Raw genomic sequence first — 55,150 nt, forward strand, 5'->3', positions numbered from 1 at the left:
AACTTCTTCTGCATGTCGATGCTTAAATATTGTTAATGAGTAGATCCCTTTTGTCGATCCCGTGCGAAAGACTGAAACCACGAATCCAGAAATAAGCGATTTCTTTTCTTTTTTATGTTGACAGTACTTTTGCTTTGTTTTAACGGCGAGAGTGCGCAGCGAGTTCGTCCCCCGCATTTCCCGCGGGGCCCCTACCGCGCTGCAATTCGAAGGTCCCGCCGCGGAGGGGCGGTAAGTGAAAGGTCGGAGGCGGGCGGGCGGCCTCCCCGTTCGCCCGGAGTTGTGGGATCGCCCTCTCAGCTACGAGATCGGCTGGCCGTTTCCTCCCTCCAGACCCGCACCACGTGGCGCCATTCCACCCGATCGGCGGCCCCACCGCCGCGCCCCGAAGCGGAGCCCCTGCTATCCCAGCGACAACAACGCCTCAGGTAACGTCTCCCCCAACCAGCCCTCTTACCACTTGGCCCTTATACACGCTCCCTCCCTTCGGCCTTGGGATTGTTGTGGGAGTGAAGTTTGGAAATGAGGCTCCCGAACAATACCGAGGATGTGACATCGCGACTATTTCCAATTCTTGCTCATTAAATTGAAGATTCATCGAGACAATGGAATCAAATCTCGCTATTGTCGAGGATATTGAGAATTGCGAGTTCTTTATGAATGGCGCGCAAGTGCCGTTGGATGAATTGCCCTCCAGAACGCGAACGGGGAAAGGGCGCACACCCTTCTCTTTTCTTTGCAGACGCTGGAAACTTCTGTGCGCACTCGCAAAGGTGCTTGCCACCTTCCAGTTGCACAGGTGCATCAGTGTGGCTGCGTGTCATCGCCAGGTCGTTCCAGTGCACGGCCGGTCGTCATTTCGCGTCCCAGATCGGTCGAAAGGCAATGGGGCATGCGCGGCCCGCGTCCACTCACTACTCCCCTCGCTTTCGCGATCCGTGGCGTTCGGTCTAGTGGCCCGAACATCATGACATTCCTTGCGACAGTGCCGAGTGACGTCGGGCGACGAAGCAGCTCGGCCCGGAGGCATCCGCAGGACTTGCGAGAGGCGTCCAAAGCGCCTTGAGGATTTATGTGCGTGCAGATGCGGGAACTCTCGGGGACGAAATGCGACTGTCAATAACGAGCCGACGGGGTGTGTTCGGTAACTTCAGATCATCGCACTTGGAGCCGAGGTTCGACGCCTTGAGATAGAATGAAGTGAACTGCTGTGACCCCTTCAGGTTATTTCATTTTCTTCTGATTAAATACTTTGTTTACTTCTCTATATTAATGTGCATCAATTTCAGAAACTTCGACGAATGTTGAAAAACGGGATTATCGAATTGTGACACTGCCGTTGCGATCAGCCCATACAAAAAGGCAAGCCCTGTAATTCTCAACTTGCGCCTACGAGTGGCCACTTGACGGGTCGTCCCGCTCGTTTTTGGAATAGTGGACCAGCTCTCCTTTTAAACGAGAACTTTCGAACGGAGATCTAATGCGAAACTCAGAAAGTGAGACCTGCTGCGTGTTTTGAGTGAAAATAGTGAGCACCCAATCTCTCTCGCGCAGGCCGCTACGCCACTGGGTGGATGGAAGGCCGCCCCGATTCCGACGGCGGGGTCGCTTGGGGCCGATGCCGGTCGCGTCCTCGCCTCCTGCCGACGCTCCTCTCGGATACATTTGCGATTGGTAACATTCATATTTTTGCATATTTTAAGGATTACATGCTCATACTTTGCATCGCTCTCCCTTCTGCTAATTTCTTAAGATGAAACCGCAAATCAGTATCAGAATTATCCATCAAATTCCCAATTCATATTTAAATCTGTATTCACCTCAAATCCTACAACTAAACAGCCATTTTTACTAAACTCACAAACTCACTCACAAGACTAAACAGTAAATTTTTACTGACCTATTTACGAAATCATCGCCTCAAAGATCAGTTTCGTGGACGAGAAAAAAGCAAATGATGCTGTAGTAAATGGTAATGAAATTAAATAACGTTGGTATTAAAAAATGAACCGGATACAATTTGTAATATGGGAAAAGTATATTGATCTAACGTCAGTTTAATTTGTAATAAGGGAAAAGCCAGCCGTTGCTAAAAGTGCCAAGGGTCTTTGACTCGTCATGACCTCTGACAATGTTACAATTGTATTCTGCCTGACATTATCTGATCAACGGGGACGCCTACGTAGAAAGAAAATCCACGCTCACCCCGAAAGAAATGTTTCCCGGGCTAATGGTAATATCAAGCGCTTGGGTAATCCATAATTGTCACCGATAAATAAACCGCATCATAATGAGCTTGAGTTTGGAGGTTTTACCTGTGGGTAAAGCTGAAATAATTTCCGTTCCGCCACATTTATTGAAAGAACCTGTAGTTAGTATCACGTTCGTAACTTTCATGTTCTATATTCTACCTGCAAGATATTGACAAGTAGTAAAAAATACAAGAAACTGAATTCGATGCTGCAACTTTAACTTTTGCGTATCTGATTGACCTGAGAAACTCTATTACAGACATGCAATTTCAAGTAGCAAGGAACTCGTGGAAATGTTGCGTCAATTACGAACAATAGCGGAGTCAGTAGTTCGGCAGTTTGGATATATTCAAGAAAACTCCCTTATAATGTTACTGCATACTGTTTTTCTGAATTCCCCGATAATGGAATGACTATTTCCTTTATCACACACGACCAGTGCACCTTCTCCCCGTATAACGAACGTATACTTTGCCAAAATTCTGAGCCCGTGAAAATATCACTGCGGAGGCCACGGGAGGGTTTCACCTGCCGCGCGGAGGACTTTCTACTTCCACCTCTGGCGAGCCCCAGGAATCCTTTTGCCGGACTGGATTGCTCTTGATGAATTAGGGGACTTGTTCTGGTGAATTTTGAGCGAAGGCGAACCGAAATTCGATTGTATATATGGCAACTGCTTTCGAATGTGGGTCAGTGGTACGGCATTGCAGCGTAGTCCGGAAGGGGATACCGATGGAAGTGCGGGGAAGGGACGCCCCCCCCGCCCTCTCGCGCGCTGCGAAGGCGAGAAGCTAAAGCGGCGACCAGCAACGGAACATTTTATGCAACTGTATCCGGTATTTATCTTTATATTAATTCTTTTAATCAACTATTTTCATTGATTATCGGACGATAATCGGATCCTTCCAATGTAATTTACCGCGTAGTTCGATAGAGTAAACATTGCTAAGGCGTAATTTGGGGTGTAATCGGGGTGTAATGCCCTGCAGTCGAAAATATACGAGTACAGTTAATTAATTTTGAGACACTCATTTTGGCAACGTCTTGCTCGGGTAGCCACGGAGAGCATGGCTTGATCTTTCATCATGCAGTAGACAGCATCATATCGTATGTACCCCTGAATAATTTGCAAATAAGTAAAAATAAACACGTTTGTATTCTGGCATATTCCTTCATTATTACGCGAGGGCGATTCGAAAAGTAAGATCTCCTATTTCTTTCCATGAAAAATCAAATTTATTCTCAACTTTGCGTACATCGTAGGAAAGGCTGAGCATTTAGCTATTTTTCTGCATAGTCGCCTTGACGATCAATCACTTTTTGCATCCTTGTAAGCAGCTTTTTAAAACCGGCGTCGTATCTTCCTCCCGCCGCGTCACGAAGCCAACTGACGACTGCTTCTCCGATATAAATTCATTAAAATTTAGTGGAAGTGCACGGTGAGAAGTGTATGGACATATAAACGTGCAGAAGTGGCGCAGGGAGTTTTTTGATGGCCGGGAAAACGTCCACGATGAGCAGCGGTCGGGGCGGCCGAGTTTGCCGGAATCATCGGTGGCTCCAACTGTGCCGATCAAATTCATAACAAAAAATAAGAGACCTTGTCTTGCATCCTACCGTAAGGGTTGCGATGCATGTAGAAATATCCCAGGCGAGCTACATTTCCAAAAAAAATCCCCAAAAAAGTTTCCTAGTCATTAGAGAATGAAATGGTTAAATAATCAACCGTTGAATACAATTTTGACTAAAACAATTGCAAATTATAAAATCACAAGTGTGTGTTTTTATTTTCAAGGGGACACGTGCTTAGATTCCAGACGAAACTTAACTAATCGGCCCATAATTCCATTCCATCATTTGATCGCTTAGAATCCTGCTTCCAAGGGGACTCCCATTCATTCATTTCCCCCCCCCCTTGGCCCGCCGCCCCACGGCGGAGGCCGGTGGCACTCCCGAGGTTATCTCGGCAGCTCGCCCTCCTTCGCTGCTGAATTGCGTTGTTATCTGCTGTTGGTGTGTGCTACCGTCGCCCGGGGATCCCGAGCCGCGGCGATGGCTCGAGCGAGCATCAAGAGCCGCGCGACCGCAATAGGCGTGCCCGGCGAGTGCGCAATTCCGCATACCGATCTATGCTGAGGTCCTTCCTCCGCGAGACGGGCCGTGGCATGAGAAAGTAAACCAGTCCTCCGCAAGGTCACGGAGACAGCAAGGCTGCGGGTGTGGTGGTCCTACTCCGTGGAAAGTTTCTTCTATAATCGACTTCATTTTCACACGTCCACCCTTTCTACTGCTACACGAGGCTTTCCATTTCGAATTAAATAAAGAAGAGGGTCCGTAAATTATGATAGTTGGTTTCCTCCACTACGAACATCCTTTAGGACAACACTTGCAGTGTCATAATCAACATTGCTAAAGTGGTTTTTAGGATCACCGACCGAAGGATGGAGAGCAGGGCAAATAATTACTTTAGAGATGATCAGTTTGGGTTTAGGAAGGGGAGAGGTACGCGTGATGCCATTGCAGTAATGAGATCACTAATCGAGAGGAATATAGAATACAATCAGGAAGTATTTGCCTGTTTCGTAGATTTCGAAAAAGCGTTTGATAGAGTGAATTGGGAAAAACTAAAGAATGTATCGCAAACAACAGGAATAGATTGGAGGGACAGGAGGCTAATCCGCAACCTGTACATGCCTCAGACTGCTCAGGTGCGGGTGGGAAACGGGGAGTCCGGATGGGCAGTGTTAGGAAGAGGTGTAAGGCAGGGTTGCCAATTATCACCGTTGCTGTTCAACCTGTATGCAGAGGAAATGATTAAAGAGGCATGGGAAGAACTGGAGGTAGGAATGAAGGTGGGCGGGGAATTCGTAAAATCAGTTAGGTTTGCTGATGACCAAGCTTTAGTTGGTCAGTCAGCCAAGGGGTTGCAAGCATTGCTGAGTGATTTGGAAAGTCAGTGCGATAGGTATGCAATGAGAATCAATCTTAGTAAAACAAGGGTTATGCGATTTTCTAGACATAAAAAGGCTAAGCTAGACATTAAAATAGGAGGGCAAAAACTAGAGCAAGGAGAACAGTTTACATATCTCAGAAGTGTTTTGGACCAACACGGTCAAAGTAGTAAGGACGTAAGGAGAACAATTGCCTTAGACAAAGGAGCTTTCATAAGGTGTAAGGATATTAAGAGATAAATTTGGGGTGAGAACATTAAATTGCCAGCAAACCCCTTGGGCATATTATATTGGTATTTCATATTTATATTTTTCCCTAGTTTAAGATTTTGATTGGAAACCTTTTTCTTCTCATGTTTATCCCTGAAGTAGTTGTCAGTAGTTATAAAATATTGGAAAAAACTTTCTGTGGATAGAACATTTAAATCTTTGGCATACATCATCTGTAGCCACTTCAGTCAAATTACTTTGATTAGATTTCATAATGTTAAAATCATTTTCTGGTTTACTTTAATCCTTTTTAGAATTATTGCTCCACTTGAACCTCATCAGACCATATCTCAAAACACTCAAAATAGTCCATGGTAAATCAATGCATCTATTGTTACAACGTCGTAACACAGTCTCAACTGTAATTAGAACTAATAGTTGAAGTTGTGACATTAGTGACAATAATGTCATGCACCAAAGATTATGACAAACATAGACATAGCTGATGGCATTAGCAATCACAGAGCTTTATTAATGAAAATGAAACCTAAGTTCAATTAGTGATAAAGGAAAAGCCTGGAGTCTATTTAACTCTCATATTGTGCTGTGTACAAAAGGCTGGAGATATGAAAGACATTACCTGGGTGGCAATCTCTAGTGTCTCACCTAAGTAATTTCTTTTTTTAAACATTTAGGAAAACAAACACTCAAATTCATACAAGTTAATAGTGATTGTTATTCTCTCCCATCAATAATGAATTAATCGATGATATAATTCTTGTGCAGCTACTAAGTTCCCTTATTTTGTGATTTCTGAATGAAAGCATTCCAGTGCCACATTCTATGGTCGTGGGACTAGGTGTACCTAATGGTATCTGTAGGCAAGAAGTGGGCTCCAAGTGTGATCAGTTACATTTCGTACATTCCAGAGCTGTGGTGGAAATCATTCTCTTTTTGAAGGACTGTTGGAAAAGGGTTTTAGCTCAGCACTTGTGCAATGGTTTTCCGCATCTTGAGAAAAGATGGTTTGTGAGACTATTGTATGTGAGGATGGCGACTGGACACACGAAATGAATTAAAAATGGTTGACCAGTCACCAGAGAACTCTGATTAGGTCTAAGCTCTGTGTTTGCTGATGCTGATTTTTAATTTTGGCGTGAAAGACAGCCACCAAGAGGAACTGCATGTGGAGATGGTACTTAAAGTGTGAGCAATGAAGAGCAAGTGGAAGAAGCTTGCATTGAGTTGCATGTGCAATGAGAAAACAGCGCCAGGAATACTTCAAAATACATAAATGCAGACTTGGTAGGCCGATGGAATTATCCATGCTGATGTTTGTGAACCGATAGTGATCACTACACTTGGAGAAAATAATACACCTTCACCATATGGTTTCATTTTCTCAGGTGTAGTATATAACAATTGCTTCAATCCCTGCCCTCCTAAGTTTTTTAAAAAAATTATAATTTTGCCGGTCTGTTGCCGACAAGGTGAAACATCATCACTAATTAAATAACTGAAAACTTTTTTAATTCATAATTTATGGACTTATCTACATCGGCGAATACAAGTGTCGCAAGTACGCGACATGGTACTCCCTTCCTGGCTCCTTCGAATACCCCAAGCGATCAAAGACAATGTTGCAAGTATGCAACATAATATCCCTTCCCTGGCTCCTCCAAAACTCCCACGTGACCAGAGACAATGTTTCAATAGAATTCCTCCCCCGGCTCCTAAATTGGGTATAAAAGCCCTGATCGCGTGTCCTATTTCTGACTCAACTTCGGACGAGGGCTCTGCCTAGGTTACGTTCGTCGTGACTGCGTCCGCCCTGCCATACTCCCTTCCTTTCCGACGGACGCGCGTTGGTTTACTGAGGGTCTAGCCATCCATGAGCTGCGTATACCTTTGTAAATGGTGCATTATAACTGTATGTTGTATTATATACGATTGTTTGGGTAAGACTCAGTGTAGTTATTCTGACTTTCCCCGATACCCTTTGTGTCGCACCATAGGAACGCCCCTTGCGACACAAGAGAGGTGTATCTAGCTGCATTTTAGCTTCTGTAATGGCTAATCTTGAAACAAGGAGTCAAATAGGCTGGACTGTTTTACTTTACTAAAATGGTATTTTGGTAAAATTAACTAGCTTTAAGGATTCATCATTATTTCATCATGCAAAAATCTTTCTATGGCAATCTACCACTTGAGATCAGTTTAGGATAGGCTCAGACAGAACAGCAGTGGATTTATTTGCCTATTCTAGCAAAACAAAACCTGACACTACAATAAACCCTCCTTCAATTCTGCTCATATTCTATCCATAACAGCCAACATACCATTGCCACTAAAAACATCTTTGTCCATATTTTCTGCCTTCATTGGATTTCTCCCAACCATGCCTGGTACTTCTATATTTGATTTCCAACCAATCCATTTTCCTTTTTCATTTATCCTTCTCCATACACACATAACTCAAAAGTCTCCAAACATGCCTATCATATTGCTTCAATGGCCAAGTTTTCAAGCCAAACAAAACCACACTCCATGTCAAAGTTAATGATAGTTTTCTTTTCCTCCGTCCTCAAATGTCCCTGTCATCAATTAAAGGTGCCATAGCATCAAAGGTGATCAAATGCAATCTTCCAGCCAACTTTCTCCCTCATGAATGCTCTGAATTTTCTTGTAAAAAATTTTCTTTTCACATTTTGACATATCCGTAAGTAGTTCCATGGAAATGCTATCAATCTCCACATCCAAATTCAATATCTTTCCTTGGTGTCCCTCCTATCTCCAAATGAAGTATAACTGGGCATAAGCTATCCACATATTCATCGTATCCTTTCTCACGTCGAAGTTTTCTTGCTTTACTACCTTGATCAAAAATTTCCCGGAATTTATTCAGAAAATTAAAAATACAAGTTTATTCATCTAAATCTATATTGTCCCCTTCAAAGTAATCCCCATCGACTGCAACACACTTATGCCAGCGCTTGATCCAATCCTCGAAACATTTTTTATATTCGGTTTTCGGTATGTCCATCAGTGCTTCCTGCGATTTTTCCATTACTTCCTCTCGGCTGCTAAAACGCGTTCCCCGTAATGGTTTTTTAACTCGATTGAACAGAAAGAAGTCACAGGGAGCCAAATCAGGTGAATTCGGTGGCTGTTGGATGGTATTTGTTGCATTTTTCGTCAAAAAATTACGAATAATGATAGCACTGTGCGACGGTGCGTTATCATGGTGCAAAATCCACGAGTTTTCTGCCCACATTTCTGGTCTCTTTCGGCGAATTGCTTCACGCAAACGTCTCATAACGCCCAAATAATACTCTTTGTTTACTGTCTGGCCTTCTGGCAAAAATTCATGATGCACTACACCGTTGTAATCCATGAAAACCGTCAGCATTGCCTTCTTTTTTGACTGAAAACGACGTGGTTTTTTTGGTCTCGGCTCATTTGGTGAACGCCATTCACTTGCCTGATGTCTGGATTGCGTGTCGTACTCATAAACCCACGTCTCGTCTCCAGTAATGATCCTTTTGATGAATGTGGGATCGGATTCAGCCTCGCAAATCATGTCTTTTGCGACGTCAACACGGTCTCTTTTTTGCATGAAATTGAGGTCTTTTGGCACCAACTTTGCTGCTACACGACGGAAACCCAAATCATTAACCACAATGTCTTGGGTGGATCCATAGGCAATGTTCAAGTCCTCCGCTATTTCTCTGATGGTTAATTTGCGGTTATTGACCAACATTTCTTTTACTTTATCAATTTTTTCACCGACTTTCGATGTCGATGGTCTGCCACTGCGTTCATCATCTTCGATTGACTCACGACCACTTCTGAACCGCTCGTGCCACTGGTAAACGACCGTTTTTTTTAGAGAATCGTTGCCGAAACACTTTTCCAACATTTCCAACGTCCGTGCGCCACTAAATCCGTTTTTTACGCAAAATTTAATACAAGTTCGTTGTTGCAAATTTAAATCCATTTCTGCAATTGTAAAAAATCGCCAACACACACAGAGATAGATGTACTCTTGGCTACGTAACTTTTGCAAATGTCAAGTTATGACACTAAGATTTAAAGGGAATATCAACAACAGATGTACCAATTTAACAAAAAAAACAGAACTCAAATCGGAACGATGGGAGCGCCACACGGTGGTTATTCCGGGAACTTTTTGATCAAGGTAGTATATCATTAGCATATAGATCCCCCATGTATTCTTTCAATCTCTCTTGGCAGTTACCATTATGCTTTGCAGTATTGTCTCATTGAAAAAATGTCATTTTTATGTGTCTGTTGCATTGTAATACACAATAGGAGATGACTCCATTTCCAGTTACTTTTGCAGCATCTCCAACACTTTGCATGTGTTGCAACTATGTGAAGGAAAAATAAGTGTATTTTTATTTTGTATGATTGTAGAACATTTCAAAATAAAAATATCTTGTAATGTTAACTGTGTGTCTCCGGCTATCATTTTTGAATTCCTGTCGCTCATGTCATCAATATTCCTGTACATAAATATAGCGATAATGTTTTCAAGTATTTATGGCACTCTACTTGCCAATTCTAATTATTATACTAAGTCACCTTTCAATTCTATCACTTGCCGATTCACTGTTAAAAGTACCACTGAGGTTGATTTTTTGAGCTAAAGTGACATATTTTCAAATACATTATTTGGAATTGTTCTGCTTGTGACATAGTTTGCTCCCTGCAAAATATTTACATTAAAATATCTGAAGTAATGAATGTAGTCTCCTGTCATTATTAGTTTTTACTTTGAACAGGAAGAATCCTAATCAAATACATTTATGCTTGTGAAATCATCAATGGGCCCCTGCAGTGCTTTGGCACCTAGAATTAGAGACAGCCTTAATAGTCAGCATCACAGAGCAAATGATTTCACACAGTATCTCCATAATTGCATTTCCTACTTTGCTGCATCACAATCTCCTCTTTTCTCATCACCTACCTTTCCTGCATCCCTGGCTCCTCTTTCAAAATTTATAAACACATGTTGGATACAAAATGAGGTCATAAGTCAGTCATTTCAGAATTATCAGTATTAAATTCATGGATGGCAAGCTCTTACTTGGGCCATCACAAGTCATATATTACTTTAAGGTGAAATATCTGGCCTTGTTGTTAGGTCTCCCCTTTTCTGTCATAATAAATTAAATTATTTTTATTTCCCTCAGGATGAACGCACCCAGTGCCAGTGGTGACTTGGAGGGTGAAAAAGACTACAAAGTACCATGGTATCAGCGAAAGCACCCGATACTTCGTCGCTATGTCATCGCCACTCTTGCATTTTTTGGTTTCTGGAACATCTATGCTTTACGTGTCAACCTTAGTGTTGCTGTTGTTGCCATGACAACAAATTATTCCATTTCAGTTCCCGGCTCCAATGTGACTACATACGTAAGTTCACCCCTTTTTATTTTTCTAATATATCCATCACAGTTTTTGTGAATCATACTCATTTGAAGTCGCAGGGATAAGATTTTTTGGTGAATACACCTCTGTGGTGGGAGGTAAGGTGGGATCTGTTGTCAGGAGCAAAAGATGGGTGGATAGCCTGTGCAGCATCTGCCTCTCAGCTAGTTGGCTGCAATGGTGTCCGACCCCAATGAGGTGGCAATTTCAGTGAAGGCGTCAAGTTAAAAACTATCGAGGAAGGTAACATGACCCAACCACTATTATTTATCCCGTGAAACAATGATGGACGCAAACATAAATCCTCAGTCCTGGCAACTAAGGGACTCAGCCCCTGGGCTGAGTGTTGTGCCAGGTAGCAGGAGAGGCAAAGATTCTGTGGCCTTAAAGACACAAAATCCTTACAGAGCAGAATAAACAACATCAACAAACAGAAGAGGACCAAACCTTTTAGATGAGGAACTTGGATTGCTATGTAAATTTTGAGGATAGGAAGCTAGAAAATATAAACAGGGAAATGAAGAGAGTTATATACATTTTAGGTCTGTGCTAAGAGAAATGGAAGGATAGCAGCGACCATTGGATGGATAATTACATAGTAATATTCAGCAGAGGGAATGAGAGCCAGGGAGGGGTCGTAGTAGTATTGAACAAAAAAGTAGGAAACACTATTGCAAACATTTAGGATGTTAGTGAGAGACAATTACTAGTAATGGCTAAAGTTGAACCATTGAAATTGGTTATTATTTCGGTCTATGTGTTGTGAGGTAGTGTTGGGGAGGAAGAAATATAAAATACGATCAACTAGAGAAAATAGTTCTGGGTGTCCCTGGAAGGAAGCATTTTACTGTGATGGGGGATAGGAACATGACAGTAGACAAATTGAGGTATGGGAGTATGATAAGGCCTATGGTTTAGGAATGAGGAATGACTGCAGAGAGAAACCAATAGAATTATGCAGGAGAAATGGTTTAGTCATTGCTAACATTGGGCTTCAACACCACATTAGACATGGGTATACTGTACATGGACAATGCCATCGAACCAAAAAAGAGATATCAGAGCAAATGGTAATTAAGCTCAGAGTTTAGGATAACTTACTTCATTGATAGGTGCATTATCCTGAAATTGGATGCAGATTATGATGATTCTTTAGTCCAAATGAAATGTAATGTCAGATTCGGGAGGATAAGACAGGGAAAGCGGATGAGGGAATGGAATGTAGATGCTTTAGCTAGGGTCAAAAGGAGCGAGCGGGAGAGGGAACTGACAAATATTATTAGCAAGGATAGGGAGACGGGTGCAATAGAAGAGACGTGGTCCCATCTCCAAAAAGGCATATCAAAAGCCACAAACAAAGCCATGGGCACAATAGGAAAAGAATTAGAAAACCCAGAATTACTGACAAATGGCTCAAGCAACTAGAGAGAAGATAATGAGAAGGAAATGTGAAAAGAGAGTTAGGCAGAAGGCAGTACCAAGAGATACATAATAAATTGAGGCAAGAAACTAATCGGGCAAAAGAAGCACGGTGGAAGACAGTGTGAGTGTATGGAGAACTTAAGAAGAAAGGGTATAATGGGAGCACTGTACAGAAATTTGAAGGAACCATCAGGATTTAAGAAGGAAAGATCCATCAACATTGTTAAAGATGTGGAAAGAACGTTATGAATTGAACCAGAAAATAGTAAAGAGAGATGGAAAGAATATATTTAGGATATGTATCATAAAGTTATTAGGCCAGCTAGTTTAGACTAGAAAGAGAACGAGATGTCGATGAGGATAGCTTAGGTCCAGGTATCCATAATAGCAAGGGAGGAAATGCTAGGCTTAGTAAAACATTGAAGACGGAGTTTTTTGGGTTCAATTGAGGCTTCTATGTGGGAGGACATTGGCTTGAAGGCATCATCAGATCATAATTGGTACATGTCCCAAAAGGGGAATGGCAGCCATATTTGAGGACCACAGGACAATAAGTTTGCTTTCACCTGCAACTAAGAGGTTACTTAATATCAAGGACGGAAGGATCGAGAGGAAGGCAAGTGATTACTTAGGGGATGATCGGTTTGGATTCAGAGAGGGAAGAGGTATACGTGATGCAATTGCAGTAATGAGGGCACTAATAGAAAGGAATATAGAATACAAGTAGGATGTTTTGTTTGGTTTGTGGATATCCAGAAGGTATTCAATGGAGTTGATTAGGTAGAACTGATGAATATATTATAGAAGATACGGGATATATGTCCTCACTCTGTCCACATTCGTGTCGGTTCTTGCCGTCGACGGCCGTCCGGAGCGATGGTCGTCTTCAACGAGCTCCCTACCCTCCTTAAACAACTTGTGCCACTCAAATACTGTGGAATGGCTTAAGGCAGTGTCCCCATAAGCCTGCTTGATCATATCGAGGGTCTCAGTTGCCGTCTTCCCGAGTTTCGCACAAAACTTCACGGAATAACGTTGCTCTAAATTCAGATTCATTTTGTTTTTCGACGCGGACAAAAAACTTGCTTCACTAAAAACGGTGTCCTCACTCAACGACAGCCCGCAGGCGCCTGAGGTTGGTGTTGGTCTGTTGCTAAGAGCCCCCTCCACCTTACTCTGCCAGGCAGACCCCCCTCCACCGCTCCGTTTGCGCCAGAGAAAATCAGTCCTACCACTTTTGGGTGCAACCCTGTAGGAGAAGACAGAAGAATTAAGCAGCTTATCCAAAGCCTCCGAATGCCTCAGACCTCTCGGTCATGGTGGTGGGAAGTTGATTAAAGGGACTTTGAGAAAGGGTGTTAAGAAAAAATTATGAAAACTATGATGTGGAGGATGAATTAATGGACATTTGGTAGTTGATGCAAGTTGAAAGTCATAGATGGAAGATAATTGTGCTGTGAGCGTGAAGGATGTAAAGGTAAAATGAACAGAAGGGAAAACAAATACGTACTCAGCATGGTGGGGGAGGAACCAATTGTTGTCAATGGTATGTTGAAGACTGTGATAGAGGAGAGGACATAAAAGATTTGGTATTTTCCCGGCGTATCAGCTGCGTAAATTCCTCTCGAGTCCTCCACCGGGTTATATCGCCCATATCGGCCGATCTGGACGATATGACCCGGTGGAGGACCCGAGAGAAATTTACGCAGAGGAGAGGACGTTAGGCAGGTGAAGAAAAGGATATTTAGGGCGGATGAAATGAATGGAGCTAGAATGTATGTGGAATTGAAGAAGGGTCATTGTAATGCAGAATGTTTGGTTGTGTCTTGTTAGGCAAGGCTCAGACATGTAGTGATAGTGTATCCCACACAAACCTGCCTTAAACATTAAGATACCGTAATAATAATATTGTATTTCTGATACCCTCTTTGCTGGGTAGTATACAAATGCTTTGAAAGGTCAAGTGCTCATTTTTTCAAATCATTATTTCCAGTTAGTTTCCCAAAGAGAAGATTGAAAATCATAGAATTAAATGAAAAGTCCAACTCAGAAACTTATGTTTAATTTCTGGCAAACATAAATTAGAAATGTGTAAAGTTGGGTGTATGTATGCCAACATTGTCCATTTAATGATTTGTCTAAGAGGGAATGAAGACTGAGTAAATCAGGGAAAAAGCATGTATGGAATGGAGGAGATGGTTCAACTAATCATCCCTATCAGAAATACTTGCAGGTAATATCTCAAGAAATAATATGTCCTTGATCAATGGTTTTTCCATAAATGGTGTATTGGTGTAATGTAGAATAGGAACTTTTAATTTACAGCCAGGTTGGCAAGTTTCCGTTTAATAATTTGCTTGTTTTCAAATATACTGGTGGATTATCTACAGGGTGCGGTAAGATAAATTCCTTTTTCAAAGTGGTTTTGCCTTTTAAAAAAGGAAGTTATGTTGCCACACCCAGTATTAAATTTTATTTTATTAAATTAAATTTTCATAGCCATTACCACTAGAATCTTTATGCTATGGCCAATTTATGACGATTTTTTTGGCATTAGTATCAGATTTCTGGTTGAGCAACAGTGAATCAACCTGAAGAAGTTTCATACAGTTTTTATGAATGTGAATTAAACAAATGTATATGTATGTACTTACATGGAATAGTATGAAATTAAATTCAATTATAGGTTTTTCAGAAACCTGTAATGTATAATTAGCCATATGGTTAGTTCTAGTAAGAGTCCTTACTCCAGTTATGGCTTAGCATTGTGTCTTAAGGAGCACCAAATATGTACCTTCTTACCTGTTTTTTCTCTGAATAAAAAAACTGCAAAAGGTGCACAGATAACCCTATAGATACCCTAATGGCATCCTTCACAGATAAACCTTACATACTCAATGTATGCCTTAGAACAAAATTATTTACATGAGTATTCCAATCCCCATGTTGTTGAACAAATGAAGTTGCAATTCTTGTAATTGAATTCCCCCCCACAATCTGTTGTCCAGCGGCAGGACTTTGATTGGGATTTGCCGACGCGGGGGTTGCTGCTGAGCTCCTTCTTCTACGGATACATAGTGACACAGATTCCAGGCGGGTGGCTGGCAACTCGCCTGGGGGGAGGTGCTCGCGTGTATGGCATTGGCGTTGCCGCGACAGCCATCCTCACCCTCCTGACGCCCCCCATTGCCTACGGATCCCTCACCATGCTCTTTATTCTGAGGATAGTCGAGGGTTTCTTTGAGGTGAGTAATTTAACATGGGAAATACATTTCAGCTCACTTCTAATACTTACATCAGTCATGGTTGAAGTCCTTAGTATTATGCATGGGAAGTATATGTTGAAGATTCTCTTCTGGGCCATCAATGTTGCCGCCATGTGAATTCTCAATCTCAGTTGAACATTTTGCTTTGGTTGCCATTATTCCACTTCTCCTTGCACAGACATTTTATTTGCCTGCTGCCCTTTTGTCCCTCTACCTTAGCTCTTTTTAGTTGATATTAGCTACTTGGAGCATAGTTAATATACTTGCATGCGTGTGGTTTTTCCGTGACAGCTGCTTACCAAAGCCCTGGTCTCTGGCATCTGGAATACTATCTTCACAAACTATTCCGGTGAATCTAGTATGTAACTGTTTGCGTGTTAAGTGGAGTCCCTAATGTGGGATTAGTTTCCCCAAACCAATGAAATGCTTGTGATCTTGGTGCATTGTTTTCTGACAAGATCACTAAACTTGCTGGAAGAGAATGCTTAAGAGGGAGAGTGTTTGTATCCTTTGGTTGTCCCTGCTGACAGAATTTTTCTGGGAGCCACCAATGGTTTTGGGAGTGAGTCTGTGCACCTCATTACGCTGTTCTCTTCTGAGGTCACCCCTGGCAAGAACCACGAATCGGTAGAGTGTCATGGTCCATAGTTGTCCCTGATGAAAATTCATTTTTCCACGTACAACCACAGGGTATGTATGTGGAGAACCCATGTAGATTATTGACTTTCATTGGCTGGTCCCCATTACAGGATTAATTTCTTTGTAAAATGTCACATAGAAATGACCCTGGGCCTGCTTGTTTAATGTTTAGTTTTGTATTTCTTTTTTCACATTTTTGATCAATGGCTCATGGGTATAGGAGTTAGGGAAGTGGGTTAGCAAGTAATCAAGGATTTACCCTTTCAAGGTGCATTCTTGAAATTTGGGACACAATCCAATTTCAACTGAGTTGGCGGCCAGTAATACAATAAAATGTTCACATTCTGAAATGAGTGGTAAGTTTAGGACAGCCTGCAACAAGTAGTAATCAAATTTCACTTTAATACAATATGCGCCATCCAAAACTGGGAGTACTCCCACCATGCTCAAGCTATAATCTCTGGAGAGATATGTTTTTTGAATCAAATTAATTTAAAATTAGTGGTCTCCATTATTTTGAAATCATAGAAGGTAATTAGAGGATTTTTAAAACCTGGTGTCCTTCAAATGTTTATGGAATGTCAGCCAATGGAGTTAGTATGGAAACATAACAAGCAAGAGTAAAGAGTCAACACAAACATTTGCTCATATTGATAAATTTAAGTCTCTGAAATGCTTCATATGAATTACTGCACTTATATTTTGTTCTTGCCATGAAAACAAGCATTATGTTGTCAGAAGAAACTCTTTGCTAATAGGCGGAGACATAAGCTATATGTTGTAGGGTGCTTAAAACAATTCAAAGTCTAAAATAAGTAACAATTTATGAAAAATGTTTTTGATTTTGATATCAAAATAACTTTGGATTAAAAGCATTATTACCCATGCCAACATATAGATCAATCTTCAAAATGTTGCATCTTGTTGTTATGGATCCACTTTCTGAATTCAAGATTTTAGTATATCTAAGACAAGGAATATCTCGTAAGGAAGGAATTATCCACTCCTAATTCCTTATAGAAATACTTTGCATTGCATTCAAGCCCTAGTAGCTAAAAATATCTTATTTAGAAAGTCTTTAGAAAAAGGAATGTTTAAGCATGAAAAACAATCAACATAAAGACATTTGCAAATTGCTACCTACCAAAACATACTTAAATAGTTTGAAATCCCAGTATTATTGATGAATGATTAAATATGACAGGTTTAATGGAATTTTCTTCTGAAGTAAATATCAGTCTACAATCACTGTGCCAACTCTTATGAAGTTAATTTAATGTTCTGCATTTGCATATTAATAGATAATACCTCACGGTGAAGTTCGAATATGAATGCCAGTATTGGCTATTGCATTAGTGGTGTAGTAACTTCAGTTAAAGTTATTTATATAGGTTATCCAATAGACAGCAGCACTAGTACTTGCTTAAGATCAATGCCAATTTTAATACTCTGTAGCTTAAACTGATAGTAACTACGATTTAAAATTTTCCATATCATATTCAAATTTATACACGTTCCATGAAGTTTTCTTGGGTCTTCCACCTGGCCAGGGGTTCCATATGGGCCGTTTTGATGCCCGACTCATGCATTGTCCTCAGGGTAGATGATAAAAGAACTTCAGGAGGCAAATATGCCAGGAAAGCACCAAATCTTACTAACACATTTTCCCTCGAAAATTATGATATCTCTTATTTATATTTAATTGTTTGTGGTGATGTTTTACATCAGGTTAAATCCGAGGGAAATAATTTCCACAATGTCTCTTTATCCTTTTATGCTTGCTTCCAACTATTTAGCCACATTAATCAATTATTTACAGAAATTAGAATTTCTGGGTAAAAAGCAATCGCCTTGACCAGAATACGAGCCTGGATCCCTCGTTACCCGGCAGTGTGCTTAGACTGGTTCAGTAAACAGAAAAAACAAATGCAAAGATTTCAAATTAAAGTAAGCTTAGAAATGTGATACTTTGAGAATTTTTATTTTATGTAAATTTTATATAATGCAAGATGATTGCACCGATTAATTTTGTCACACCTTTTTTCCCATCAGAAGCCCACAAGTTACAAATAATTTTTTCCGTCGATCTAACATGTCTCAGTAAAATATTTCCGCTCTTCTCCTGCCTCTTCAGCATCTCGTTAGCCCCCTCTCTCCAATGTTACTTGATATCCTTCTTTGCTTCCTGCCCGATTTATCAGCCTCTTCTATTGTATCCATCGTCCGTTTTCGTATCCTCTGCCTGCGGCTACCAAATCTCTTCCGACTGTTTGACCTCCTACGCCTTCTGCTACTTCTCCTCTTTCTCAATGAATTCCTTCTGCTTCGAGAACGTGACCTGGTTCGAGATCTTCGACGCCTTCTCGGACCTCTGCAGTCAATAGCCTCGTCCTTTGCGGCCGTCGTTTTCCTTGGAGTGACTTCTGTCCTCTTAGAACTACAGGCGATTTTGTAAACTCCTCTTGATACTGGAATTATAGTTCCCGCGTTAATTGCTCTCTTGAGAGCGACCCGGATTTCATTGCTTGACGCGGGAGGCTCATTTCCAGAAAACTTCTGAAGATGGCATACGATGGATTTAACGAAGTTTCCCCCACTCTCTCCCAGCCGACTTATCACGTTAGCCACGCGACTCCTATCATTGGTGTGGCTTTCACGTAGCATTGTATTTTCGCGGGCAAGAGAGTTCCGAAATTTGGGACCTTTCTTAATTATTTCGGCTTCTGATGACAACGCTCTCGGCATTATACCTTATTAAACCTTCATGATTACGGACTGTGTGGACGTTGTTGGCGTTGAATCAAACGGCTAAATGTAAACAAATTTCCAACGCAACCATTCCAATTGTTGTCGCACACGAGTCAAAGGACCATTTGGGATATATAGAACGTGTAAAGCTTACGTTTTACGTGTGAACGTTTCTGTTTGAAAGTAATGGTTCAGGTTACAAAAATTCATGAATCTGTAATGTTGGGAAAATATTAAATTTATTGAAAGATATAATAATAAGTTTATAAGTATTGTGCGGAAATATTAAGTAATTCGTAAGATTTGTAACAAGGTGGTGTGATATTTTTAACGAAATTTCTTATCCACAAATGCTCTCTTTAATCATTGATGTTTCCTTCTAAGAAGTATACGATGGTATTATTTCTAGCTAATCAAGATAGAAGTAATGACATTTCAAGTGATTAATCATTAAATCATTATTTTTGGTAAAAATTCCCCGCCAAATTATCTAGCATGCTTAAGTTAATTTCATACATTTTTACAGGGATAAAAATGCTTAATTAAATGAAGAATACAATGTATCTTTCTGCTGTCTTTTATTCATGTACAACCAGTTTCAATGCTCAAGTGTCATCATCAGGTACCTGATGATGACACTTGAGCGTTGAAACCGGTTGTACGCTTATAAAGAACAGTGGAAAGATACATTGTACTTTTCTTTTAATTAAAATGAATTTCCACAAAGTTGAGCCGGGAACAATTGAATTTTATAAAAATGCTTATAAACATCTAATATTGGCCAACAAAGAAAATATTGCATTTGCTATCATGTATAATGTGTACCCTAACTTTCTGGTACATTTTTGTAGAATAATGAATATTATATATAATGAAAATCACAGTATACCATACACAAAATCAATATCTCTTCTTGTGCAAAATGCTGAGTTCCATGAAGCATTTTAATGTACCACATCAGTTTTTTCTTGCCATTGTTTTCTATTTTTTTTAGAAATGCAAGTATACTGATTTTTCTCTCAGAGATCAAAAAATGACATTAGAGCTAAAAAATCTGTTAACATATACATCTTTATTAACAAAGCCATGGAAAATCCTAACATATCTGTAAACATACAAAATCTTAGAGTGTAATTTATCATATTTTCTGTTGCATATATTTTTGTTCAGCATTCACCAATGATATTATTTCAAAACCAAGGGCAGGATGAGCTATTTAGAATGACTTTGATGAAGAGCTCATGGTGACCAACAACAGGTATTTTCCTTACTTTGGCTAGGGCGTTACGTTCCCTGCAATACATGCAGTCTGGAGCAGGTGGGCACCTCCACTGGAGCGCAGCCGATTGGCCACCATTGCCTTCTCTGGAAGCTACTTTGGGACGGTGATATCTTTGCCACTCTCATCTCTCCTTGCTAATGCATTCGGCTGGGAATCCATATTCTATGTGTTTGGTGAGTTAATGCGGTGGCTACAATGGCTCTTTCCTTCCTTGTTTCACGTGCTTGTTCATTTTGAGCTATCTCAATGTTTATAAAGAGATGAGTTTCATGGTACAGAACAAATTTCTGAGGTTATTTAAGATTTACTTTTAATGCATTTGGTGTCGAATTTAAAGAATCATTACCACTACAGAAGCAAATTGAATATAATTTCTCTTTCCATGAGTAAAATGGTAAATGGGAGTGTGCTAAGCATGACTCTCACATTAAAAAGGAACCTCACTACCAAGTCAAAGTGGTTTGTGGGTTAAGAATATTGCAAAGTTTTCTGTTATTTCCCATATAATGGAGTGTAGTTTTGTTTGACTTGGAAACTTGGTTGTTGAGACAAGAAGATAATTACAGATTAGAGGCTTTTGAGAAATGGGATTGGAGAATAATGGATAAAATAAAATGGGCACTTTTTATGGGCAATGGAAGAGGAAGAGTGAAGAGTTAGCTCTGTTTCATAGTACTGAATGGCAATCATTAAATTCTATTAGCCACCTTTTATTTGATAATTGTGTCACATCTAGAATTGATCAGTCATTTGCATATTTACTCTGGCTCAGACTTTTTCTAGCACTAAAGTGGAGAAAATATTAATTCTTTTATTTGATATAAACAAATAGTGTTTCAATACTCATCCATTTTAAGTGTAGACTCCTCCTGATGAACTGAGACCTTGATGTACTGAGAGGGTTAGTTCATTTAGCCAACACATTTGTTTAAATGAACCAGCAGGATGAATATTTGTCTTAGTAGTGTTGCCATTGCAAGATAGGAAAAAGATTTGGAGCTGGTCTAAAGGATATTCAATTAAATTTCTCCGTCTCATGCTTGGAAGCATACATCTTTTTGAGAATTCAGCATTGGGCATGTGTTAGACACCCGTTAGTTTGGCATCACATCAAGTGCTAAGAAATCAAACATTTGAACAGCATATACTCACTGTATGCACACTATACTCACACTATAGTACTATACTATACTGCGATATACATTCCCTGATAAGTCACTTGGCTGCATTTTCCCCCATCATCGGAAAAAGATAATTTGCAAGCAAACTGTTGTTACGCTGACTGATTTTAATGCTGAAGATAAGGATTCTATTGATGGAGGCTGCTTGTACAAATCATTTAGGATTTTTACTCTAGTTCTGTTGATAAAGGATTAGAGTGATGGTTTTACCTTAGTGCATTATTTGTGACTTATTGAGATTTTTTAAAATGATACTTCAAGTGTGGTACTCTATGCATTCATTGTTACATATGAGTTGTGACCCCTTTATGCCATTTGTGAGCGGAAAATCTTGAAATATGTAACAGGAAAATTGTATTTCTTTTAACCCATGGAATCAGGGGTCATTGGACTGATTTGGTTTTCTCTGTGGTGGTGGTTGGTTTACGAAAGCCCTGAACTGGATCCCAGGATTTCAAAGGAGGAGTTGGTATACATCCAAGAATCACTTGGAGGAAACCGTGCTGCAGAAAGAGTGAGTATTCCTTTTCCTAACAAAGAAAGGATCAGTGTCCTTCAATTTGGGTAAAAATTGGCATTTTACTATTCTAAGCGCAGATGCCACTCATGAGTAACACTGCAGTTATGGCTGGGTGACATTTTATGGCAGACTTCATGTTGGGATCATAGCCATCTATATGGGTTTGATTTGGCTTGAGGCTAAATAGGAATACCATTTTTGGGAATTTTAATTTATAACAGGAATGAGTTAACACTAGAATGCCCAGGAGGATTATTTTGAACCTGATGCAAATTTAAATTTATTTTTTGTATACATTTTCAACCCTCCCCAGGCTACAGCCTTGACGTGGTAGAAGGGCTTGTGCGTTCCGATGACCCCTAGAACTGTGCTGGCAGGAGTAATAATAATTGCTCCTGGTAGGGTCACCCATGCCAGAGAGGTCAAAGGTTAGGAGCCAGACAAAAGGTAGTCCACGCAGCGTCTGTTCCTCAGTGAGGCGGCTGCAATGGCGTCTGACCCCAGTGGTCTGTAACTGATTGTGTCACCGCAAAAACACTATTGAGGAAGGCAACGGGAAACCACCTCAATTATCATTCCCAAGATATAAAATGATGGACAATATAGAGATTTTGAGTCCTTGCAACTACGGGGCTCGGCCCAATCGGCCGTGTGTCGTGCCCGGCAGCGGGGGAGGCAAGGCTTCCGCGGTCGTCATTCCACGAAACCCTTGCAAAGGAAAACCAGCAGCAGCAGGACAGAAGACACAGGAGAAGAAGACTAAGTTAGTTAGAATAGGAACGTGGAATGTTAGGACAATGACGATGACAGGGAAATTGGAGAATATTAAGCAGGAGATGGAAAGGGGAAAAATAGATATTTTAGGTCTATGCAAGGTGAGATGGAAAGATAGCGGGGATTACTGGAGTGATAAGTATGGAATAATATACAGCGGCGGGGACGAGAGCCAACGAGGGGTTGCCATAGTATTAAATGAAGAGGTAGGGAGAAGCGTAGTCAACATAGAGCAGGTAACGGATAGAATACTACTAGTAGAGATAAAAGCAGAACCGACGAACTTAGTCATTATTCAGGTATACATGCCACCGAGCAACTATAAGGAAGAAGAGGTCGATAGGATGTACGATCAGTTAGAGGACATAATCGTGTGTGTTCCGACAGGGAAACATTTGATAGTGATGGGGGATTGGAATGCGACGGTAGGCGAAGGAAGAGATGGTGACGAGGTGGGGCACTACGGTTTAGGCACGAGGAATGACCGCGGGGAGAAAGCAGTTGAGTTCTGCAGGAGACAGGGGCTAGTCATCACCAACACTTGGTTTAGACACTACAAAAGACGCAGGTATACATGGTAAATGCCAGGTGACTCAGAAAGGTATCAGCTAGATTATATTCTGATTTGGCTCAGGTTCAGAAACAGAGAGATAAATTCGCACAGCTTCCCGGGAGCGGATGAGGACTCTGACCACAATTTAGTTGTTATAAAGTGTGGAGTCCATTTCAAAAAGATAATACAGGGGCAACGGGTTAAGACTTGGAATGTAGAAGCATTAAATGGTTTGAACAGGAAGGAATATGAACAGGCGGTAGAGGAAATCATGGAGGATGGTAAAGAGCTAAGTACTATCAAAGAAAAATGGGAAAGTTTCAAGAAAGGGTTGTCTAAAGCCGCAAAAGACAATATTGGAACCGTTAACGCTAAAAGGACTAGGAAACCATGGATCACGGATGAGATGATTACAAAGATGGATGAGCGGCAAAAATGGAAGAATGTACCTGTAAATACAGAATTAGGCAAAATGAAGTAAAAAGAATCAAACAATAAATTGAGGCGGGCAACAAATAAAGCAAAAGAATCGTGGTGGAAGACGCAGTGTGAGGATATGTACAGCAAAATTAAATCTTTATCAGGAAGTAAGAAAGGAAGATTTATGCTAACAGTTAGAGATAAGGCGGGTAAGGTAATAGTTGACGCAGGAAAGATCCAAGAGAGATGGAAGGAGTATATAGAAGAGCTGTATCGTAAAAAACTTAGACCAACAAAGTTAGACATTGAAAAAGAATATGACGTAGAGGAAGACAGCTTAGGTCCAGGCATACTAGACAATGAGATAGAAAGGGCATTAAGGGAGATGAAACTAAATAAGGCCGTGGGAGTGATGAGATTATTAATCGAGAAGAATAAAGAACACAACCAGGAGGGATTTGCCTGTTTCGTAGATTTCGAAAAAGCGTTTGACAGAGTGAATTGGGGAAAACTAATGAGTATATTGCAGAAAATAGGAATAGATTGGAGGGAAAGGAGGCTAATCCGCAACCTGTATATGTCTCAGACTGTACGGGTGCGAGTGGGGAACGGGGAGTCCGGATGGGCAGTGTTAGGAAGAGGTGTATGGCAGGGTTGCCCATTATCACCGTTGCTGTTCAACCTGTATGCAGAGGAAATGATTTAAGAGGCATGGGAAGAACTGGAGGTAGGAATGAAAGTGGGTGGGGAATTCGTAGAATCAGTTAGGTTTGCTGATGACCAAGCTTTAGTTTGTCAGTCAGCCAAGGGGTTGCAAGCATTGCTGAGTGAATTGGAAATTCAGTGCAACAGGTATGGGATGAAATACAATATTAATAAAACAAAGGTTATGCGATTTTCTAGAAAGAAAAAGGCTAAGCTAAACATTAAAATAGGAGGGAAAAAACTAGAGTAGGTAGAACAGTTTAAGTATCTCGGTAGTGTTTAGGACCAACACGGTCAAAGTAGTAGGGACGTAAGGAGAAGAATTGCGCTAGGCAAAGAGGCTTTCACAAGGAGGAGGGAGTTGATGAGTGGGACGTTGAGTAAGGATATTAAGAAAAGACTCGTAAAAACTTTGATATGGAGCGTAGCTATGTACGGCGCGGAAACGTGGTCATTGAAGCAGGAGGATAGACGTAGACTGGAGGCTTTTGAAATGTGGGTGTGGAGAAGAATGGAGAAGGTGAAATGGACAGAGAAGAAAACAAATGAGGAAGTACTTGGCATGGTGGGCGAAGAGAGGGGTTTGTTGGGTGAAATCCTATGGAGGCAGGAAAAGTGGATGAAGGGGGTGTTGACCGGCAGTGGGATGTTGAAGACTGTGATAGAGGGGATAATTTTGGGCAAAAGAGGAAAGGGAAGGAACAGGATAGGGATGCTGGACGGGATGAAGGGAGGAAGAAAGTACTCACAGTTGAAGAGGGACCTGATATAGAGTAAGATGCTGGATTTTGTGTTTTGTTAGGAGTAATAAAATGTTTATTTGGTAGTTGTGTCCATCCAAAAACCTACCTTAACCGGTAGATTACCTTAAAAGAAATACATTTTCAAAGAGAGCTAAATTTCTCTTTATGACTTGCAATTATTTTATTAAGGTGTTATGTTCAGTAATTCTTATCCCCTTGAGATTACTCCTGTTTGGTTATTCCTGAATTTGTCTCAAACATTAGAGTCATTTTGATCATAGACATCATTTGGAAAATGGTCAAAATGCATTCAGAAGACCTCTAAATATGTAGTATGTATTTCAATGAAAAGCTCAAAGTCAACTATTTTTCAAAAACTAACATGTACTACATTTAGAGAAAGCAAAGAAAAAATGATTTAATTGAAATATAGGTGGGATGGGAAAAGTAAAATGGATAAAATGAAAACCAACGAAGAGGCACTAGGTGTGGTGGGGAGGAGAAGGGATTGGCGGGAGAAATCAAAAATAGGCAGGAAAGATGGATGCCAAGCATTTTGATTGGCAGAGGGATGCTGAAACTGTGATAGCGGGGAGAATATTAGACTAACAAGAAAAGGGAAGGAATAGGATAGGGATGTTGAGAAAGATGAAGGGAGGAAGGAAGTATAGGGAGATGAAGAGGGGCCTATTGTAGTGTGAGGTCAGAATGTCTTGGGCAAGGCTAAGAAATATATTCTATTGTTTCAGGCTTCACTTCGTGGAAGTATTTAATATCCATACTAAAAAGAAAGACTTGTACTTTTCCACAGATTTTATTATACGGCACGACGCGTTTCACCGACTTGCGGCATCATCAGGTACAAATTTGCAAAACAGACAGAGCGAGAATATAGTATACCCTCAGGACAGAGTGGGGGCGGGGAGGGTTGGAAGGATTTGAGGGGGGTGGGGGCTCGCAGGTGCGTTGATGGATTGTTTTGATCATTTCCAGGCTAGTTTCTCGGAGAGGAGTGGGGAGGGGTATGGGAACAATTGCTCATTACAAAGTGTCATGTTGGGGTTTGCCAAGTGCCTTCATATCTCTAATTGCTCGAGAGCGTCCATTTTTAATCCTTTTGGGAGTGTGTGTAATATCTCTGGGACAAAGTCACTGCAGTGGTTGATGAGGTCTTCCTTGCCAATTGTCTTCCTCAGGCGTCGGAGGGTGGACGTATGTTGCTGATGGCTGGAAGAGCGGGTCGTTGTTGGCACTGCTTCCTTCAATGAGGACATGATGATTTCAGCAACTTGGTGTTTGGTAGCCAGAGATTGGTTCCGAAGGGCAACCTCGCAATCTGCGGCTAGATTTTTTCATTTCATTTCATTCAAAGCATTTTCGTATCACAGCCCGCAGTATCTAAAGATTTTAAGTGGTGCTCGATCCCGTTTCTGGGAGATCTTTCATATAGGATTTCCAACTGCCTACCCACCTCACTCAAAGCAGCCTTCTACCCACCCATAACCCTCTCCAAACTTCTAGCCAATGGAAAAGACACCCAGGATAGCCTTCTCAAATCAGGCATTTATAAACTGAAATGCGAGGATTGCAACAGCGTTTATGTCGGTCAGACCGGCAGGAATATCAAATTACGAGTCAAGGAACACGCTAGGTGTCACAAAAATCAGAATAACAACTCTCTCTTCGCCAAGCATTTACTAGAATTCAACCACAGCAGTGACTTTGTCCCAGAGATATTACACACACTCCCAAAAGGATTAAAAATGGACGCTCTCGAGCAATTAGAGATTAGAAGGCACTTGGTGAACCCCAACATGACACTTTGTAATGAGCAATTGTTCCCATACCCCTCCCCACTCCTCTCCGAGAAACTAGCCTGGAAATGATCAAAACAATCCATCAACGCACCTGCGAGCCCCCACCCCTCTCAAATCCTTCCAACCCTCCCCGCTCCGACTCCGTCCTGAGGGTATATATTCTCGCTCTGTCTGTTTTGCAAATTTGTACCTGATGATGCCGCAAGTCGGTGAAACGCGTTGTACCGTGTAATAAAATCTGTGGAAAAGTACGAGTCTTTCTTTTTAGTATGGATAAGGCTAAGAAATTTAGGTGGGTTAAGTGTGTGTATCATCATATGCCTACCTTAAATGGTGGACTACCATTTAAGGTAGGTTTAGGACCCTATCATAATAGGTGGGTACTTATTATATGTTTATATGTAATTAAAATATGGAGAATATCACCAATGACATGTGAAATGGCATAAATGTGTATAGTTCTCCCCTCTTTAATATTGGAGCATTAAAGAGAGTTTTTTATCTTAATTACAATTTTACAATGCTTATGTTAATATACACGTGGACCAAATACAATGAAAACTATTTTTATTTTTGAGTCTGGAGATACTATTTGCCTGCATGTGAACAAAGTATTTCCAAAAATTTCAAATGTGTACTTTGATAATGGTATTGAATAGGATAATGAATACTTGGTGGTATTTTCCTGGGCACTACTCATTAAGAAAAGCATTTATACATCACTGAAATGTGTGCAATGATTTGGTTTAAAACAGTTGTTTTTCTCTCTTGTTGATATAGAAAAATGTTTTGTTCCAGAGACTTTACTTTGATGCTTTTGTCTTTGTAGCACCATCCATGGAGAAAGTTCCTCACTTCACTTCCCGTGTGGTCCATTGTTGTGGCACATTTCAGTGAAAATTGGGGGTTTTATACCCTTCTCACGCAGCTGCCCACTTTCATGAAAGGTAACAGTCCTTATTATCACAAACATGGAATGTCAATCTCCACTTATACGCTTGATGGCTAATGAAATGTTGAGTGAAATTAGAAAGGGGTGTTAAAAATATATCCATGCCCAAAAATGTTTTCTCATGGGAAGAAAATTTTATCAATATAAGTTGTGACTAGATAATAATAAATAAAAGGTGGCCTAGGTCTAATCTTTCAACATTCATGATTGGTACTTCAGCTTGGCAACTGAATCAATCATTTGAGCTGTAGTGCTTCTTTTGAGGTCACTGTTAATATCATGGAGTTGACTTTGGAACTCAGTTCTGTTTTCACCATGATATGCTTGAAAGGAAAAATCTTAAAAAAGATTTTGCCCGATACCTTTCTTTGAGTGTGGAAAAATTTTACAATTCTAGCAAATATTTTGACTGTCCTTCAGGTGATAACGTAAATGAACCTGAAGATTGCGTGAGTTAGTTATGAATTCTAGTTTTTATGCATTAGTGATAATGGTTTGCATATTTCTTGCAATACATGCTGCATAATGAATGTTCCCTGAAGCAGCCATACTCCTCGCTCTCTTCTCCCTTCATGACGGATACTTGTTCTGTGGTTGCAGTGCCCACATTGCCTGCAGGAAGTCTGTCTGCCCATTATTAGGCTGTTAGAATACTTTTGATGTAATCTGCTCCTTATTCCCCAATAACATGGAGAATGGCTTCGTGAATTCAATGATCTTATGAATTCCATTCCTCTTATTATTCACGAGGAACACTGGATCAAGAAGCATACTGCACTTGGATATTTTTTCTAATTGCATCCTAAGTATAAGGAAATAATTACGACATGTGATATTGAATACTGTTAGTAAAATAATTTAGGAAGGTAAAAATCCAAATAATTTTCCGATTAGCATTAGCAAAATTTAGTTTTGTGGACAGGAGGGGTATCTTTTTAAGCTAAGAAAATGATTGAAGTTAAACAAAGGGTAAGAGGTAGTAAAATGATGCTATAACTACTGTAGATGCCTCTTTTGGAAGGGGAAAAAATCAGATGATGTTTCAAGCCAATGTGGGGAAGAAAATATGTATCTTAAATGCCATACAGTTATTCTTTCTGCTTGTGGCAGCAATTTGATTGATAATAATTGTTAATCTTCATGCCAACAAGAATAAATGTGAATTATATACTTAGAGTCTTATGGCCAATGCCAGAAACATATTCTTAGGAGCTAGACAAAGAGTGTAGATTGAAATATTTGTAAATGCAGGAATGCATTATGCAGGTGCAATAGAGATGAAGGCAGGTGATGAATCCTTAAGAGCATTGCAGAAGAAGAGAGGGAGCTGTAAGGTGAATATTGAAAAATGCAGATTAAGTAGAGGAGCATGATATTTGTAGGGTTGTTGGATAAAATGAAGGGAGACAATGCTTAATACAAGCAGACTATTGGAGAACCGGGGGAGACATCAAAGTGCATGTGTGATTCAATTTCTAGGAATTGAAATTAATACTTGATGCAGGTTCATATTGCATTCAGTACATGTAAACGGAGATGTTGAGAGGTAGTTGGATGTTGAAGGCCATTAAATGTAGAAGGGGGGATGAGAATAGGGTATTTGGGTAGAATATCACGTAAAAGGCTATGGAGAACTGAAGGAGGAAGGGCATAATGAGGGGAAGCAAAGAATTTGGCTGAAGCAAGTCCAATGTTTTATCCTTCAGCAATGGGAAAAGTACTTGTATGTATGTATGTATGCATGAACAGGCAACTGCAGAAGAAGGGCTCTTGTGTGCACATTGGACTGCCTCTTGCTTCCCTTCTTATCATTATGGCTGAAGCTCTATCATTCCAAGAAAGGGTCAACTCCTCCCTTAAAATAGTCCCTCCCTTGCTCATTAAGGGTTCATTCATTCCACCATCATGAGATATGATGGTGCAATAGGGCCAACCAAGGTGTAGGGCATTGTTGGCCCTTTGATGTGCGTTGGCTCTTTAGGTACCTTGTCATTTCAAATGAAATCATTCCTCATTCAGCACCTTTGATTGCTTTTGGGTAATTTTGTCAATCTCTCATCATGCCCAACAATGTCAATAATTATTATAGATTAACTCCCTTGCTATGCACAATGAATTCCTGATAAAATAAGTTAGACATACTGTGAAAATGTTGCTGAGTATTATCCTAGGCACAATCAACAATTCAATAATATGTGTTGATAGTGAAATTAACTCTTTTTCTAATTTTTTCTATTTACTCCCCATGTGGGCTTAAATCTGGTCGATAAAGGTTTATGTAATCATTAATGAGGATCTAAAGGCAGTGTAAGCAAGCTTAATAGCCTTTCCCATGTGCATTCTTGCTAATGGTCATAGCACTCCACCGCTTAGTTTGGCACAGTTATTCCAGCATGCTACATGCAAAACCAAAACCCAGTAACACCTCAGGCCCCCCTTCACTATAGCAAACAAGTATCTAGAAACCCTTGTGAAGGGAATGCCTTGTAAGCCAGAACTCTGTTCCCCCCATTGGGAGGAACATATACGTATGTAGTGACAAGCGGCAAACTGGTACATTGGCATTTTATATAATGAAACAGGTGCCATTGGTGTGAGTTATTTCATCCATTGTCTCATTATCTAGTGAAGAAGTGCTCCAAGGATTTGATTGAATGGTGGCATGGTAGCCTATTGGGCAATGCTGGACTGCTGACTAAATTAACCTGGGTTCAAAGCCTGGTTATTTCATTTGGATAATCTTATTATTGTGCAGGGAGAGGAAATGGTCTCATTAACTCATTAAATGTGTAGATATTCCATGGTTTAATGGTTAGTTTGGAGTGATCTCATCCTCACCAATCAAAATCAGCCATTGGGTTGATTACTGGAGAGTATTGATTTCATATTCCTTCTATTCTTGACAAATGCTCAAAGAGAAGTATTGGGAATGATGCAATGATAAGTTAAGATAAGTGTTTGTTTCTTCAGTTATCAGCTTAAATTTGAAGATGTGTACAGCATCTTAAGGATTTAAGGGGTCTATCACACCAAAAGCAGAGTTTAAGATTGCTCCAGGGATGTGATTATTGACCAGTATTTTTGTTTGTATTGGCTATAATCAATGCATTAATGAATTTATGGAGACGTCCATTCTCTTCCCTATAGATACTCTCGAGTTTGACCTAAACAAAGCTGGGTTCCTGTCTGCCTTACCATATTTGGTCATGACTATTGTTCTGCAGATGGCTGGTTATTTGGCAGATTACTTGAGGGCCCTTTCACTAACTGTCAAGAGAGGAAACACTGTTGCCTATATTCTGTCCACTACTGGTGTTCGGAAAATATTTAACTGCGGAGCATTTTTGAGCCAAACCATTTTCATGCTCCTGGCAGCCCACTCACCATCAGCAGGAGGTGCCATTGCTGGGCTCACACTTGCTGTTGGATTGGGGGGATTTGCATGGTCAGGTTTTAGGTGAGTTCATGCTGGATGGCACAAGGGTCAATGACACACTCAAAAATCATCAGTCTTGTCTTTCTCTTTCGTTATTATAACTTATGACACTGGCATTACTTGGTTGAAGTCTTTCATACTAGGCATAAATGAGGGAAGACTAACTTGGCAGATTCCACTAGAGTTCTTATTTTTCATGACCATGGCTTCGTTGCAAGGCCTTGTAAGTGGAATCTGCCAAGTAAGTGTTCATCATTTACGCATAGTATGGTATCTTGGTAATTGAAGGGAATTGAGGCGAAGGTAAGGGAGAATGGAAGGAAGCTGTTAAGGCAATGGTCTCAGCTGGGCACATTACCTATGCTCAACCCTTGATCGCTGATTATTATTATTATTACTTTTTCACCATTACTCCTAATTTGGACCCCAAAGGACAGCTGTCGATAAGAACCACATAAAGGTGTTGAACTTGTAAGTGAACTCCTGTTTGCATGCAAGGTACCAGGAATCCTCAATATATTTACAAGTGAAACGAGAAAACAAGAGTTGACCTTCTATGGGAATTCGCAATCTTAATGCGGGGAGCATAACTTAAGACAAGTAATTTATGCTGTGAATACTTATCATTGTCACTTATTAGTCAGTTGGTGATAATAATGGTGAAACCTTTCATTTTGTCAATTTAGTCATAAATTGATGCCCTTAGAGGTCATGTTCAATCCACAATAGGTATATATCACATTCAAGTGGAAAATTAATGGATAAAATATGTATTTTATATGTACATAAATAGGCTGTTGCATTCGGGTAAATATAGTTGCTATATATGAATCAAAGGAATCCTGTCAGGAATGAAAGGCTTCGGCAGTAAACCATTCATATGGTTCAATCATCGCATATTTGAGTTTAATTATGCCCAAATATTTAACTATACCAGGTAACTTGGTGAACAGCTTATTTCCCATAGAGGCAAAAGACTTTTTAGGCTTAGGAAACTTCAATTTTTGCTCTATTTCTTGTATTGTGGTGGTGCACATCTGACCTTTCTGACAAAGTATAGAGGTTCTCTTTCACATAAATTATTTAAAATGAATGGGTTGTTGATGAATATTGCTTTAATACAACTTCTTACAATAAGTTGTTTACAATGGCCTTTGGCAGAAGTATTTGTGCTTAATCTTGCAGCCTTTTTTGTAGCACAAACATGCTTTGTACACCTCTGCTGCATCTGAAGTACTTCAATGCAGCTTGAGTGGCTTAGTTCTCCTCATGAAAAGCATTGCAATAGACAGCTTACTTTAACCACCAATATTAGGTTCATTTCAAGTCATCTTAGACTCCAACACTATATCTAATCTGAAAGGTTCATTCATTTAGAGGTATATTGTATTTACTATAAATACGGTTTTGAGTTTTCTCTGTGTTTAAAAATCATTTGTTGGTTGTCAGAAAACCATTCTTTTATTAATCTCAGTACAAATATATGATACATCTAGAGTAAACACTTCTTCAATGGCTACAATGTATCATAAAACAGTGGTTAACATCTTTTCAGAATGTCTCATGAACTTTTAAAATTCAATTTGAATAAGTTCCTCAAAATAGTTAACTGTGTTATGTCTTGCTTTAATATTTTCTCATAAATACTTAATAAATTGAGTCAAAACCAGTCCATGATAATAACAATAGTCTTTATTCCTCATAGGTACATATCTGTGATAATATCATCAATACAATCAAAAGAAACAAAATACAGACAAATAATAATTTGTCTGTACGTAGCCATATAATAAAATCACAATCACAATCTAATCATTTTGAAATTCAGTTTTAAAAGTTTACCATTGGAATACAGTGCCCTGGCTGTCATCCATTTTTCAAATTATTTGCAATACTCTACGACGCTAGGGTAGATTTTTGATGGGCCTTAGGACCAATCGCTCCTGTACTTCTAAGCCCTAAATAACATGACACAAAATACACATACAAGGTCAATCCAATGAATACGTGAACTGAGGCCATAAAAATTTTATTTTACAAAATTTAGTCTACATCGATTTTGTCCCCTTCAAATTACTCTCTATTCGTTGCTATGCACTCATTCCATCTTCTTTTCCACTGTTTAAAGCACCCTTGGAAGTCCTTGGCAGTTAGGCTCTTTAGTTTTCTCATCATTTCTTGCTTTATTGCGTCCACATTTCCCCAGTGATGTCCCCTCATCACATTTTTGCATTTTGGGAATAGGAAAGCATCGCTACAGGCGAGATCTAGAAAATAAGGAGGATGATCAAGGATGAAGGTGATTGAATTTTTTGCCAGAAACTGGCAAACAATCAATGCCAAATATGCAGGTGCATTGTGTCATGGTGAAGGAGTCATCCATTGCCTCGAGTCACATTTGGTAGCATGTGATCTCACAAACACTTTAGAAAACCAGGAGCATTATTTTGATTTTCGATTGGCTTTTCCTTGATTTTTTGGTTTGATGTACTCTACTTGAAAATGGATGTTTTCTTTGGAGCATTATCACCATAAACAGCTTTCAACATTTAAGTCATTACTTGATAACTTTCACCGCTCTTCACCAAAAAACTTGAAGTTGATTCCTTGCTCCGTGATTTCCTCAATTTCCATTTCCGATAGAAACTAAATTATAATAATAACTAACTGTACTAACTCAAAAATAAAAACTACTGAAATGCATTTTAACCCATGACTCCGTTAAAAGTTACCCTTACTGCATCTCTTGCAGTTTCTTGGAATTTAAAACAACAAGATTCTCTCATTCCCCACCATGCCAAGAACTCCATTGTTTGTTCTCATTTACATCCCGTTTATTCTTTCATTCATCTCTTCACCCTTATCTTGAACTGTCCCAACAAATGCTCGCCCTCTTCCCTCAACGACCAAGTTTCTGCACCATGCAAACGTATGTGCCATCTTAAAGGTTTTGCTAGTCTTTTCTTTAGATTTCTACTTTAGATGCCTGTCATTAATTCCTCAATCAGCTCTTTGGAAACTATTCTTTACCTAATGCATTTTTTTGTTCGGTAATCTGCCGGTTAAGGTGGTTTCGGATGGGCACAACTACAAAATAATGATCTTGTCTTTGCAAAAATAAACACAACTGAGTATCCCACAATACAATAAGTCCCTCTTCATATCTGTGTGCTTCCTCCCTTCCTATTCTGTTCCTACCCTTTCCTCGTTTGCCTAACATTATCCCCTCTATTACTCTCTTCAGAATTCCAATGCAGATCCATTTTTCATTCATTTATCCATTTTTCCTGCCTCCTTATGATTTCTCCCAACAATCCTCTCTCCTCCCTCACCATACCTAGGACTTCCTCATTTCAAAGACAAATTCCAAAGAAACTGCGGGAGATGCCGCAACAGTAACTTTTAACGGAGTCATCCGCTAATGTGCATTTTAATGCAACAATTTCAGAGCGTAAAAATCATTCGCCTTGACTGGGACTCGAACCCAGATCCCTCAATATCCGGTCGAGTGCTTTAGCCACTTAAGCTACCGAGGCGTCCTCTTAAACTCTGAAATTTTGGGGCTTTTAAAGGAACTAGATGTTATGACGAAATACCGTACATACAATGTCACATGCATTCGTAGTCGTGCGCGAGGCGCCACTGTCCACGAGGTTAAAAGCCAACTTTAAACACGTATGGTGTTTTCCCTTTGACAAATTCCAAAGAAACTGCGGGAGATGCCGCAACAGTAACTTTTAACGGAGTCATCCGCTAATGTGCATTTTAATGCAACAATTTCAGAGCGTAAAAAAGAATGCATGTGACATTGTATGTACGGTATTTCGTCATAACATCTAGTTCCTTTAAAAGCCCCAAAATTTCAGAGTTTAAGAGGACGCCTCGGTAGCTTAAGTGGCTAAAGCACTCGACCGGATATTGAGGGATCTGGGTTCGAGTCCCAGTCAAGGCGAATGATTTTTACGCTCTGAAATTGTTGCATTAAAACTTCCTCATTTGTTTTTCTTTCGGCCCATTCCACCTTCTCCACACCTACATTTCAAAAGCCTCTCATCTACACCTAACCTCCAGCTTCCATAACCATGTTTCAGCACTCAACAAAACTACGCTCCATATGAAAGCTCTGACGAGTCTTTTCTTAATATCCTTAATCAGCGTCCCTGTCATCAACTGCCTCCTCCTTGTGGAAGCCTCTTTGGCTAGAGCAATTTTTCTCCTTACAACCCTACTACTTTGACCGTGTTGGTCCAAAACACTTCCGAGGTACGTAAATTGTTCTCCCTGCTCTATTTTTTGCCCTCCTATTTTAATGTTTATCTTAGCCTTTCTCTTTCTGAAAAATCGCATAACCTTGGTTTTATTTTTATTTATTCTCATCCTATATCTATTTTGTACAGAATTTACAATTCACTCAGCAATGCTTGCAACCCCTTGGCTGAATGACAAATTAGAGCTTGGTCATCAGCAAACCTAACTGTATTTACTAATTCTCCACCGACTTTGATTCATATCTCCAGTTTTTCCTGTGCCTCTTTAATCGTTTCCTTCACAAATATGTCAATCAGCACTGGTGATAATGGACAACCCTGCCTTACACCTCTTCCTATCACTACCCATCTGTACTCTCCGTTTCCAACTCGCACCTGAACAGTCTGAGACATATACAGGCTGCGGATTAGCCTCCTTTCCCTCCAATCTATTCTTATCTTCAGCAATATATTAATTAGTTTTTCCCAATTCAATCTATCAAATGCCTCTCTGAAATATATGAAAAAGGGAATACATCCTGATTGTATTCTATATTCCTCTTGATTAGTGATCTCATTACTGTAATGGCATTGCACATGCCTCTCCCCTTCCTGAACCCAAATTGATTATCCCCTAAGTGATCATTTGCCCTGCTATGAAACCTTTGGTTGATGATCCTGAGAACCACTTAAGCCATGTGAGAAATTAAAGTTATTGCTCTGCAGTCCTCACATGATGTAGCCTTTACCTTTTTCGGAATAGGACTAAAACTTATGTCACGAAGTCTTCCGGCCAGATTCCTTCCTCATAGATGCTACAAATCAGTTCATATAGACACTTCTTCCCAAATTTTCCAAAACATTTTAGTAGTTCTGCAGGAATGTTATCCAATTCCACAGCCTTTTTGATTTCATTCCCATGCATGCCATATTATATGCCATCATAGAGTATGCCTAAAACTAAGCTATCTTCATCTGCGTCAAATTCTCTATCTATTTTTAAGCTAGCAAACCTAAGTTCTTTACCTTGCAGTTCTTCTTTAAATTCCTTCCATCTCCCTTGGATCTTTTCTGATCCAACTGTTACCTTACCCGTCTTATCTGTTAACACAGATCTTCCCTTCTTACTTCCTGATAGTGTTTTAACCTTCATTTATACCGCACCAATTTCACCCTTCCTCTGCAAACTTTCCATATCCTCGCACTACATCTTCCACCATACTTATTTAGCTTGATTTGTTGCCCGCCTCAAGTTATGAATTAACTCTCTGCACTTATTCTGCCTAAATCTTGTGTTTACATTCAATTCCTGCTGTCATTTAACTGTCTAATCATATGGGATGAGATGTCATATATTTGTAATTGACTGCTCAATATTTTATATACTATGACAAAAAGTTTTGTCATCACACTTGTACGCGAATCGTTTTGGAGTATTCTACGGGCTCTGGAGAGTAATCTGAGAGAGAACAGTAATTGATCACCGGAGCAATGGGTTTGGCGATTCAAATATTATTTCTTGGAAGCAGAGTGCACATTCAAATTAGGTACATAACTCCGTTAAAATAAAATTATTGTAATTATTAAACGTGAATGACCATTTACTGATCGTTTTTTAACTGAGACACACTTTCAGCCTAGGCAGCAAAAAACATAGCCGAATACACTTTCCAGTGCACATGTGGCGTTGACTGGCTTCTTAGCAGCAACGCGAATGCCCAAAGGCGCTGCATTTGTGTTCCGAATAAAATATTAACACTAAATGATAACCAACCGAAATAATTAACTGGTTTTTTACCGATAAAGCCACATATTTACTGGCTTTGTCCACACATCTGAGAATTTTCTCTGACTTCTACGAGACCATCGAGGTTTTTCCAGTCAAATTGCCTTCAAACAACATGTTTCTTTGTTTGAATTCCGGCACTAATCTGGCTTTTTTCTGCAAAATTCTTGGGCTCACACTATTTCGCTGGACATTAACATCTTTAAAACAAACAAATATCGCTATTAATATGCGTGTTGAAGTGACGTCATGAAAAATAAAATAGGACATTCGTGTGTGATCTGAAAGTGCCTGCTATCCACTGGTGCCCAACGTTTTCAATAGCATTCTATTTGTAAAATATCATCTGAAGTGTTTTTTAATGAATAAGTGTCTTTGTACAAGCGGTTATACCGGATTGTCTATCTGGGCATAGATAGTCTAAAATTGTAGTTTCCAAAACGCGCTTAGTGCCATTATTTACGTGATTTGGGTCCGGGACCTGAAAGAATAGGCGTCCTCATAAGGAATACGTGCTGCGAAGAAGCATCACGAGGGTTAACCCTTCCAGTTAATTGCAGAAAGTCTCGGAACACATCACTTAAAGGTAAAATGATTCTATTGTAATACATATTTTAATATGCCATTGCTATCACGAGGCTAGGTACAAGGCTACAATTTTTATTGATACTAGTTCAAAAGTTCTTCCATTAAATTATTCTTATATTAAGTTGTAATATCACCGGCTGTATGACACTGAGTAAAAAATAGTACTTACAACAGAACTGTATTTTTGTATCCACACTAAGAAGACTTAGTGCTTGTCCACAGAATTTTATTATAAGGTGCAACGTGTTTCACTGACTTGCGGCTTGAAACGCGTTGTACCTTTTCTGTGGAAAAGTACCAAGTCTTTTTAATAAGGATATGAAATACTTCCACGAAGTGTAGCCTGAAACAGTAGAATATATGTATTTGTGTATGCCATTTAGCTTTATGAATATGATTCTGATGCATAAATACTTAATTAAGAAAATTGCTTTAATTTCACACCAGAAGGATGTGCTGCTAATTATTTCAGTTTCTTCCCCAAGATTAGAGGTCCAGAAAGTATATAGTTCATATGAAGGGGCTCATTTGTCTTGAATTGTAAGGGGAGGTTCAAACAAGTCCCCGCAGAGCTTTCCCTTGCATTCATTTAGTGTTTCTGGTAATTGGAATTTGAAATTCATATTTATGTGAAATTTTTTTCAACCATCAAGAATTAAATGCAATGTTTTTTTTTTCTTTCGGTAGTGTTAATCATCTCGATATAGCACCACAGCATGCGAGTGTCCTCATGGGTCTGTCTAACACAGTTGCCACATTACCTGGAATAATTAGTCCTGCAATAACTGGTTATATCGTGCAAAACAAGGTAAGAGAAATAGAATGTATGCATTATGAACATCACTACAAGTTTAAAAAAAACCCTGGACTTGATCCATTCATATTATTGTGATTTTTAAAGTTTAACAGTAATATTTCAAGAGGTACTTGCAACCTGAAAATCTATCATATTAGGCATGGCAGTCGCTTCTGCCAGAGAGAGAGAGGTCACATCAATCTAATGACGCAGTGAACTTTTTGGACTAAATATGTATTTTGCTAATGCCTATTTATTATATTTGCTAATTCATTTTCCTATTTATCTGCATTTGTGTTTGGCAATTATCCCGTTATTAATCGATGATTTGATGTGAATTGTCATAAAATTGACCATTGTTTAACGTTTGACAGACTGCAGCAGAATGGAAGATAGTGTTTTACATCTCAAGTATCATCTACCTGCTCGGGGCCGTGTTCTATGGAACTTTTGCATCAGGAGAACTTCAGCCGTGGGCTCAGGTGGAGGAAGGCGCTCCCAAGAGTGATGGAAGAGGCGAAGATGGTAAGAATGGAAAAGATGCGGAGAATGGTTTATGTTACACCAATGAAGTCATTGATGAAAGACTGTGAGGTACCACATAGCTTATCTTTAACTCTTAAAAGTACAATATTTACACTGGACACAGGTTTTATTTTTGATACCCTGACTGAGAAATGGGAATTCGTTGTGTGCTTTGTCGATATGGAATAAGGCGAGGCTTGAGAGAAAGTGCATCAATGCGATATCATTAAAATTTTGCTGAATATTATTTCTTTCTCATGCACTACAACATTCTTACATTTATGTAGAACATTTTACTTTTGGTATTTTTATTGTAAGATGGGAAGAATTGAGAGAGATTATGTAGTGTCATTTACATCAGAGCTCCCATAACTCACTTCCTGAGTGCTACAGGCGGCCGGCCATCACGGCTCATGTTTCATCGAAGTGTCTTGTTTCAATGCACTTTTTTCTGCTGTGAATGGGGATCGGGAGATATTTGGTGGCAAACGACCCGATGCTGTCCCTCTTTTGTACTCCATCATGGTGGTATGTTGACCAAGATACGGTCACTGATAGTGATGTCAATATATGTGCTCTTTTATCATTTTCTCATATTTCTTTCATATCTGTGTAAGGAGCCTGCTGCATTGATTGCATGCTAAAAATAATTCTTTGTTTCTGGAAACAAAATTAGTGCAATTTCCTCTGGAGTTTAAGATTGAGTACCTGCAACTTTTTAATGGAAATAATGTATTTGCTCAATTAAAGTGAAGTTTTGCATTATTTTGCTTGTGAATAAAATTACATTTTCAATCATTGTGTTTATTTTGTAACATATTGACGGATTCATTGGTTACTTTATTGCTTATTTACTTTTTTGCGCTTCTATTGTTTATTTATTCTTGGTATTGTACTTCTTTTCAAATGACCATAGGTGACCCTCTCCCGAATGCTTGCCTTCTTCTTTCTGTATTTGTTTATCAGCATTTAGTTTATTAGAAGCAGTCAGGCACATGGATGGCTTGGCAGTATTTTGTCTCTAGGCATGACAGCCCCTGGCATTTCAATGGCATTGGCTGCTTTCATTTCTCTTGACATTTCATCTGACTATCCTAATGGATGAGAAGCCCATAGCCCACCACTGGCATGGGTGCCATCCCACACGGTATTAGATTGGATGCATTGTTTAAATGGTTTGTTGGAAAAACGAACTATAAAAATTCAAATGATGGTTATAGCAAATATAATATGACCATTGCATTACTTTCTCCAGATTAAAGTGTTCCAATGGCATTTTCCAGGGGTGTAAAGCTACATTTAATGATAAATATGTAATTTTTGTATTACCTTAATACTTAATTAGTCTTATTTAATGAACAACATTCCTCCATTTATTTATTCCTATTTCCCTTCATTTATTTTATTTTATAAAAATGATGGAAATGAAATGAAAATTATTCTGGGCGATGACGGGGCTCTGGCCGTCAGATCTAGTTCCGTGTCCGGCTGCGGAAGAGGCAGGAGTTCACCTTTGCGCAGCCGAGGGGATGTTAGGGCGAAGCTGAGGCCAGGGAAGCTGGAAAGTATGGAGCTAGAGATGGAGAGAGGAAATGTAGGCATTATATGTCTGTGCAAGATGAGGTTGAAAGGTTGCGGGGATTATTAGGAGGGATGGTTGCAGAGTAATATGTAGCAGAGTGGGGAGAGACAACTTGGGGTGTCAAATAAACCATAAACACAGTAATCGACCCAAAGGCCAGTTCGGCCGGTGATGAAAGAGGTCACCCAGTGCTAAGCCCATATGGCGTCCGAAATTCACGCATCGGGGTATGAAGGGGGGCTATTTCCTTGCCCTGTGCCGGCAATGGTTTCCCGGTAAGTACTGGCACCCAGTAAATCAAACTTGGTGGATCTGAGGGTGCCCAGATAGGCATGGTCAGGAATCGAACCCGGGCCCTCCGGTCAGTAGTCCAACGCTCTACATATGGACCACCTTTTTTCACTAAATAGATAAGAAACGGAAGAGAGGGGCAGTAAACGTGGAACAGGTGAATGACAGAATATTAGAAGTAAAAATAACGGTAGACCCGGCCAATCAAGTGGTAAAGCAGGTGTGCATGGTGTCCAGCAGTCATCGAGGGGAGGAAGTATGCAATCAGTTGGACGAAATGATTGCAAGCGTCCTTGGAATAAGACGCTTGACCGTGATGGCGAATTGGAATGAGGTAGTAGTCGAAGTGGGAGGCAGGAGTGAGGTAAGAAAGTGCGGTGGGAGGAGAAAGGCATTATCTCGCGGAGGACACCAGTTTTGGAGTAGCTTATTCATAATCAACACGTGGATTTTACACCAGAGCAGACGTATCCATGGGAAATGCCAAGATATAGAGAGGGATATCATTTAAACTAATATTATGGTTAGGAATAGATTTCGGGATAGTTCGACTAAGTCGCACAGTTTCCCGGGAGCAGAGGCGGATTCAGATATCAAATTGGTAATCATGAAGTTTAATGGTACATTTAAAAGAATCATTAAGGAAACGAATGCAGGAAAATGGAATGCAGAGGACGGCAAGTGGGAGTATGTGGAGGCAGACGATAGGATTGGTAGGGTGGATGAGGGTTGCTGGGAAAATCTCAAAAAGCAATTTAAAAAAAGCGGCGAACGAAACAATAGGAAGGAGAGTACATAATTAGGGAGGATCAAATACAAAGAGCTAAATAACAAACTGAGGTGAGAAACTTGATTGGACAAAGTATGGTGGGCAGAGGTGAGGTAAGGTGGACAGAGCAATGCGATGGATGGTATGGGGAGTTTACGAGGGCTTTTGATTTGACCGGAAGACTAGGAACGGATTTGGTGTCGTCTCAAATAAAGAAAAATGGGCACAAAGAGATGATTCTTGGACCATAATTTTAAATGCGGCAGAAGTATTACTGAGGATTATCAAGAATAGGATGGAAAGTAAAGGAAGAGATAACTTGAGGGATGATCAGTTTGGGTTCAGGAAGGGGAGAGGTAAGCGCGATGCCATAACAATAATGAGGTCGGTTGTAGAGAGGGACAGATGATACGAATTGTTAGTTTTTTTAGATTTGGAGGTGCGCGATTCAGTGCATATACAGAGTAGAAACAGGAAGTGCGACTTTTCAGAAACCTGTGGGCATCTCGAACTGCTCGGGCGCATGGAACATGCTTCGTCATTTTGAGAAGGCATTCAGCAAAGTGAACTGGCGACATTTTTACAGGAAAATAGAATATACTGGACGGATAGGAATGAAAGGACCTTATAATGGATGGATAGGACTTGCTACATGTCTCGGACTTCCCTGCTGCTTTGAAATCAGTATGGACGCGTGGTCTTGAAAAGGGAAAGAGTAGCAGTGTGTGAGGATGAAATGGTAAGAGAAGCGAATGGAGAGCCACGCTCTGCAGGGGAGCGACTAGAGGGGCTATCACGTGTTCTTTCCAATGCAGCAAATCGGAGACTTTCGAATGAGTGGCTATAATGTGTAGTATGGGGTTTGGGGATATTTTGTATCATTTTACGTAATTTGGACTTACGGGTACTGTGGTGTGTAGCCTCGGGCTCCATTGAAAACCAGCCATTAGCCGGTGGACTCTTACTACTAATACTATATTAGGACTAACATTACGCGTGTGATCATATGGTCCGTTCTGCACTCTTTTTCCCTTCCCTGGAGTGCTGTGTAGATTGATTTAAGATTATATAGTTACATATTTTCCATGCTGTTTCAAATCGTAACGCGACCAGTTCCTACGCCCACGCGTCATTATCAAGAGGACCATCACGCGAGAATGGCGAGTACGCGTTGGCAGCAGTTAAAGTGCATCATTACGAAAGCCTGGAAATTTCCTCACGGCAAGTTCTTACAATGCCAAAATTCCACGAAGTTAATTCGCCTACGAATAATTTTGGCTTTAGATTTTTCACAGTTCACGATTTAAGATGACGTTCAACGTCGAAACCTGGGTCGTGTTTTTTAAATAAAGTGTGTGGAATTACAAAGTCAATTATTTCATTACATTTCAATATGTTATGCAAATTCCACCAAGTTACGCCTGAGACAACAATTTTTAAAAAGGAGGGGTTTAGATGTACATATCATCTCGGCCAGCAAGGGTCAACGCGAAAGCAAATATTCCCCTTCAACTCCAGGGTCGGTGTGCGGCCCTTACTGCTCCCCCCTCGGGGATGACGTGTCGGATATTCGCGCCCGGTCCAACTCTCCTCGCTCGGCCCTGGGCGAAATGCAGACATGCCTCGAGGGGAGGAGGGGGGCCGCATTTTGTGGAGAGTCGTGTGTGTGTGTGAGGGAGGAATATTGCCTGCCACCCCTGGGAGAGGAGGGCCCCGGAATGCGACGGGGCTGTCGTAAAGGGGGAGGGAGGAGGCGGGGGTGCTGTGTCGTCCGTGATATTGGATTCGGCCCCCGCTTTGCACGTCGACCCCCGGCCACCCCCCTCTCCGCCGTAATGGATGTTCATCACTCGGTGGCGGGCCGTGCCGGAGCGCTCTTTATAGGAGAGACCCACTATACCGGACGGACAATTTATTTCAACCCCCATCTCCGCTCCCCTCGCCCCCCCTTGCGCCCCCCATTGCAACTCGCTTGCCATCCCCCTCCCCCCTGGATCCGTCACTTTCCCTTCTCCTAATGCGCTCGTGAAGTGTGGCGGTGCTGGGATGTCCGCGTTTTCATTACTCGGGGATGTTCTGGAGAGGATTTACGTGCATGTTCTCATGTGCTTCTCTTAAGATCTCGGGCGTCCCCTTGTGGAACTTACGTATAATTTTCGAAATGGCTTTTTGTAGCCAACAGAAAGACTTGGAAGAGGATTACCGTGGAGAGGTCCCTCCCGCCGCCCTCCGATGTTGGAGCGCCTCGAAGGAAGGGCGTCTCCGACGCTTGTCTCATGCCATCTTTTCATCTGGAAGCTCGTAGAATGTGATATTCCTCATTTCAGTTCGTATGTATTTGATGTGGCCACCGTCATTGGTGTCACCTTTCATTCTTCTGGTCTTTGACTGTAAGGCCGCGGAGTGTCGTTCGTCGACGGCACCGCAAGCCAACTCCTTCGACCGGAAACTAGTTGCTCAGAATCAGAGTTTATTTTGTTTTAAACCGCCATAGTGTGACTCACCCTTGCTTTGTTGCTTTCTCTCAGCCCTTCGCTCCACCCCTTCCGGAATCTGCCCTCGCCTTTAGCGAGGTCATTCGTCGAGGCTTGCCAAATAATTATTCGGTGTACCGATGATGTCCCGGTGGCCGCGTGTCCTTCTTCCCTTCCGACCATCTCTTCACCTCGGGGATTGGTGCACCCGGAGGTGGAGGTCCTTTCTGTCCCTTCGCTTCAGGCATCCTGGTGTTATGGCCTCGGTGCTGGCTGGTTTTTTGTTATAGTGAAATACCATTGTTGTTTCCCCGGGACGACCGCTGTCCTCATTTCATTGTTGAAACGTCGCAATAAATTAGCATGGGGCCCACTGGTGCTCGTGTTTTCCTTTTTACGAGACAGCGGATGAAATCTCCCTCCTCAGACTCGCGAACCGCACTGATCCCACGACCTTCGAAGCAGATGCGGCGGGTGGTCTGCCTCTGCTCTCACTGCTCCCACACCGACGGTTTCGTCCTCCCTCTCCTGCGATGCACTCTCGGACGAGGCATCCATCCGGGGCCGCTCCTTTCGCAGGCAATCCCTCGTGCGTATGCCTCCTCTTTCTCAGTGTTGTGTTACGCACGGTGGGGGGTCGCAACATCTGAAGTCTGCGCTCTCTCTCCGACCTTCAAAATGTGGTGGTCGTAAGGGTTAGGCGTGTCTTCCACGGCAGTTTTCGCCTTCGCGGCCTCTTCGTCCACGGCAGCCTCGCGGGCGTTGAATGACGGCTGGAGGGTGGTGCCTCTGCGGCGGATTCAGTTGCCCCCTTCAAAGAATGATGCGCGATTTACCACGCTGTTGCGGTCACGCGTCCAATTATTTAAGCACAAATGACGACGGAGGAAAAAAATGAACCCCTTTCTCAGTGGAGCCGAAGGTGAGTCTGACGGTGGATACCCGAATAGTTAACGTTCTTCTCTTCGACCCTGAGCATTTTATCCGTAATTAGTTAGCCTAGAAGATAATTAGCAGGAAAAATCATCATTGGGACGACAGACCATCTGAGAGGTAATTTGAATGCATGTGTTTCAAGTCGACTTGTGTGGTTACCTATTACCATCAGTCGTTTAATCCCTTGCCACGGGCGTTCCATGAACAATTTTTGGCCGAAGTCGGAGAGCGCTCGCACCACGCATTAGCACAATCTCTTCAAAGATCGCCCCGCGCTCGACGGCCATTGACGTCCAGAACCGACGACAAGGTGTGCGGAAAGTGATGCATCAAGACCGTCGTTTAAGTGCGCTCATGATCACAGATCGTATTGGTATTGATAAGACGACAGTGCACTCACCATTATCCCTGAAAATTTGGCGATGCGAAAGATCTGTGCTAAACTCATCCTCCCGAAGGTCTTTGGACGAAAGCCCAAGAGCAGAGTCGAGAGTGTCTGCTTGCGAAGACCTTCTATAACGTCATCGCGACGATTCCCCAACCCCCTTAAGGTCCCGACTTGGTACCCGCAGACTGTTTCTTATCTCCAAAATGGAATACTCCCTCAAAGGACAACACCGCGGACCCTTAGTGTCGTCAAAACCTATAATCTGGAGTTGGTTTCTTCGGCGAGGAAACATGGCCACAGAAGTGCGATGATAGGAGGCGTGGATGTGAGTCTTGTGAGAGATGTGGTGTGGAGAAGGATGGGGAGGATGAAGTGGACCGAAAGGAAAACAAACGAGGAAGTGCTATAGGGGTCATGGTGGGTGAGGGAGAAATAGCAAAACGGCTGGAAAGATGGGCGCTAAGCTTGTTGAATGGGATGTTGAAGACTGTGACAGAGGGGAGAATGTTGGGCAAACGAGGAAAGGGAAGGAACAGGATAGGGATGTTGGACGGGATGAAGGGAGGAAGGAAGTACTGAGAGATGAAGAGGGGCTTGTTGTAATGATATGCGTCAAGCCACTCGTATTGCCAAGCTTGTATGACAGATTATGTTTTATTAGGAGATATTAGCAATATATCGTTGTAACATTTTATAGACTCTGTGTCGATCCTAAACTTACCTCAGCCAGTAGAGACCCAATGAAAATATATTTACATTTTGAGCCCTTTTTTTGTTGTTTTGTTTTGTTTTTCGTTTTGTTTTTTCGCCCTCTTACTTTTTTCTTATTCAATTATGCAGCGCGTTCATATTGATTTGTTGTTTCATACAAGAAGGATATTTCAAGGATTGTATAATCATTAAATTACATAAAGAATTGCATGAGAATTTGAATATTAATTTAAGAATTGTATAAGAATACATTCCATTTAATACTTTCGTTCTTATTTCCGCGAATCCCTGACCTCACTTCCGAGGCCATTGCATCCGATGTAATTCCTGCGCCAACCTGGTACTTCTATTCACATCTTCTCTCACTCGCCATCAATTTCTTGCTATTTTATTTACTCGAATTTGCTTTTTTTTTACGGGGAGATCTCACTTTCCCCCCTCCGTTGCCCGGCATAACCAATGAAAGGTAATAATCCTAATGGTAAAGGTAGATTTAGGGCGATCTCTAATGCATGATTCAATCATGTATGTAGTGCGTTTCTGATGGACCACCCCTTGGGTGCTTTACATAATTTGCTTTGCACTTTCTACCTGCCTTCATGCCGTCTGAAAAGACTCTTCTCCTTCTTCTATATCACGTAATTAGCATTCTCTCTCCTCAACCTGTCACTCGGCCTCTCGATATTACCTCCCGCATGATGGCAAGCAGAAGTCACGAAGAAGTGAAGGAAGAAATGATGTAACGCCATGAAAGAGGAGGGTGGGTCCCGCGATCCTTGGATGTAAATCGGCGTTCCGGATCGCCCGAAAGATTCCTTTAATCAATTTGATGGAATACTTAAAGTGGACGAATCTCCTCCACTCACTCATTTTGCCATCTTCCTGTTACCCTCACGGCCACTTCCCCTCCCCTCCCACCTTGTTTAAAACGCCCTCGTCAAAACTCCTCTCGGTCCAACCTGCATCACCAATCCTCTCTGCCCGCACCCCAATGTCTCTTATCCCAAGGTTCAGTTCCAACCACGTTCCTTCATGAGTGTCGACTGTGGCAGAGAGGCTCTTCCAGTCCCTTGCTGAAGATTGTTAGACGCGTCTGAAAATTACGCGGGCATCGTTTCCTGCGAGAGTATACATACTATGCCCGCGGCAATATTTATCCCTTTCGGATCACTTTGGTGTGGGGGGGCAACTGCTCTCGTCGCGATACTCGGGTAAGTTCCGCGTTCGAATCCCACCTCGGGTACGAATTATGCGTTATCGGGCGATGGCTTTTACTTGATTGTCTTACTTTACCCTCCGGTGTGGCCTTTTCTGAGAAGTGTTTAAAAAAGAGCCCGGTGTCTCCATTACCTGGTTTTTATTTCTCTTACTCTGCGATGATAAAGGCGGCTGTGCCCAAGGAAAAGGGGCGGTGACCCCCCATTCACCGCGCGCGTGCGCTTCTAGGTGGACACTCGACTACCGCACGCGGTGCCTTCGGAAATAACTCACCTGCGTCCAATTCCGAAGGCCGAGAATAGTTCTGGGTCTGAATAATGCCCTAGATATTTCCCGCTGAAGTCTTCAGATGCGTTATCTTTAAGGCCTTGTAGCTAGATGACTTTGATGTATCGCCTTCAGCGCCGATCGCCCGGCAGCCCTGACTCCGTCAGCCGCGGGCCGGCACCGTCACATTCTCCCGACACCATCATTCCTCGGAACTTTTAACGAGGCGAACTACTCAATAGAATTTCGTTATCGACTGGATCGAGACTCTCCTGACAAAACCGTGGTAGCACTCTCATCAATTGATTGTGCTGAAAAAGGTGCATCTGAGAAAACGTGTCAAATTCATGGCTTTGTCAATAAACTTCCGTTTTTTTTGGCCTATAATTTCACGGGACAAAGTTTTTCTTGGAGCGAGCCCTACCCTCGCCTATCAAAACCAACCATTTGGTGTCGTTTCTCCCTTGGTGGGAGAAGTGAATTGCTTCCGTTTTTATTCGGTTCCGGTGTCTAAATTTGATTGGCCTGACAGTTAGTATTAAGGCAGTTACAGTTAAATGAAAATTGTTTCTTTTTGTCGAATCTCAGTTCAATCGGCCGCTTGTTAGGGTGCATCTAAGAAATAAATTCCCGGTGCACTGCGCGTTAGTCGACGAGTTAAAATAATTCTCCCTTTGTTTGGATTCCGCCGCATTCCGCGAGAGGGAACGAGTGTCGGGTGCACCAGGGTCGGGTGGTTGCCGCTCGTGCCAGCCACGACCTTTCTATCGTGGTGCGTATATCCTCCATTCACGCCGGTAATGCTCGCTCTAAAGGAAAATGTAACGACCCCCGCTGAAATGCAATTTACTAAACCATATAATACAGCATTTTCAACAACAGTGAATAGCTTTGAAAATAATTTGGAGAGAAATGTAATTGAGAATAACTATGCCATAGTTTTGAAAAATAGCGAGACCTTGGAAAATTTAATGGAACGTCCGCCGACACTAGGGGTGGCAGGCAAGGCCGTGAGAAGGGCCAGTCCGTGGGGCCCGCGGAAGGAGGGCGGGGCGACGTCGGGGGAGTGTTTTGACCCTTTGACCGACACCGAGGAATCGCATCGTTCGTCGTGCAGTGTGCGGAAATGAGGCCAACCAATTAAAGTTCCTCGCACATGAAGGGGTTGAAATTATCGATTCATTTACATGTAAGTATTTGTTTTCCGCTGATCGGACTTCTCAAACAGTGGTCAGATCTCCATCAAATCTGACTTTCAAGATTCAGCAATCGAGTATGATCGTCTCTTATTGGCTGCTTGAGGCTCGAGGTATGTGCATCCTCTTCATCTATTTTGAGTGTATATGAGGTAAGAGTGCATATGCCGTCGATGAAAGTTGCATTAGTTAGTTTCTAGTATGGATGGCTTAAGCGAAAGCGAAGCTTAAGAGGCTTTTTGGGAAGATTGCCGGTACAAATCAATGACAAATTTGGCAAATATACGCTAAAGTCCTATTACCTGCTCCTTCTTTGAACAATCATAAAATGACACAATGGTTCTTCCAATGTTAATATTCAACAAATCGCTTTAACTTTAAACTAAGAAACGTATCAACATAGTTAGACTTACATAGGCCGATTTCACTTACTGGTGATCAATTCATTAAGTATCAAAACTTTGTCATTCCAGGATAACATAGCACCGTGTAAGTGTTTCATCACATGAGTAAAAACAATAAATTGAACTTTTAGATGTGTTTTCCGGAGAAAAAACAGGAGCGATCCTCCTCATAGATATAGTATATGTTATAGATAGCAAAAATTCCACTTGCCACCCTCAGCGTCTAAAAAATAAAAAAATAATTAGTTGTACTTAAATGCATGCTCTTCCACTAACCTTATGTGTTTTGTTATAATAACCCATTCTTTCCGAATGACCTCATTCGTGTTCTGTTCATCTGTTTTTAAGTTTCCCTTTCAATCCCTCGTCCCTCTCCGCGGGGGGAAATTCCTGCTACCTGCAACGTTGGGTCGCATTCCCTGCCTTTTACAGACTCTTTGGGGGTAGAGTGTTTCGTGGTGCATTTTCATGTGGTAGTGATGTTTCAATTTCTTGCTTGTTGTGTCCTGGCTTCCGTGTTGTAGGATGTCTTTCGTGCTGCATCATGGGGTGCAGTTTTTTAGTTGTTTTGCGGTTTATGTGTTTGCATGAGTATTGGATGAAGGGATTTTTGCATGAGTGTGTGCGCTGCTGTGGGTGTAATTTTCCGTGTTGTTTTTTTTGCACGTGGTATTTTTCCTTTTTACGGTTGGTGACCTAACACCCCCCGCCACACGCCCTTGCGGCGGCTTGCGGGGTATTATGTAGATGTAGATGTAGATGTAGATATGAAATGTTGTTTTTGTTTTGCCGGAATCTTCCGCAGGAGCCAATGTTGAAATGACGTAAAGGACAAATTACGAGAAAGGTATTGAGGACATTTTTAGCTTTCAATGGATTGAGCTACATTCAGAGATGCTTTGGTGACATTTTCAGAATGGGAACGGTATTTCCCTGCAGGAACACACGCGATTATGTCCTCTAACTGATCGTATATCCTATCGACCTCTTCTTCCTTATGGGTGCTCGGTGCCATGAATACCTGAATAATAACGAAGTTCGTCGGTTCTGCTTTTATCTCTACTAGTAGTATTCAATCTGTTACCTGCTCTATGTTGACTACGCTTCTTCCTACCTCTTCATTTAATACTATGGCAACCCCTCGTTGGCTCTCGTCCCCGCCGCCGTATGCTACTCTATACTGATCACTCCAGTAATCCCCGCTATCCTTCCATGTCACCTCGCATAGACCTAAAATATCTATTTCTCCCCTTTCCATCTCTCGCTTACTATTCTCCGTAACATCTCCGGGTCATCGGAACGCACAAGCCCTTCCACCACGTCAAGGTTTAAGTCCGGGGAGGGATATATATAAATATATATATCGTTTTATTCTAGCGCAGGATTTAGATTGCATTACTAAATGGTGTTCTAACTGGGGATTGACACTAAATTATAATAAATGTTCGGTGGTAAATTTCTTTAAAAGATCAACGGGATTTGCTTACAAATTAGCTGGAGGTGACCTAGCAGAAGTTGATACGGTAAAATACCTAGGTGTCACATTCACAAAAGACTTAACTTGGGGGACTCACATACGTAAAGTCTGCGGTCAAGCATATAAAAAATTGGGATTCATTAGACGCATTGTCGGCAAAAGTGACTCGAAGGTCAAGGAACGTTGTTACCACGCTCTTGTAAGGCCTCATTTAGAATACGCATGCAGCGTGTGGGATCCGAGTGAAAAAGGCCTCATTCGGGAAATTGAGAAGGTTCAACGCCGGGCTGCCCGTTTTGTAAAAAATTCCTACGATAAAACGCAAAGCGTCAGCGAAATGCTCATGGATTTGGGGTGGGAATCATTGGCAGAGAGACGATTCAATGCAAGATTGAAATTATTAAATAAATTCAGATCCGCATGTTTCAGCACCGAGGTCTCGCACATTATTCGTACTCCTACATACATTGGTCGCTTGGATCATGCATATAAAATTCGGGAAATAGATGCCAGAACTAGCCGACTCAAGGACTCCTCCTTCCCACGGACAATACGGGATAGCAACTGCAGGGTTATAGATAGCAAAAATTCCACTTGCCACCCTCAGCGTCTAAAAAATAATTAGTTCTACTTAAATGCATGCTCTTCCACTAAACTTATGTGTTTTGTTATAATAACCCATTCTTTCCGAATGACCTCATTCGTGTTCTGTTCATCTGTTTTTAAGTTTCCCTTTCAGTCCCTCGTCCCTCTCCGCGGGGGGAAATTCCTGCTACCTGCAACGTTGGGTCGCATTCCCAGCCTTTTACAGACTCTTTGGGGGTGATTTTCCGTGTTGTTTCTTTTGCATGTGGTATTGTTCCTTTTTACGGTTGGTGACCTAACACCCCCCGCCACACGCCCTTGCGGCGGCTTGCGGGTAATTGTAGATGTAGATATAAACATATAAATATATATATATATATATATATATATATAGGAAACATGATTACGATTTGGTTATGGTCAACATTTCATTAACCGCTGTCTAGTGGTCAGACAGGCTTGCGACGGACACGGTGGCTAAGGACTTTCATGGGCAAAGGCGACGCTAAACGACCCACGTGTCATCAATAAATGATTTTTTAATCCACGCTCGTATGTATACCTTGCCTTCCATCATTTCGTCCTACGTAGCTCTTCTTTTCCTATTCCTAATCCCGCTTACCCAACATTCATCCCTCTATCATCGCGGTATTTAACGAACCCAAATCACAGTCCTAGACTTTGTATCGATAGTTTGGAAATATTTGATTGTGTAAGGGGATGAGGTAATTGTAAAAAGGTTTTCTTCGTCTCAGTGTAAGATTCGATGGGGAACTGTTAGCCTCGGTCCCCCCTTATTCTTCCCTCCGCGAGCGGTTGAAAGTGGTCCTCGTCAATGGGGTGTCTTCATCCCCCTCCAACCCATCGCGACGACCCCCTCTCTCCAGCCGGAGTCGAAATGGGGGGGAGGACATTATCCGGAGGGGGCGCTCTCTCTCGAGTGTCGCCGAGAGGGTGGGACGAGGGCGCCCCACCGCCACGCACTCGCTTCCCTTAACGACCGCGGGAACCCTTTTCCTTTCTCCCCCCCCTTGCCCTCCACTCACTTCCCCTCTCTCTCAGGGAACATCTATTCCCCTTCCTGCAGCTGGCAACCCTCACCCCTTCCGAGGAGAATGGAAGCCAGCCTTTTTCGCCCCCGCAGTTACCCTCGAAGGGCTTTAACGAAGGGTTCCAAAAAGAGGTTATATCCCAAGGAGTCCCTCTCTTAAGTTTTCAGTCTTGACTCGGAAAAGAAAGCTAATTAAGTTCGGTGTAGCTTCTGCTCTAAAGAATGCGAGGCTCTTAACTTTCGCCTCTAAGAACAGCCGTCCTCAGCGGGCAGTTTTCGTGCTTGGTCTTGGCCTTCACAGCAATCAAAGATGATTTTTATTCCCACTTTGGACTTTCTCGAAGACGTGGTTTTTAAATCGCATCTTTGATAAGCTATGAAAGCATTTTATTGGTCTGAATGTTAGTATAGCTGATGAGTTTTTTTCGGCTCAGAAAGTGTGAAATGAATAGATAGGCTATTAAATTCCGCTCTAATCCCGTATCAAGAAACAATATTTTGCTAATGGAAGTCACATATAGTATTTCAGTGTGATGGCTGGTTCTCCCTCTCCCCATCTCCAACTTTTGTAGTTTCGTTGTCGTTACTGCTGTTTTATATGTTTTATAGGTGATAGGTAGCTCCAATGTCCGCCGTATAATGATCCCATTGAAGGACAGAGCGCGCCGCGTAGGCGTCGATCAAGGGTGACCGCCTGGTGTATACCAGGCGGAGGAGTCCCTCAGGTGACGAAGGCGATCGAGGCGGCGGTCAAAGGCACCAAGTGCTCTAGGCTGCAGGTCGTGGCCCATGTGGGCACCAACGACGTCACGGAACGTGGATCCGAGGAGGTCCTCCGTTCCCTTAGGGAACTGAGCTCCGAGGTGAAGCGCGTCCAGGGCGTCGAGGGGGTTCGGCTGGGACTAACGGTCTGCAGCATCGTTCCGAGGGAGGATAGCGGGCCTTTGGTTTGGAGCTGAGTGGAAGGCATAAACCAGAGACTATCGAGATTTTGCTCGGACATAGGAGCCTCCTTCGTCGACCTGAGGCCAACCCTCCGATCTTGCAGGACTCCCCTTAACCGATCTGGGGTCCATTACACGGCGGAAGCGGCGAGTAAGGTAGCGGATAGGATACTCGACCACTGTAGGCCTTTTTTAGGAAAGAGGGCAGGTCATTTAGTGGGTCTGTAACATTTAGGGCTGGCGCGTATAATATTATTAATAAAAATATAAAAGTCACCGACAACACTGGCATTGATTTAGAAAGACATGTGACACGCACTTCCCCACAAAGGCGTCCTAAATTACAGTCAGTCACAAATAAGGACGTTATTCAACATCAAAATAATTTAACTATACTTGTTATAAATTGCAGAAGCCTCAAAAACGAATCAGCGGATCTCGAGTAACGTAGTTTGCGGTTGTCCTCCAAACTCTCATGTTCCTGCTGATCAATTCATGCCGTGAAAGAAATGCACTCATGAAACTTTCATTACGCCTTCAGTTTTCAGCATCTACTTTTCGCTTGTTATCGTAGGTCTTCTTCTGTTATTCTTCCCTTCCATTCTTCCCTCGTTGAATGGCCTTCGTTAAACTACCGTGTACCTCAGGATGCAGCCGATTAGTTTCCATGCACTTCTTGTAAGTGTCCCCTTCACCCTCTCCTTGAAGCACTTCTTTGATAACGCCTTTGCTTGATATGCTACTCGTATGTTCATTAGCTGTCACGTTGACCATTCAATGAACTGCTACCCATTGCGAGTCGCTCTTCCACGCCTCTCACTCTTTCTTCTGATTAAGAATGAAATCGAGGAGCGGGTCTTTCTGGTTGCTCTTCCTCAAAGTCAAAGGCATCGGCGCTCCGCCTGGCCAGCAAGTCTCTTTTACGCCCGCAACTACTAGCATGGGTGGGATCGTGAATAGTACGTACGAGTGAGTACTTCTCACGATCTGTTGATCGCTTTTCGGAACGTGTCTTGTGGCGGTATTTAACGCGGAGTCCCCATCCATGTCCCACTTCCTTGCGCCTCTCCTCTTCCGTCATCTCTTTGGTCATTCTGGACATTGGTTAGCACCCACCGCCACCTTCTTCCTCTTTCACCTTCCTTTCTCTCTTCCCCTGTGCCATCACTCGAAGCATTGCCCGCGTGGCGTGAGGCCCGACCCAATCGTGGGTCCACAGATGCTGTATTGTCCAAGCTAGGCATTATAAATAAATAAATCATTCCTCCGGCAGCATTGTGTTCTCCCCGCGGTAATTTCTTGCTTGTCAATCACCTACTTCACGCACTCTCTCTCTCTCTTCGCACACCAAAGCGTTCCAATCTCCCAAAGCTATGAACTGTGAAGTAATGAGGGTGTTTCCTCAGGGAAACACCCTCATTCACTCCTCATAAATGATTTGTAGATACTGTTTACTTACTCCTCCCTATGGTTGTTAGTCGGAATGGGGACCTAAATAAGAACCATGTTCTTTGTTTCTGCTTTTATCTCTGCGAATAATTTCGTATAACTATCCTGCTCTAAGTGTTATCAGTCTTATTGCCCCACTTT

General features: G+C 41.6%; 1 protein-coding gene across 1 annotated transcript; it reads left to right on the top strand.

The window, feature by feature from the left end:
• Nucleotides 1-341: 341 nt before the first annotated feature.
• LOC139689303 (vesicular glutamate transporter 1-like) lies at nucleotides 342-39,990 on the top strand. Its single transcript, XM_071586375.1, has 9 exons — nucleotides 342-428; nucleotides 10,630-10,852; nucleotides 15,298-15,534; nucleotides 20,223-20,397; nucleotides 21,786-21,919; nucleotides 27,767-27,884; nucleotides 31,037-31,346; nucleotides 38,634-38,754; nucleotides 39,117-39,990. The coding sequence occupies exons 2-9, from the start codon at nucleotides 10,631-10,633 to the stop codon at nucleotides 39,333-39,335; spliced, it is 1,536 nt and encodes a 511-aa protein (XP_071442476.1). The 5' UTR covers nucleotides 342-428; nucleotide 10,630; the 3' UTR covers nucleotides 39,336-39,990.
• The last annotated feature ends 15,160 nt before the right edge of the window (nucleotides 39,991-55,150 follow it).

Source organism: Hetaerina americana, unplaced genomic scaffold (assembly GCF_022747635.1).
Source record: "Hetaerina americana unplaced genomic scaffold, ioHetAmer1.1.p SCAF_22, whole genome shotgun sequence".
Taxonomy (NCBI): domain Eukaryota; kingdom Metazoa; phylum Arthropoda; class Insecta; order Odonata; family Calopterygidae; genus Hetaerina; species Hetaerina americana.

Coding starts and splice junctions, on each gene's coding strand:
- LOC139689303 (XM_071586375.1), top strand. CDS start 10,631: ATGAACGCACCCAGTGCCAGTGGTGACTTGGAGGGTGAAAAAGACTAC. Junction 20,398..21,785: donor ATCCATATTCTATGTGTTTG/GTGAGTTAATGC, acceptor CCATGGAATCAG/GGGTCATTGGACTGATTTGG. Junction 27,885..31,036: donor GCTGCCCACTTTCATGAAAG/GTAACAGTCCTT, acceptor TCTTCCCTATAG/ATACTCTCGAGTTTGACCTA.